The sequence below is a fragment of the Cetorhinus maximus genome, unplaced genomic scaffold (genome assembly GCF_964194155.1).
Source record: "Cetorhinus maximus unplaced genomic scaffold, sCetMax3.hap1.1 HAP1_SCAFFOLD_2039, whole genome shotgun sequence".
Lineage (NCBI taxonomy): Eukaryota > Metazoa > Chordata > Chondrichthyes > Lamniformes > Cetorhinidae > Cetorhinus > Cetorhinus maximus.
In genome coordinates, this window is record NW_027597979.1 from 1 (window position 1) to 58,474 (window position 58,474).

The 58,474-nt window shown below is 58.2% G+C and overlaps 2 protein-coding genes across 2 annotated transcripts; one reads left to right on the forward strand and one right to left on the reverse strand.

Annotated features, from left to right (window-relative positions):
• Window positions 1–1,991: 1,991 nt before the first annotated feature.
• On the forward strand, window positions 1,992–22,164 carry LOC144676876 (zinc finger E-box-binding homeobox protein zag-1; the record flags this gene model as incomplete). The annotated part of the gene is made up of 6 exons (XM_078537191.1): window positions 1,992–2,189; window positions 9,622–9,854; window positions 14,642–14,750; window positions 15,645–16,780; window positions 19,832–20,015; window positions 21,597–22,164. Coding segments are annotated over 6 exons (2,270 nt in total), but the record flags the coding sequence as incomplete, so codon positions are not given.
• Window positions 22,165–52,745: 30,581 nt separating this feature from the next.
• On the reverse strand, window positions 52,746–55,993 carry LOC144676875 (rho GTPase-activating protein 15-like). The gene is made up of 3 exons (XM_078537190.1): window positions 55,535–55,993; window positions 54,096–54,201; window positions 52,746–52,935 (listed from the first exon to the last, which is right to left on the reverse strand). The coding sequence occupies exons 1-3, from the start codon at window positions 55,944–55,946 to the stop codon at window positions 52,746–52,748; spliced, it is 708 nt and encodes a 235-aa protein (XP_078393316.1). The 5' UTR covers window positions 55,947–55,993.
• Between the last annotated feature and the right edge of the window lie 2,481 nt (window positions 55,994–58,474).

Consider the following 58,474-nt stretch of genomic DNA (forward strand, 5'->3'; position numbering starts at 1 on the left):
GACTTCCAGTGCCTAGGACAAAGAACTGACTGTACGGAATAGTTTGGGGATTGATACTGGGCTATGGGGAGAGAGCGGGGCAGTGGGATTAGTTTGGGGATTGATACAGGGCTATGGGGAGAGAGCGGGGACAGTGGGATTAGTTTGGGGATTAATACAGGGCTATGGGGAGAGAGCGGGACAGTGGGATTAGTTTGGGGATTGATACAGGGCTATGGGGAGAGAGCGGGGACAGTGGGATTAGTTTGGGGATTGATACAGGGCTATGGGGAGAGAGCGGGGACAGTGGGATTAGTTTGGGGATTGATACAGGGCTATGGGGAGAGAGCGGGGCAGTGGGATTAGTTTGGGGATTGATACAGGGCTATGGGGAGACAGCGGGGCAGTGGGGTTAGTTTGGGGATTGATACAGGGCTATGGGGAGAGAGCGGGGCAGTGGGATTAGTTTGGGGATTGATACAGGGCTATGGGGAGAGAGCGGGGCAGGGGGATTAGTTTGGGGATTGATACAGGGCTATGGGGAGAGAGCGGGGCAGTGGGATTAGTTTGGGGATTGATACAGGGCTATGGGGAGAGAGCGGGGCAGTGGGATTAGTTTGGGGATTGATACAGGGCTATGGGGAGAGCGGGGGCAGTGGGGTTAGTTTGGGGATTGATACAGGGCTTTGGGGAGAGAGCGGGGACAGTGGGATTAGTTTGGGGATTGATACAGGGCTATGGGGAGAGAGCGGGGACAGTGGGATTAGTTTGGGGTTTGATACAGGGCTATGGAGAGAGAGCGGGGGCAGTGGGATTAGTTTAAGCATGGGCTGTTGAACCGATTGCTGTCGATGAACTCAGAGCTTCCTCGCAGCTGCGGGATTTACCCAGGGCCTGGGAGAGGGACGTGCCCCAGTGCACACATCATAACAGGGCCAGCGCCGATGTGTGAAATGACGACGCTCAGATCTCTCGTTACCAGAACAAACGCAGTTACTCATCCGAAGAGTGGCCCTTTCAAACCACTTCTGGAAAGTTGACAGGGTGACTGACCGGCGTGTCTCCGGGCACCTTTCACCAGCTCAGCACCTCACCCTGCTCCTCGCAGAGGCTGAGGGGCTCCTCTTGGAGCGCACTCACCGTTATAACCGGCAGGACGCGGTGCAGTCGAATCGCGCACAGCAGGATCCCACAAACAGCAGGCTGACGGTGACGTGGATCGTCTGTTGATGTGGATTGGGGGATGAATGTTGGGCTGCAGGGCATCAGGTACAAGCCCCGCTGTCGCTTTTCTTTGAACTGGAGGCTAGGTGGGATCTATCACATCAGCCAGAGAGGACAGACAGTGCCTTGGGTTTAACGCCTCATCTGAAAAGACAGTGCGGCTCTCCCTCAGCACTGACCCTCCGACAGTGCGGCGCTCCCTCAGCACTGACCCTCCGACAGTGCGGCGCTCCCTCAGCACTGACCCTCCGACAGTGCGGTGCTCCCTCAGCGCTGACCCTCCAACAGTGCGGCGCTCCCTCAGCGCTGACCCTCCGACAGTGCGGCTCTCCCTCAGCGCTGACCCTCCGACAGTGCGGCGCTCCCTCAGCACTGACCCTCCGACAGTGCGGCGCTCCCTCAGCGCTGACCCTCCGACAGTGCGGCGCTCCCTCAGCGCTGACCCTCCGACAGTGCGGCGCTCCCTCAGCGCTGACCCTCCGACAGTGCGGCGCTCCCTCAGCGCTGACCCTCCGACAGTGCGGCGCTCCCTCAGCGCTGACCCTCCGACAGTGCGGCGCTCCCTCAGCGCTGACCCTCTGACAGTGCGGCGCTCCCTCAGCGCTGACCCTCCGACAGCGTGGCGCTCCCTCAGCACTGACCCTCCGACAGCACGGCGCTCCCTCAGCACTGACCCTCTGACAGCACGGCTCACCCTCAGCGCTGACCCTCGGACAGTGGGCTGAGTGGCCGGATTCTCGGACTGGCTGCTTACGGGCAGTGACCGGTGCATTCTGCTGTGTTTTCAGGTTTCGCTGAGGGTCACTGCGCCCATGAGGAGGAGGAAGAGGAGGAGGTGCCTCGTGGCGAGGAGCTCAGCCGGACCGGACATAGACTCGGAGAGCCCGCTGGCTTCAGCCAGTCGCCCGACGTGGAATTCCAGCGGTCATCGCCGGACAAGCGCTCGGAGGTACCGGAAGTCAGCCCCACGGGGGATGGGAGCGCTTGTCCAGCTGGGTGGGGCTGCTATCCCCTGGCCCCTCTCCCCATCCACTCCAAAGTCCACCTCCCAGTTACTGACTCCATCCCTCTCGCTGGCCACAGTCCAGCCAGGCCGCTGGTCAAGGCGGTGCTGTGTGTGTGTGAGTGACCCCCGGACCGGCTCCCGAGCGTCTTATCCCCTCGGTCACTAACACGGCCGATGTCCACCTCTGGGGTATCAGGCCCGTTCAGCCGTCAAGGGCTGTTGGAAACCCCTCGTCCCCACGCTTCTCCCCTCCGGACCCGACTGTCCGAGCTCTCTGCCGGCCGGGCTCTCCGTCTCCGACACTCTGCTGGCCCCGTGTCCGCACTCACACCGAGTCCCGCTCACCCCCGTGCTCGCTGACCCGCACTGCCTCCCGGTCCAGCAATGCCTCGATTTTAAGCATTCTCAGTCCTGTTCTCCAATGCCTCCATGAACTCTTCACCCTCTTCCAGTCACCTACAACCCCTCCCTATCTCTGTAACCTCCTCCAGACCCTACAACCCTCCCTATCTCTGTAACCTCCTCCAGTCCCCTACAAAACTGCATATCTCTGTAACCTCCTCCAGCCCCTACAACCCTCCCTATCTCTGTAACCTCCTCCAGTCCCCTACAACCGTCCCTATCTCTGTAACCTCCTCCAGTCCCTTACAAAACTCCATATCTCTGTAACCTCCTCGAGCCCCTACAACCCTCCCTATCACTGTAACTTCCTCCAGCCCCCGACAACCCTCCCTATCTCTGTAACATCCTGCAGCCCCCTACAACCCTCCCTACCTCTGTAATCTCCTCCAGCCCCTACAACCCTCCCTATCTCTGTAACCACCTCAAGGCCCTGCAACCCTCCCTATCTCTGTAACCTCCTCCAGCCCCTACAACCCTTCCTATCTTTGTAACCTCCTCCAGCCCCTACAACCCTCCCTATCTCTGTAACCTCCTCCAGCCCCTACAACCCTCCCTATCTCTGTAACCTCCTCCAGTCCCTTACAAAACTCCATATCTCTGTAACCTCCTCCAGCCCCTACAACCCTCCCTATCACTGTAACTTCCTCCAGCCCCCGACAACCCTCCCTATCTCTGTAATCTCCTCCAGCCCCCTACAACCCTCCCTACCTCTGTAATCTCCTCCAGCCCCTACAACCCTCCCTATCTCTGTAACCACCTCAAGGCCCTGCAACCCTCCCTATCTCTGTAACCTCCTCCAGCCCCTACAACCCTTCCTATCTCTGTAACCTCCTCCAGCCCCTACAACCCTCCCTATCTCTGTAACCTCCTCCAGCCCCTACAGCCCTCCCTATCTCTGTAATCTCCTCCAGCCCCCTACAAACCTCCCTATCTCTGTAACCTCCTCCAGGCCCTACAACCCTCCCTATATTAGTAACCTCCTCCAGCCCCTACGACCAACCCTATCTCTGTCACCTCGCCCAGCCCCTACGACCCTCCCTATCTCTGTCACCTCATCCAGCCCCTTCAAACCTCCCTATCTCGGTCACCTACTCAAGGCCCCTTCAACCCTCCCTATCTCTGTAACCTCCACCAGCCCCTAGAACCCTCCCTATCTCTGTAACCTCCACCAGCCCCTACAACCCTATCCCTGTAACCTCCTCCAGCCCCTACAACCCTCCCTATCTCTGTAACCTCCTGCAGCCCCTGCAACCCTCCCTATCTCTGTAACCTCCTCCAGCCCCTACAACCCTCCCTATCTCTGTATCCTCCACCAGCCCATTCAACCCCTCCCAATCTCTGTAACCTCCACCAGCCCTAGAACCCTCCCTATCTCTGTAACCTCCACCAGCCCCTACAACCCTATCCCTGTAACCTCCTCCAGCCCCTACAACCCTCCCTATCTCTGTAACCTCCTGCAGCCCCTGCAACCCTCCCTATCTCTGTAACCTCCTCCAGCCCCCTACAGCCCTCCCTATCTCTGTATCCTCCTCCAGACCCCTACAGCCCTCCCTATCTCTGTATCCTCCTCCAGCCTCTACAACCCTCCCTATCTCTGTAACCTTCACCAGCCCCCTACAGCCCTCCCTATTTCTGTAACCTCCTCCAGCCCTCTACAACCCTCCCTATCTCTGTATCCTCCTCCAGCCTCTACAACCCTCCCTATCTCTGTAACCTCCTCCAGTCCCTACAACCCTCCCTATCTCTGTAACCTCCTCCAGCCCATCCAAACCTCCCTATCACTGTAACCTACTCCAGCCCCCTACAACCCTCCCTATCTCTGTAACCTCCTCCAGCCCCTACAACCCTCCCTATCTCTGTAACCTCCTCCAGTCCCCTACAAAACTGCATATCTCTGTAACCTCCTCCAGCCCCTACAACCCTCCCTATCTCTGTAACCTCCCCCAGCCCCTACAACCCTCCCTATCTCTGTAACCTCCTCCAGCCCCTACAACCCTCCCTATCTCTGTAACCTCCTGCAGCCCCTGCAACCCTCCCTATCTCTGTAACCTCCTCCAGCCCCCTACAGCCCTCCCTATCTCTGTATCCTCCTCCAGACCCCTACAGCCCTCCCTATCTCTGTATCCTCCTCCAGCCTCTACAACCCTCCCTATCTCTGTAACCTTCACCAGCCCCCTACAGCCCTCCCTATTTCTGTAACCTCCTCCAGCCCTCTACAACCCTCCCTATCTCTGTAACCTTCTGCAGCCCCCTACGACCCTCCCTATCTCTGTAACATCCTCCAGCCCCTACAAACCTCCCTATCTCTGTAACCTCTTCCAGCCCCTACAACCCTCCCTATCTCTGTAACCTCCTCCAGCCTCTACAACCCTCCATATCTTTGTAACCTCCTCCAGCCCCTACAACCCTCCCTATCTCTGTTACCTCCTCCAGCCCCTACAACCCTCCCTATCTCTGTAACCTCCTCCAGCCCCTACAACCCTCCCTATCTCTGTATCCTCCTCCAGCCTCTACAACCCTCCATATCTCTGTAACCTTCTCCAGCCCCTACAACCCTCCCTATCTCTGTCACCTCCTCCAGCCCCCTACAACCCTCCCTATCTCTGTATCCTCCTCCAGCCCCCTACAACCCTCCCTATCTCTGTATCCTCCTCCAGCCTCTACAACCCTCCCTATCTCTGTAACCTCCTCCAGCCCCTACGACCCTCCCTATATCTGTCACCTCCTCCAGTCCCCTACAACCCTCCCTATCTCTGTAACCTCCTCCAGCCCCTACAAACCTCCCTATCTCTGTAACCACCTCCAGCCCCTACAACCCTCTCTATCTCTGTAACCTCCTCCAGCCCCCTACACCCCTCCCTATCTCTGTAACCTCCTCCAGCCCCTACAACCCTCCCTATCTCTGTAACCTCCTCCAGTCCCTACAACCGTACCTACGTCTGTAAACTCCTCCAGCCCCTACAACCCTCCCTATCTCTGTAACCTCCTCCAGCCCCTACAACCCTCCATATCTCTGTAACCTCCTCCAGCCCCTACAACCCTCCATATCCCTGTAAACTCCTCCAGCCCCTACAACCCTCCCTATCTCTGTAACCTCCTCCAGCCCCTACAACCCTCCCTATCTATGTAACCTCCTCCAGCCCCTACAACCCTCCCTATCTCTGTAACCTCCTCCAGCCCCTACAACCCTCCCTATCTATGTAACCTCCTCCAGTCCCTACAACCCTCCCTATCTCTGTAACCTCCTCCAGCCCCCACAACCCTCCCTATCTCTGTAACCTACTCCAGCCCCTACGACCCTCCGGGATCTCCTCGCTCCTCCAAATTCCGGCCACTCACACATCCCCCTCCCCGATTCCCATCGCTCCACCATCGGTGGCCGTGCCTTCAGCTGCCTGGGGGCCCCGAGCTCTGGAATCCCCTCCCTAAATCGCTCCAGTGAAACATCTGTGAAGGTTTTGCTAAGTTAAAGGTGCTAGACAAATGGAGGTTGCTGTTGTTTAACCTCCGTGAACCCTACTCTAGGGCAGACCCCAGCCTCGCCTCATTCAGCTCTGTTTACAAACCGCAACAGCCTGGGGAGAGCGTCTGGGCAGACCGCGATGCCTTCTGCAGTCGAGTGGCCAGTCAGCGCTCTCTGGGCTGGTACATGGTCACTCAGCCATGTTGCTGGACGATGGGCATGGGGAAGGTTGGGACACGCGTTTCACTGTGCGCACTGAGGATACAGCTGAGGTCATCGGGGAGGTGGGGGGAATTCAACTCCCTGACTGGTGTCCCACTCAATGGCTCCGGGTCACCACAGGACCGTAGAATATTCCAGAAACAGGCCTCTCAAACCCTCATGCACATAATGCCTCAGTGCTGACACTCCGACAGTGCGGCGCTCCCTCAGCGCTGATCCTCCGACAATGCGGCGCTCCCTCAGCGCTGACTCTCCGACAGTGCGGCGCTCCCTCAGCGCTGACCCTCCAACAGTGCGGTGCTCCCTCAGCGCTGACCCTCCGACAGTGCGGCTCTCCCTCAGCACTGACCCTCCGACAATGCGGCGCTCCCTCAGCGCTGACCCTCCGACAGTGCGGCGCTCCCTCAGCGCTGACCCTCCGACAGTGCGGCGCTCCCTCAGCGCTGACCCTCCGACAGTGCGGCGCTCCCTCAGCGCTGACCCTCAGACAGTGTGGCTCTCCCTCAGCACTGACCCTCCCACAGTGCGGCGCTCCCTCAGCACTGACCCTCCGACAGTGCGGCACTCCCTCAGCGCTGACCCTCCGACAGTGCGGCGCTCCCTCAGCGCTGACCCTCCGACAGTGCGGCGCTCCCTCAGCGCTGACCCTCCGACAGTGCGGCGCTCCCTCAGCGCTGACACTCCGACAGTGCGGCGCTCCCTCAGCGCTGATCCTCCGACAATGCGGCGCTCCCTCGGTGCTAACCCTCCGACAGTGCGGCGCTCCCTCAGCGCTGACCCTCCGACAGTGTGGCTCTCCCTCAGCACTGACCCTCCCACAGTGCGGCGCTCCCTCAGCACTGACCCTCCGACAGTGCGGCGCTCCCTCGGCGCTGACCCTCGCACAGCGCGGCGCTCCCTCAGCACTGACCCTCCCTCAGCACGGCGCTCCCTCAGCGCTGACCCTCCCACAGCGCGGCGCTCCCTCAGCACTGACCCTCCGACAGCGCGGCGCTCCCTCAGCACTGACCCTCCGACAGCGCGGCACTCCCTCAGCGCTGACCCTCCGACAGCGCGGCGCTCCCTCAGCGCTGACCCTCCGACAGTGCAGCGCTCCCTCAGCACTGACCCTCCCACAGTGCGGCGCTCCCTCAGCACTGACCCTCCGACAGCGCGGCGCTCCCTCAGCGCTGACCCTCCGACAGCGCGGCGCTCCCTCAGCACTGACCCTCCGACAGTGCGGCTCTCCCTCAGCACTGACCCTCCGACAATGCGGCGCTCCCTCAGCGCTGACCCTCCGACAGTGCGGCGCTCCCTCAGCGCTGACCCTCCGACAGTGCGGCGCTCCCTCAGCGCTGACCCTCCGACAGTGCGGCGCTCCCTCAGCGCTGACCCTCCAACAGTGTGGCTCTCCCTCAGCGCTGACCCTCCCACAGTGCGGCGCTCCCTCAGCACTGACCCTCTGACAGTGCGGCACTCCCTCAGCGCTGACCCTCCGACAGCGCGGCGCTCCCTCAGCACTGACCCTCCGACAGCGCGGCACTCCCTCAGCGCTGACCCTCCGACAGCGCGGCGCTCCCTCAGCGCTGACCCTCCGACAGTGCGGCACTCCCTCAGCGCTGACCCTCCGACAGTGCGGCGCTCCCTCAGCGCTGACCCTCCGACAGTGCGGCGCTCCCTCAGCGCTGACCCTCCGACAGTGCGGCGCTCCCTCAGCGCTGACCCTCCGACAGTGCGGCGCTCCCTCAGCGCTGACCCTCCGACAGTGCGGCGCTCCCTCAGCGCTGACCCTCCGACAGTGCGGCGCTCCCTCAGCGCTGACACTCCGACAGTGCGGCGCTCCCTCAGCGCTGATCCTCCGACAATGCGGCGCTCCCTCAGCGCTGACCCTCCGACAGTGCGGCGCTCCCTCAGCGCTGACCCTCCGACAGTGCGGCGCTCCCTCAGCGCTGACCCTCCGACAGTGCGGCGCTCCCTCAGCGCTGATCCTCCGACAATGCGGCGCTCCCTCAGCGCTGACCCTCCGACAGTGCGGCGCTCCCTCGGCGCTGACCCTCGCACAGTGCGGCCCTCCCTCAGCACTGACCCTCCCTCAGCACGGCGCTCCCTCAGCGCTGACCCTCCCACAGCGCGGCGCTCCCTCAGCGCTGACCCTCCGACAGTGCGGCGCTCCCCCAGCGCTGACCCTCCGACAGCGCGGCGCTCCCTCAGCGCTGACCCTCCGACAGTGCGGCGCTCCCTCAGCACTGACCCTCCGACAGCGCGGCACTCCCTCAGCACTGACCCTCCGACAGCGCGGCGCTCCCTCAGCACTGACCCTCCGACAGTGCGGCGCTCCCTCAGCGCTGACCCTCCGACAGTGCGGCGCTCCCTCAGCGCTGACCCTCCGACAGTGCGGCGCTCCCTCAGCGCTGACCCTCCGACAGCGCGGCACTCCCTCAGCACTGACCCTCCGACAGTGCGGCGCTCCCTCAGCACTGACCCTCCGACAGTGCGGCGCTCCCTCAGCGCTGACCCTCCGACAGTGCGGCGCTCCCTCAGCGCTGACCCTCCGACAGTGCGGCGCTCCCTCAGCGCTGACCCTCCGACAGTGCGGCGCTCCCTCAGCGCTGACCCTCCGACAGTGCGGCACTCCCTCAGTACTGACCCTCCGACAGTGCGGCGCTCCCTCGGCGCTGACCCTCGCACAGTGCGGCCCTCCCTCAGCACTGACCCTCCCTCAGCACGGCGCTCCCTCAGCGCTGACCCTCCCACAGCGCGGCGCTCCCTCAGCGCTGACCCTCCGACAGTGCGGCGCTCCCCCAGCGCTGACCCTCCGACAGCGCGGCGCTCCCTCAGCGCTGACCCTCCGACAGTGCGGCGCTCCCTCAGCACTGACCCTCCGACAGCGCGGCACTCCCTCAGCACTGACCCTCCGACAGCGCGGCGCTCCCTCAGCACTGACCCTCCGACAGTGCGGCGCTCCTCAGCGCTGACCCTCCGACAGCGCGGCGCTCCCTCAGCGCTGACCCTCCGACAGCGCGGCACTCCCTCAGCACTGACCCTCCGACAGTGCGGCGCTCCCTCAGCACTGACCCTCCGACAGTGCGGCGCTCCCTCAGCACTGACCCTCCGACAGTGCGGCGCTCCCTCAGCACTGACCCTCCGACAGTGCGGCACTCCCTCAGCACTGACCCTCCGACAGTGCGGCGCTCCCTCAGCACTGACCCTCCGACAGCGCGGCGCTCCCTCAGCACTGACCCTCCGACAGTGCGGCGCTCCCTCAGCGTGCGATTTTTACACTGACAGGCGTCTGACCTAAGCTGACTCCGTTTCTCTCTTCCCCCCCACCCTCCCATGCCTCTAGCCCTTCTCGACGCCTCCGAGCTGAGTCCAGCCTCGCCTGACCCTTTCGCCCTGCTCCGGACCTGCCCTTGCTGCCAGCGGGGCTACAAGAGGGTCAGCGCTCTGAAGGAGCACATCGCCACTCGTCACGGGAGGCCGGAGGAGAGCTACGTCTGCACCGTCTGTCGTTACTCCTTCACCCAGCGGGAGCAGCTGGACAGGCACATCCTGCTCCATGAGCGGAACCTGGATCAGGTGAGGCCTTAACACTGAGCTCGGAATCTCCCCCATCCTCCCTCCCATTCGCTAAGATCACGGCCCACCCGATTGTGGCCTCAACTCCACTGTCCCTCCTCCCCAAAAACCCTCGACCCCCTCGTCGATGGGAAACCCGTCTCACTCGGCCTCGAAATTATTCACTGGCCCGGCCTCCGCTGCTCTCTGGGGTGGGGGTAGAGAATTCCACAGACTGACCACCCTCTGAGAGAAGAAATTCCTCCTCGTCTCCGTCTTCAATGGGAGACCCCCTTATTCTGAAACTGTGGCCCCCTCCCTCCCTCCCTCGTTCTAGATTCCCCACGAGGGGTGGGGAGGGGGAAACATCCTCTCAGCATCCACCCTGTCAAGCCCCCCTCCTCCTCTCAGAATCTGATCTGTTTCGATAAGATCACCTCTCGTTCTTCTAAACTCCCAACGGGGGACAGGGCCCCGACCTGCTCAACCTTTCCCCCGTGAGACAAACCCCCCTTCGTCCCAGGGATCAGCCCCAGTGAACCTTCTCCCAACGGCCTCCAATGCCAGTACGTCCCCCTCCCTTAAGTAAGGAGACCAGGAACTGGACACAGGGCTCCGGGTGTGGTCTCACCAACGCCCTGTACAGCTGGAGCAAGACTCCCCCATTCTTTACTCCTAAGGATGTCCCTCACATCCCCACCACACCCCAATGTCCAGAACCTTAAACCTGTGTCTCCCCCTCCTCACCCCCAATCCCCACCCCTGTCCTTGTCCCATCAGCCAAGGGGAACAGCTTTTCTTTGTCCATATTTATCTTAATGTGTCAATCTCACTTTCTCTCCCTCTTTCTTTCTCTCTCTCTCTCAATCACAGAGATGGAGATTGAGAGGGAGTGAGAGAGAGAGAAAGGCAGAGAGGGTGAGAGGAAAGAGAGATAGAGAGGGAGAGGAAGAGTGAGAGAAAGAGAGAGAAAGGGGGGGTAGAGAGAGAGGGAAAAAGGGAGGGAGAGAAAGAGTGAGAGAGAGAGAGAGGGGGGCCAATGAGAGAGAGAAAGAGAGGGGGGGAAGAGAGAGAGGAGAGAGAGAGTGAGAGAGGAGAGAAAGAGAAAGAGAGGGAGGGGGAGGAGAGAGGGAGGAGAGAAAGTGAGAGAGAGAGGGAGAGAAAGAGAGAGCGGAGTAGAGAGAGGAGAGAAACAGCGAGAGAAAGGGAGATGGATAGAGAGAGAGGGAGAGAAAGAGTGAAAGAAAGAGAGAAAAAGGGAGAGAAAAAGTGAAAGAGAGAGAGAGAGAAAGGGAGAGAAAGAGTGAGTGAGGGAAAGAAAGAGTGAGAGAGAGAGGAAGAGTGTGAGAGAGAGAGAGGAGAGAAAGCGAGAGAGAGGGAGAGAAAGTGAGAGAGAGAAGGAGAGAAAGAGAGAGAGAGAGGGAGAGAAAGAGAGAGAGGGAGAGAAAGAGAGAGCGGAGTAGGGAGAGAGGGAGAGAAAGAGCAAGAGAAAGGGAGATGGGTAGAGAGAGAGAGAGAGAAAGGGAGAGAAAGAGTGAGAGAAAAAGGGAAAGAGAGAGTGAAAGAGAGAGAGAGAAAGGGAGAGAAAGAGTGAGTGAGTGAGGGAAAGGAAGAGTGTGAGAGAGAGGAAGAGTGTGAGAGAGAGAGGAGAGAAAGTGAGAGAGAGGGAGAGAAAGTGAGAGAGAGGGAGGGAAAGTGAGAGAGGGAGAGAAAGTGAGAGAGAGAGGAGAGAAAGTGAGAGAGAGAGGAGAGAAAGTGAGAGAGAGGGAGGGAAAGAGAGGGAGAGGGAGGAGAGAAAGAGAGAGGGCGATAAAGAGTATGAGTGAGAGAGAGAGAGAGAAAGTGTGAGAGAAAGAAAGAGAGGGGAGGAGAGAGAGATGGGGAGAGAGAAAGAGAAAGGTGAGGGAGAGGGTGGTAGAGAAAGAGAGAGAGAGAGAAATAGAGAGGGGAGTAGAGAGAAAGAGAGAGGGAGGGAGGGAGGGTGGTGGACAGGAGAGGAGGGGGGTGATGGGGAGAAGGGGCAGCCATTGTACACCCAACCCGCCCAACCCCACTCACCCAACCCCCGCATAACCCAACCAGGAATTTATCAGCATCCGGCAACCTACACAGTCCGAGTCGGTGGGGGGTTAACAACACGGTGTGGGGCCAACTCATTGCACCAGGGTGGATCCCTATCCAGGGCAGGGCACGAGTCCCTGCCCGAGAAATAATGAATCACTGGGTTCAACCGATTTAAAAATGAAGTCACAGGAAGTCTGTAGGACCGGACTGTTTTTGTTTGGTTCAGCGGGAGCAAGTGGGAGTAGTTTGCAGTAAGTTCTGTTACAGGGGCGTCTGGAACTTTATATATTCCCCAGTACGGGAGCGCTGTTCACCTTCCGAGCTCCAGGCAATTGAATAACTCTGAAATTTCAGCCTCGCCGATAATTGCAGCGGTCGGCAGCACAGCCTTCAATCATTTCTTCCGAAATTTAATGATCTGAAAATTATGGCACGAGTCTCCTGGTAACAGGGGAGAGAGAGAGACAGGGGAAGAGAGATAGAGAGAGATGGGTGGTGGGGAGGACAGTGAGAGGGATTGACATGGGAAGAGATAGAGGGATAGTGAGAGAGAGAGATGGGTACGGGGCGAGAGGGAGAGAGAAAGACAGTGAGAGAGAAACATGGGAAGAGAGATAGAGAGAGGCGGGGGGAAGGAGAGGGAGAGAGATAGACATAGGAAGAGAGAGAGAGATGGGGACAGGGGAGAAAGGGAGAGAGAAAGACATGGAGTGGGAGAGGGAGAGATAGTGAGAGAGAGACATAGGAAGAGAGATAGAGAGAGACAGTGGGGAGGAGAGGGAGAGAGATGGACATGGGAAGAGAGAGAGAGATGGGGATGGGGAGAAAGGGAGAGAGAAAGACAAGGGGTTGGAGAGAGAGATACTGAGAGAGAGAGATGGGGATGGGGCGAGAGGGAGAGAGAAAGACATGGGAAGAGAGAGAGAGATGGGGATGGGAAGAAAGGGATAGAGGAAGACATGGGGTTGGAGAGAGAGATAGTGAGAGAGACATGGGAAGAGAGGTAGAGAGAGACGGTGGGGAGGAGAGGGAGAGGGATAGACATGGGAAGAGAGAGAGAGAAATGGGGACGGGGGAGAAAGGGGGAGAGAAAGACATGGGGTGGGAGTGAGAGATGGTGAGAGAGAGACATAGGAAGAGAGATAGAGAGAGACAGTGGGGAGGAGAGGGAGAGAGATGGACATGGGAAGAGAGAGATGGGGATGGGGAGAAAGGGAGAGAGGAAGACATTGGAAGAGAGAGAGAGATGGGGACGGGGGAGAATGGGGGAGAGAAAGACATGGGATGAGAGAGAGAGATAGTGAGAGAGAGACATGGGAAGGGAGATAGAGACAGTGGGGAGGAGAGGGAGAGGGATAGACATGGGAAGGGAGAGAGAGATGGGGACGGAGGAGAAAGGGGGAGAGAAAGACATGGGGTGGGAGAGATAGATAGTGAGAGACAGACATAGGAAGAAAGATAGAGAGAGACAGTGGGGAGGAGAGGGAGAGAGATGGACATGGGAAGAGAGAGAGAGATGGGGACGGGGAGAATAGGGGAGAGAAAGACATGGGGTGGGAGAGAGAGATAGTGAGAGAGAGACATAAGAAGAGAGATAGAGAGAGGCGGGGAGAAGGAGAGGGAGAGGGATAGACATGGGAAGAGAGAGAGAGATGGGGATGGGGGAGAGAAAGACATGGGGTGGGAGTGAGAGATAGTGAGAGAGAGACATAGGAAGAGAGATAGACAGTGGGGAGGAGAGGGAGAGGGATAGATATGGGAAGAGAGAGAGAGAGATGGGCACAGGGGAGAAAGGGAGAGAGAAAGCCATGGGGTTGGAGAGAGAGATACTGAGAGAGAGATGGGGATGGGGCGAGAGGGAGAGAGAAAGACATGGGAAGAGGTAGAGAGAGAGACGACAGGAGGAGAGGGAGAGAGATGGACATGGGAAGAGAGAGAGAGATGGGGATGGGGAGAAAGGGAGAGAGAAAGACATGGGGTTGGAGAGAGAGATAGTGAGAGAGAGACATGGGAAGAGAGGTAGAGAGAGACGGTGGGGAGAAGAGGGAGATGGATAGACATGGGAAGAGAGAGAGAGATGGGGACGGGAGAGAAAGGGGGAGAGAAAGACATGGGGTGGGAGAGAGAGATAGTGAGAGAGAGACATAGGAAGAGAGATAGAGAGAGACAGTGGGGAGGAGAGGGAGAGGGATAGACATGGGAAGGGAGAGAGAGATGGGGACGGGGGAGAAAGAGAGAGAGAAAGACATAGGTTGGAGAGATAGAGAGAGGCGGGGGGAAGGAGAGGGAGAAGGATAGACATGGGAAGAGAGAGAGAGATGGGGACGGGGGAGAAAGGGGAAGAGAAAGACATGGGGTGGGAGAGAGAGATAGTGAGAGAGAGACATAGGAAGAGAGATAGAGAGAGACAGTGGGGAGGAGAGGGAGAGGGATAGACATGGGAAGAGAGAGAGAGATGGGGACAGGGCAGAAAGGGAGAGAGAAAGACATGGGGTTGGAGAGAGAGATCGTGAGAGAGAGATGGGGATGGGGCGAGAGGGAGAGAGATAGACATGAGAGAGAGTGCAAGAGAGAGAAAGACTCGGAAAGGAGAGAGATAGTGAGGGTGAGAGAGAAAGGCAGTGAGGGAGGGAGAGATGGGAAGAGAGAGAGAGGAGGGAGAGTGTGACCAGGAGCCGGTATGGGTCAGCCTGGCGTGGGAATCTGTCCAACTCAGTGTCTTCTCTTGTCACACTGGTTCACAGGGTCAGAGGGCAGGCGAGATCGCTGGGGAGCGGAAGTTCAAGTGCACAGAGTGTGGAAAAGCTTTCAAGTACAAACATCACCTCAAGGAACACATTCGCATACACAGCGGTGAGTCCACAACCCTCTGACCAGGGCTGCAGTGAGGAACAGAACAGCTTAGGATGGGAAATAGGGCCCAGTGTCTCATCACTGACTCTCCGACAGTGCGGCGCTCCCTCAGCACTGACTCTCCGACAGTGCGGCGCTCCCTCAGCGCTGACCCTCCGACAGTGCGGCGCTCCCTCAGCGCTGACCCTCCGACAGTGCGGCGCACCCTCAGCACTGACCCTCCGACAGTGCGGCGCTCCCTCAGCGCTGACCCTCCGACAGTGCGGCGCTCCCTCAGCGCTGACCCTCCGACAGTGCGGCGCTCCCTCAGCGCTGACCCTCCGACAGTGCGGCGCTCCCTCAGCGCTGACCCTCCGACAGTGCGGCGCTCCCTCAGCGCTGACCCTCCGACAGTGCGGGTATCCCTCAGCGCTGACCCTCCGACAGTGCGGCGCACCCTCAGCGCTGACCCTCCCACAGTGCGGCGCTCCCTCAGCGCTGACCCTCCGACAGTGCGGGTATCCCTCAGCGCTGACCCTCCGACAGTGCGGCGCACCCTCAGCGCTGACCCTCCGACAGTGCGGCGCTCCCTCGGTGCTGACCCTCCGACAGTGCGGCGCTCCCTCGGTGCTGACCCTCCGACAGTGCGGCACTCCCTCAGCGCTGACCCTCCCGACAGTGCGGCACTCCCACAGCGCTGACCCTCTGACAGTGCGACGCTCCCTCAGCGCTGACCCTCCGACAGTGCGGCTCTCCCTTGGCGCTGACCCTCCCGACAGCGCGGGTACCGTTGCGTTGGGGGGGAGGGGGCTCGGGCTCTGAATCGAGGGGCGCGGGCGGGAGAGGGGGGACGCGGCCTGCTCTTCCGCCCGTGTCCGTCCACTCCGCTGACCGTTCTCTCCGTCCCCTCCGCAGGCGAGAAGCCCTACGAATGCGCCAACTGCAAGAAACGCTTCTCCCACTCTGGCTCGTACAGCTCACACCTCAGCAACAGGAAGTGCGCCAGACTGACCACTGGGGCCCGCAGCTCGGAGGGGGAGGGGGTGGGGCGCGGGACCAGGACCCCGCTGCCCGCTCGGGCCAGGAACCCCCTCAGGCTGACCGCCCGCCTGGCCGGGGTCAAGGAGGAGCCGCCGGACGACGGGGGGCGCCGCGGGCTGGGCCGGTGCCCGTGGCCGGTCAAGGGGTCACCGGAGCCGTCCGGCCACCTGTCCCTGGACGACGTCTTGCAGGGTCAGGTCCGGCTCCCGGGCCCGGCCGCATGGCCGGACAGCGACTCGGCCGCCCGGAGCTTCCTGCGGTTCATGGACGACCTGTTCTCGGCCCGGGGGGTCCCGACATCAGCGGCGGGGGGGGAGGGGCCCGGGAACGCCGCCCCGACGCCCGCCCTCGACCGCCGGCCGGAGGGGCTGGAGGAGGGGGCCGCGGCGGGAGCCCTGGACTCCATCGCCCGGGCGACCTACCCCTTCTCCGACTGGGGGCTGGGTCTGGGCCTCCCCCGCCGGGGGGTCCTGCTGCACCCCGCCTGCCTTGGCCCCTGGGCGCTGGGACGTGCGGAGCCGCCGACCACGGAGCTTCGGCGCGGCGGCCGGCGTCCGCCCCCCGGGGAGGGCCAAGGAGGGCGTGCGCTGGAGGAGGAGGAGGAGGAGGGGGAGCAGGAGGAAGAGGGGGCGCCGGAATCGCCGGGGTCCCCTCCCCGCCCGGGATCCCCGCCGACACCCTTCCCCAAGGAGGCGCAGTCCGAACCCCTTGACCTCTCGCTCCCGAAGCGGGCCGGGAGGAGCCGGGACGGGGCGGACAGCCGGGCGCTGTGGGCGGGGCTCCACCGGCCCCCCGAGGAGTGGAAGGACCGGGAGTGTTTGACCGTCCACGGGCTGTGCAACGGGATCGCCTACCCCAGCTTCCCGTTTGCCGACCCCTGTCTCCGCGCCGTCTCCGCTCTGCAGCCGTACCAAGGCTTTGGTGGGCTCGGCGTCCCTCAGCAGCTGGGCTACGCGTACGTGATGGGCGAAGATATTCGACTGCAGAGGAAGCACCGGCACCGGATTCTGGTAAAGAAACAGCTGTTGCAGGGGTTGGGGGGTGGAGGGGGGAGGGGAACGAGGGGGTTACAATTGCGAAGGGCCGATATTCCCGCGGGTAATGGATACAAAGGGGTGATCGGATCGAGGCGTTTACAGATGATTAAAGGATTTGACAGGGGACCGTACATCGGGAGGGTTGTAGGGGAATGGAGGAGGTTACAGAGATAGGGAGGGTTGTAGGAGAATAGAGGAGGTTACAGAGATAGGGAGGGTTGTAGGGAAATGGAGGAGGCTACAGAGATAGGGAGGGTCGTAGGGGCTGGAGGAGGTTACAGAGATAGGGAGGGTTGTAGGGGAATGGAGGAGGTTACAGAGATAGGGAGGGTTGTAGGGGAATGGAGGAGGTTACAGAGATAGGGAGGGTTGTAGGGGAATGGAGGAGGTTACAGAGATAGGGAGGGTTGTAGGGGAATGGAGGAGGTTACAGAGATAGGGAGGGTTGTAGGGGAATGGAGGAGGTTACAGAGATAGGGAGGGTTGTAGGAGAATAGAGGAGGTTACAGAGATAGGGAGGGTTGTAGGGAAATGGAGGAGGCTACAGAGATAGGGAGGGTCGTAGGGGCTGGAGGAGGTTACAGAGATAGGCAGGGTTGTAGGGGCTGGAGGAGGTTACAGAGATAGGGAGGGTTGTAGGGGACTGGAGGAGGTTACAGAGATAGGGAGGGTTGTAGGGGCTGGAGGAGGTTACAGAGATAGGGAGGGTCGTAGGGGCTGGAGGAGGTTACAGAGATAGGGAGGGTTGTAGAGGCTGGAGGAGGTTTCATAGATAGGGAGGGTTGTAAGGGGCTGGAGGAGGTTACAGAGATAGAGAGGGTCATAGGGGCTGCAGGAGGTTAAAGAGATAGGGAGGGTTGTTGGGGCTGTAGGAGGTTACAGAGATAGGGAGGGTTGTAGGGGCTGGAGGAGGTTACAGAGATAGGGAGGGTTGTAGGGGCTGGAGGAGGTTACAGAGATAGGGAGGGTTGTAGGGGGCTGGAGGAGGTTAGAGAGATAGGGAGGGTTGTCGGGGATGGAGAAGGTTACAGAGATAGGGAGGGTTGTAGGGGGCTGGAGGAGGTTACAGAGATAGGGAGGGTTGTAGAGACTGGAGGAGGTTACAGAGATAGGGAGGGTTGTAAGGGCTGGAGGAGGTTAGAGAGATAGGGAGGGTTGTAGGGACTGGAGGAGGTTAGAGAGATAGGGAGGGTTGTAGAGACTGGAGGAGGTTACAGAGATAGGGAGGGGTGTAGAGACTGGAGGAGGTTACAGAGATAGGGAGGGTTGTAAGGGCTGGAGGAGGTTAGAGAGATAGGGAGGGTTGTAGGGACTGGAGGAGGTTAGAGAGATAGGGAGGGTTGTAGAGACTGGAGGAGGTTACAGAGATAGGGAGGGGTGTAGAGACTGGAGGAGGTTACAGAGATAGGGAAGGTTGTAGGGACTGGAGGAGGTTACAGAGATAGGGAGGGTTGTAAGGGCTGGAGGAGGTTAGAGAGATAGGGAGGGTTGTAGGGACTGGAGGAGGTTAGAGAGATAGGGAGGGGTGTAGGGGCTGGAGGAGGTTAGAGAGATAGGGAGGGTTGTAGAGACTGGAGGAGGTTAGAGAGATAGGGAGGGTTGTAGGGGCTGGAGGAGGTTACAGAGATAGGGAGGGTTGTAGGGAAATGGAGGAGGCTACAGAGATAGGGAGGGTCGTAGGGGCTGGAGGAGGTTACAGAGATAGGCAGGGTTGTAGGGGCTGGAGGAGGTTACAGAGATAGGGAGGGTTGTAGGGGACTGGAGGAGGTTACAGAGATAGGGAGGGTTGTAGGGGCTGCAGGAGGTTACAGAGATAGGGAGGGTCGTAGGGGCTGGAGGAGGTTACAGAGATAGGGAGGGTTGTAGAGGCTGGAGGAGGTTTCATAGATAGGGAGAGTTGTAGGGGGCTGGAGGAGGTTACAGAGATAGAGAGGGTCATAGGGGCTGCAGGAGGTTACAGAGATAGGGAGGGTCGTAGGGGCTGGAGGAGGTTACAGAGATAGGGAGGGTTGTAGAGGCTGGAGGAGGTTTCATAGATAGGGAGAGTTGTAGGGGGCTGGAGGAGGTTACAGAGATAGAGAGGGTCATAGGGGCTGCAGGAGGTTACAGAGATAGGGAGGGTTGTTGGGGCTGTAGGAGGTTACAGAGATAGGGAGGGTTGTAGGGGCTGGAGGAGGTTACAGAGATAGGGAGGGTTGTAGGGGCTGGAGGAGGTTACAGAGATAGGGAGGGTTGTAGGGGGCTGGAGGAGGTTAGAGAGATAGGGAGGGTTGTCGGAGATGGAGAAGGTTACAGAGATAGGGAGGGTTGTAGGGGGCTGGAGGAGGTTACAGAGATAGGGAGGGTTGTAGGGGCTGGAGGAGGTTACAGAGATAGGGAGGGGTGTAAGGGCTGGGGGAGGTTACAGAGATGGGGAGGGTTGTAGGGGCTGGAGGAGGTTACAGAGATAGGGAGGGTTGTAGAGACTGGAGGAGGTTACAGAGATAGGGAGGGTTGTAAGGGCTGGAGGAGGTTAGAGAGATAGGGAGGGTTGTAGGGACTGGAGGAGGTTAGAGAGATAGGGAGGGTTGTAGAGACTGGAGGAGGTTACAGAGATAGGGAGGGGTGTAGAGACTGGAGGAGGTTACAGAGATAGGGAGGGTTGTAAGGGCTGGAGGAGGTTAGAGAGATAGGGAGGGTTGTAGGGACTGGAGGAGGTTAGAGAGATAGGGAGGGTTGTAGAGACTGGAGGAGGTTACAGAGATAGGGAGGGGTGTAGAGACTGGAGGAGGTTACAGAGATAGGGAGGGTTGTAGGGACTGGAGGAGGTTACAGAGATAGGGAGGGTTGTAAGGGCTGGAGGAGGTTAGAGAGATAGGGAGGGTTGTAGGGACTGGAGGAGGTTAGAGAGATAGGGAGGGGTGTAGGGGCTGGAGGAGGTTAGAGAGATAGGGAGGGTTGTAGAGACTGGAGGAGGTTAGAGAGATAGGGAGGGTTGTAGAGAGTTGTTCCTCTGTTGTATCCCTCTCTCTGGCCTGTTCACAGGGGGAGCTCTTGGCCAGCCGGACGTTGCACTACCTGCGCCCGACGGAGGAGCAGAGGGACTTGCCCTGCGGACCGCCCCGAAAGAGACTGACCAAGACGGACAACGGGCTGTACCCTTGCGACCAGTGTGAGAAGCACTTCCAAAAGAGCAGCTCGTTGCTGAGGCACAAGTATGAGCACACGGGTGAGTGCTGGTGAGGACGGGCGTTGGAACTGTCCAGTTACACAGCCCGCGCAGAGGCCATTCAGCCCACTGTGCCTGTGCAAGTTCTTTGAAAGATCTAGCCAATTAGTCCCCCCTCCTCTTCCCCGACCCCCACACATCTCCCTGCAAATCATTCCCCTTCCAGTATCCGATTCCGCCCCTCCTATTGAATCTGCTTCCACCGCCCTTTCAGGCAGCACCTTCCAGATCACAACAACTCGCTGTGTTTATAAAAAATAATTCCCCTCATCTCCCCCCCACCCGACCCCCACCCTCTGGTTCTGTTCCCGATTCTCTTCAATCTGTGTCCCCCTCTGGTTACCGACCCTCCCGCCCACTGGAAACAGTCTCTCCCTCTCCTACTCTACCCAAACCCCCCCTTTCGTGATTTTGAACCCCTCGATTCGATCTCCCCCCCTCCCTCCCTCCCTTAACCTTCTCTGCTCTAAGGAGAACAATCCCAGCTTCTCCAGTCCCTCCACGTGAACTGAAGTCCCCTCAGCCGATATCTGTCTCTCTCGCTCTCTCCCCTGTAAATTGCCCCTGTGGACATCTTTCTACATTCAGTCGCATTCCCTGATTTGAGGAGGTTTCCCTTCAGGTTGAGTTATGGAAGAAATTGCACAATGTTATTGTGTCTCTGGGAGTGGGTACAGCACGGGTTTAAATGCAGAGTAAAGCTCCCTCTACGCTGTCCCCATCAAACACTCCCAGGACAGGTACAGCACGGGGGTTAGATACAGAGTAAAGCTCCCTCTACACCGTCCCCATCAAACACTCCCAGGACAGGTACAGCACGGGGGTTAGATACAGAGTAAAGCTCCCTCTGCACCGTCCCCATCAAACACTCCCAGGACAGGTACAGCACGGGGGTTAGATACAGAGTAAAGCTCCCTCTGCACCGTCCCCATCAAACACTCCCAGGACAGGTACAGCACGGGGTTAGATACAGAGTAAAGCTCCCTCTACACCGTCCCCATCAAACACTCCCAGGACAGGTACAGCACGGGGTTAGATACAGAGTAAAGCTCCCTCTACACCGTCCCCATCAAACACTCCCAGGACAGGTATAGCACGGGGTTAGATACAGAGTAAAGCTCCCTCTACACCGTCCCCATCAAATATTCCCAGGACAGGTACAGCACGGGGTTAGATACAGAGTAAAGCTCCCTCTACACCGTCCCCATCAAACACTCCCAGGACAGGTACAGCACGGGGTTAGATACAGAGTAAAGCTCCCTCTACACCGTCCCCATCAAACACTCCCAGGACAGGGACAGCACGGGGTTAGATACAGAGTAAAGCTCCCTCTACACCGTCCCCATCAAACACTCCCAGGACAGGAACAGCATGGGGTTAGATACAGAGTAAAGCTCCCTCTACACTGTCCCCATCAAACACTCCCAGGACAGGTACAGCACGGGGTTAGATACAGAGTAAAGCTCCCTCTACACTGTCCCCATCAAACACTCCCAGGACAGGTGCAGCCTGGGGTTAGAGACGTCGTGCGGTGCCGTGGTGACGCTGACTAAAGCGCGTCTCCTTTTGCCCCCCTCGCAGGTAGACGTCCACACCGCTGCGAGACCTGCTCTAAAGCCTTCAAGCATAAGCACCACCTGATGGAGCACCAGCGCCTGCACTCGGGGGAGAAGCCGTACTCCTGTGATCGGTGCGGGAAGAGGTTCTCCCACTCCGGCTCCTACTCGCAGCACATGAACCACCGCTACTCCTACTGCAGGAAGGGCGAGGAGGAGGGCGAGGAGGAGGAGGTGGAGGTGGAGGAGGAGACGGCGAGGGGGGGAGAGGACGGAGGAGCGGGGACGGAGGAGCACCCTCGAGGACTCGCCGAGGCCGAGGGGCGGCCAGCGGAGGGGGAGAGCGTGGAGGGGCGACCGCCGCCAGTCCAGGACCCAGCGGAGGCGCGGAGGAGCTCGCCTGGAGCGGCTGAGCAGCAGCGACGGCACGACTAGCCGCCCGGAGGCCTCTCTCACCCCCCCACCCCTCACCACCTCAACCCCCGGCCGGGACTCCAGGTCCAGGTCAAGGATGACCGACAGCATTTTACCTCCGCCCGGAGAGCTGTCCAGCTGCCGGCTTCGGTGTCCAGCCCCGGACACGCGAGCGCCCGCCGGCCAGGGTTTAGAACGCAGGTGTCAGGGGGCCCAGCCTCGGGGCGGGAGGCGGTGGTGGGGGTGGTCAGCGGTGGGGGAGGGGGTCACGGTGGTTCGAGGCCTTCCGGTCCCTCGAGCCTGCTCCACGATGACAGTCCGCCCTCTAACTAAATTTCCCGCCCTCACCCTCGATCCCCTCGGTGCCCGAAAGTCTACCGCTCCCGCCGTCACGTATATACTCGACAGCAGGGTATCCACGGGGGGTGGAGGTTTCCAGAGGGTCACCCACACCCACCGCCCCTCAGCCTCGACCCTGTCAAACCCCCTCAGAGTTTTAGGCATTTCCACGTCTTCTCTCGTTCTTCTGAACCCCAGAGAACATCGGCCCGTTCCGTTCGATCTCTTCCCCCCACCACCCCACCCACGTAGGACAATCCCTCTCATCCCGGGTGTCAGCCCCAGTGAAACCTTCACTGCTTCTCCCGCTCGGAGGCAGGTACATCCTCCCTTTGTGAAAGGGACCAAAGATGGGCACGGAGAAGGTTCACTGGGCTGATCCCTGGGACGAAGGGGGGTTTGTCTCACGGGGAAAGGTTGAGCAGGTTGGGGCCCTGTCCCCCGTTGGGAGTTTAGAAGAACGAGAGGTGGATCTTATTGAGACAGATCAGATTCTGAGAGGAGGAGGAGGGGGCTTGACAGGGTGGATGCTGAGAGGATGTTTCCCCCTCCTCCCCTCCTCGTGGGGGAATCTAGAACGAGGGGGGTGGGAAGGGCACAGTTTCAGAATAAGGGGTCTCCCATTGAAGACGGAGACGAGGAGGAATTTCTTCTCTCAGAGGGTGGTCAGTCTGGAATTCTCTCCCCACCCCCCCACAGAGAGAGCAGCGGAGGCCGGGTCAGTGAATATATTCGAGGCCGAGTGAGATGGGTTTCCAATCGACGAGGGGGTCGAGGGTTGTGGAGGAGGAGGAGGGGTAACAGGCAGGAAAGTGAGGTTCAGGCCACAATCGGATCAGCCCTGATCTTGCTGAATGGGGCGGGGGAGGGGGGGTGTGTGGAAGCAGGGTCGAGGGACCGAGCGGCCTCCTCCTGCTCCTGGTTCTCGCGTCCGTTCCACCAGGTGTGGCTTCACCAAATTCTTAGGCCCCTTTTCAGGGATGAATATTAACTCAGGGGGCGGGGGGGAAGCAGAGAGGCGGGAAAGGGAGGAACCTGCTGGGGGAAACCAAGGAGGAGGTGAGTGGAGTGGGGAGTCCACAGCTTTAAAACTCGGGGCGCAGAGGGCAAGGAGAGGTTTGGCACTCTTCTCCCCCCACCCCTCGCCAGCAGCCATCGATTGTGAAACTGCGATGAGATTCCAGTCTGTAACTCACTCCCGGGTATCTGTTATTCTGTATATAAACCACCCCTGAACCCCTCGATTAGATTCCAGTCTGTAACTCACTCCCGGGTATCTGTTATTCTATATATAAACCACCCCGAACCCCTCGATTAGATTCCAGTCTGTAACTCACTCCCGGGTATCTGTTATTCTATATATAAACCACCCCGAATCCCTCGATTAGATTCCAGTCTGTTACTCACTCCCGGGTATCTGTTATTCTATATATAAACCACCCCGAACCCCTCGATTAGATTCCAGTCTGTAACTCACTCCTGGGTATCTGTTATTCTGTATATAAACCACCCCGAACCCCTCGATTAGATTCCAGTCTGTAACTCACTCCCGGGTATCTGTTATTCTATATATAAACCACCCCTGAACCCCTCGATTAGATTCCAGTCTGTAACTCACTCCCGGGTATCTGTTATTCTGTATATAAACCACCCCGAATCCCTCGATTAGATTCCAGTCTGTAACTCACTCCCGGGTATCTGTTATTCTGTATATAAACCACCCCGAACCCCTCGATTAGATTCCAGTCTGTTACTCACTCCCGGGTATCTGTTATTCTATATATAAACCACCCCGAACCCCTCGATTAGATTCCAGTCTGTAACTCACTCCCGGGTATCTGTTATTCTATATATAAACCACCCCTGAACCCCTCGATTAGATTCCAGTCTGTAACTCACTCCCGGGTATCTGTTATTCTATATATAAACCACCCCGAACCCCTCGATTAGATTCCAGTCTGTAACTCACTCCTGGGTATCTGTTATTCTGTATATAAACCACCACGAGCCCCTCAATTAGATTCCAGTCTGTAACTCACTCCCGGGTATCTGTTATTCTGTATATAAACCACCCCGAACCCCTTGATTAGATTCCAGTCTGTAACTCACTCCTGGGTATCTGTTATTCTGTATATAAACCACCACGAGCCCCTCGATTAGATTCCAATCTGTAACTCACACCCGGGTATCTGTTATTCTATATATAAACCACCCTGAACCCTTCGATTAGATTCCAGTCTGTAACTCACTCCCGGGTATCTGTTATTCTATATATAAACCACCCCGAACCCCTCGATTAGATTCCAGTCCGTGACTCTCTCCCGAGTATCTGTTATTCTATATATAAACCACCCCGAACCCCTCGATTAGATTCCAGTCTGTAACTCACTTCCGGGTATCTGTTATTCTCTATCTAAACCACCCCGAACCCCTCGATTAGATTCCAGTCTGTAACTCACTCCCGGGTATCTGTTATTCTATATATAAACCCCCCGAACCTCTCGATTAGATTCCAGTCTGTAACTCACTCCTGGGTATCTGTTATTCTATATATAAACCACCCCGAACCCCTCGATTAGATTCCAGTCTGTAACCCACTCCCGGGTATCTGTTATTCTGTATATAAACCACCCCGAACCCCTCAATTAGATTCCAGTCTGTAACTCACTCCCGGGTATCTGTTATTCTTTATATAAAACCCCCGAACCCCTCGATTAGATTCCAGTCTGTAACTCACTCCCGGGTATCTGTTATTCTTTATATAAAACCCCCGAACCCCTCGATTAGATTCCAGTCTGTAACTCACTCCCGGGTATCTGTTATTCTGTATATAAACCAACCCGAACCCCTCGATTAGATTCCAGTCTGTAACTCACTCCCGGGTATCTGTTATTCTCTATATAAACCCCACCCCGGACCCCTCGATTAGATTCCGGTCCGTGACTCTCTCCCGGGTACCTGGGAGCCTGTAAATGAACCCTCCCTCCGGCGAACCCTCTGATTAGCTTCCAACGCACGGTCGTCGCTGGGAATCTATCCCAGGGATTGTCTCTGGGGTCCTCTCCTTCACAATGGACTCATAACGCGTGGTGCCCTCGATAAGTAATGAGAGGTAAATAGGGGTCCTGACCTCCACGTTCCAGGGCAGTGTATCTGGGGGGGGTTGTGGGGGGCAGGAGTACCTCAAAGATGTGCTGCAGAAACACCCCCTACCCCTCTCAACACACTGGCCCCCTCCAGACGTTCCCAGCATGGCAATTTGCCCCAGGAAGTGTAGACTTCCGATGGCCCGATTGCCCTACCTCGGACGGGTGCGACTGTGCCACGCCAACAAGCCCGACCCCGCTCATCAACTATCGGACCCAGTCCCCACCCGACTGTCCGACCCCCCCCTCCACCCCCCGCCCACCACCCTCCGAGGGCTCCCCCCCAGGCTCTCCGATGCCACCCCCCACCCCCACTAGCTATCCACCTGTCCCCGCTACTCCCCTCCCCCATTCCGAGTGCCCGACACTCCCCACCCCAACCCCGCGCCCCCAGCCTCCTCCCCCAAGGCCCCCTCCAGCTCCAAACTCTACCCCTTACCTGACAAACCGACATAAGGAGATTTTAGGGACAGGTGACCAAAAGCTCGGTCAAAGACGTGGGTTCTAAGGAGCGTCTTAGAGGAGGAGTGAGAGAGAAAGAAAAAGAGAGAGACAGAGAGAGAGAGACAGAAAGACAGAGGGAGAGAGAGAGACAGAGAGGGAGAGAGAGACAGAGGGAGAGGGAGAGAGAGACAGAAAGACAGAAAGAGAGAGAGAGACAGGGAGAGGGACATAAAGAGAGAGACGGAGAGGGAGATAGACAGAGGGATGGAGAGAGAGAGAGACAGAGAGGGAGAGACAGAGAGAGAGAGACAGAGGGAGGGAGAGAGACAGAGAGGGAGAGAGACAGAAAGACAGAGGGAGAGACAGAAAGACAGAGGGAGAGAGAGGCAGAGAGAGAGAGAGACAGAGCGAGAGGGGGAGATAGAGAGAGGGAGAGAGAGACAGAGAGAGAGACAGAGGGAGGGAGAGAGACAGAGAGGAGACAGAGAGAGAGAGACAGGGAGAGAGAGAGACAGAGAGACAGAGAGGGAGAGGGAGACAGAGAGAGGGCGACAGAGAGAGAGGGAGAGAAACAGAGGGAGGGAGAGAGAGACAGAGGGAGGGAGAGAGAGAGAGACAGAGGGAGGGAGAGAGAGAGACAGAGGGAAGGAGAGAGAGACAGAAAGAGAGAGAGAGAAAGAGACAGAGAGAGAGAGACAGAGGGAGGGAGAGAGACAGAGAGGGGACAGAGAGAGAGAGAGAGACAGAGAGGGAGACAGAGAGAGAGAGGGAGAGAGACAGAGGGAGACAGAGAAAGAGACGGACAGAGAGAGATAGACAGAGAGACAGAGGGAGGGAGAGAGAGAGAGACAGAGGGAAGGAGAGAGAGACAGAAAGAGAGAGAGAGAAAGAGACAGAGAGAGAGAGACAGAGGGAGGGAGAGAGACAGAGAGGGGACAGAGAGAGAGACAGAGAGGGAGACAGAGAGAGAGAGGGAGAGAGACAGAGGGAGACAGAGAAAGAGACGGACAGAGAGAGATAGACAGAGAGACAGAGGGAGGGAGAGAGAGAGAGACAGAGGGAAGGAGAGAGAGACAGAAAGAGAGAGAGAGAAAGAGACAGAGAGAGAGAGACAGAGGGAGGGAGAGAGACAGAGAGGGGACAGAGAGAGAGAGAGAGAGACAGAGAGGGAGAGGGAGACAGAGAGAGAGAGGGAGAGAGACAGAGGGAGACAGCGAAAGAGACGGACAGAGAGAGACAGACAGAGAGACAGAGGGAGGGAGAGAGAGACGGAAAGAGAGAGACAGAGAGAGAGAGAGACGGAGAGAGAGAATCAGAGAGAGTGAGAGTGACAGAAAGAGAGAGAGAGAGAGAGAGAGATGTGGAGAGGTTGAGGGAGGGGATTCCAGAGCTCGGGGCCCACCCCCAGGCAGCTGAAGGCACGGCCGCTGATGGTGGAGCGATGGGGAATCGGGAGTGGGGGGGATGGAGTGGGGCAGGGATAGGGTGTGTGGGTGCGCGCGTTGCGCGACCGTGGGGAGAACCGGAGGGGCGCGGAGATCCTGGCGGGACGTGGGAGGTCACGGAGAGGGGTGGGGGGGGGGGGAAAGGGGGGAAGGGGGGCAGCGGCGGCGGCGGCGGGGGTGGTGGTGGGGGAGGGAACTGAAACAGGAGGACGAGGCCGCTGAGGAGAGAACGAGAAATCGGGCTGGGGCGAGACTCGGGGTGAGTCGGGCAGCGCAGCTCAGGTTAACTCTGCAGGGATCCATTAGGATCCCGCGCGCCCAGTGCTGGGTAAGATGTTTGCTGTTGGGGGGGTGGGGGGTGGGTGGGGGGAGGTGGGGGGGGGAGGTGAGTGGGGATAAAAGTTAGTTTTTGTCACTTTTCACCACACCAGTGTTAACTTTATAAACAGCCACTCTCGGTTCTGCAGCTTAACTAACGTGTCAGTTCAGGTCGTTGCTTATTTATTTGTCAAAACCACGTACACGAGAATAGAAATTCTTTGGTCCCCCCACCGCCCCCTGCCCCGGCCCAGGGACATACAGTTAGAAATATATCTGGCTGCAGTTTTACCTGTGATGGACTCGGTCCAACAACCTTTCCCTGTTTGCTATTGGGCTTCGCAGAGTCTTGTTGACCTCAGGAAGAGGCTTGTGTCAGTTTCAATCCCGAACGCTTCACGAAATAAAGGAGTTTTCTGTATTTTTCCAGAGGTGACGCGCGTGTTGGTGTTGTTTTCAGGGAATGCTCTCCGTAAAAATTGTTACTGAACCACGACCGGCTCTCTTTACCATCACGCCGTCCCCGTCAAACACTCCCCAGGACAGGGACAGCACGGGGTTAGATACAGAGTAAAGCTCCCTCTACACCGTCCCCATCAAACACTCCCAGGACAGGTACAGCACAGGGTTAGATACAGAGTAAAGCTCCCTCCACACCGTCCCCATCAAACACTCCCAGGACAGGGACAGCACAGGGTTAGATACAGAGTAAAGCTCCCTCTACACTGTCCCCATCAAACACTCCCAGGACAGGGACAGCACGGGGGTTAGATACAGAGTAAAGCTCCCTCTACACTGTCCCCATCAAACACTCCCAGGACAGGTACAGCACGGGGTTAGATACAGAGTAAAGCTCCCTCTACACCGTCCCCATCAAACACTCCCAGGACAGGTACAGCACGGGGTTAGATACAGAGTAAAGCTCCCTCTACACCGTCCCCCATCAAACACTCCCAGGACAGGGACAGCACGGGGTTACATACAGAGTAAAGCTCCCTCTACACCATTCCCATCAAACACTCCCAGGACAGGTACAGCACGGGGTTAGATACAGAGTAAAGCTCCCTCTACACCGTCCCCCATCAAACACTCCCAGGACAGGTACAGCACGGGGTTAGATACAGAGTAAAGCTCCCTCTACACCGTCCCCATCAAACACTCCCAGGACAGGTACAGCACGGGGTTAGATACAGAGTAAAGCTCCCTCTACACCGTCCCCATCAAACACTCCCAGGGCAGGTACAGCACGGGGTTAGATACAGAGTAAAGCTCCCTCTACACCGTCCCCATCAAACACTCCCAGGACTGGTACAGCACGGGGTTAGATACAGAGTAAAGCTCCCTCTACACCGTCCCCATCAAACACTCCCAGGACAGGGACAGCACAGGGTTAGATACAGAGTAAAGCTCCCTCTACACCGTCCCCATCAAACACTCCCAGGACAGGGACAGCACGGGGTTAGACAGAGGTAAAGCTCCCTCTACACCATCCCCATCAAACACACCCAGGACAGGTACAGCACGGGGTTAGATACAGAGTAAAGCTCCCTCTACACCGTCCCCATCAAACACTCCCAGGACAGGGACAGCACGGGGTTAGATACAGAGTAAAGCTCCCTCTACACCATCCCCATCAAACACTCCCTGGACAGGTACAGCACGGGGTTAGATACAGAGTAAAGCTCCCTCTACACTGTCCCCATCAAACACTCCCAGGACAGGTACAGCACGGGGTTAGATACAGAGTAAAGCTCCCTCTACACCGTCCCCATCAAACACTCCCAGGACAGATACAGCACGGGGCTAGATACAGAGTAAAGCTCCCCTCTACACCGTCCCCATCAAACACTCCCAGGACAGGTACAGCACGGGCTTAGATACGGAGAGACCGAGCCAATCTTCGATGGTGAGTCACCGAAATGTGAGATCGGCAGCCGAAATGTCACAGCCGTATCAACTTCTGAATGTGCACACGAGAGAGAGAGAGAGAGAGAGAGGACAAAAAAAGCACACTCAGAACTGCCCCGTCCACGTTGGGAGATGAGTCATTTCAAATTCTGGTGCGTCATTTAAATTAGGGCTTTGAAATCGGACATTTTCCGATGACGTGGTCTGCAGGTCAGGGTTCCGTTTCCAATCTTCTGCAATGTTGGTTTCTTAACATCTGTGACCTCAGCAGCAGCACCGGGCTGAGGGAGGTTGAGCTGGGGGTCGGGGGTGTGGGTCGGGGTATTTTTTTGCTATTGGCTGCTGCCCCCCCTGGTGAATAGCACGTGTGTGTACATTTCTTTTTGTTCATTCACGGGATGTGGACACGCCAGCATTTATTGCCCCTCGAGAAGGTGGTGGTGAGCCGCTGCAGTCCCCGTGTGTGGTGTAGGTACACCCACAGCGCTGTTAGGGAGGGAGTTCCAGGATTTTGTCCCGTGTGGTGTAGGTACACCCACGGCGCTGTGAGGGAGGGAGTTCCAGGATTTTGTCCCCGTGTGTGGTGTAGGTACACCCACAGCGCTGTTAGGGAGGGAGTTCCAGGATTTTGTCCGTGTGGTGTAGGTACACCCACGGCGCTGTTAGGGAGGGAGTTCCAGGATTTTGTCCCGTGTGGTGTAGGTACACCCACGGCGCTGTTAGGGAGGGAGTTCCAGGATTTTGTCCCCGTGTGTGGTGTAGGTACACCCACGGCGCTGTTAGGGAGGGAGTTCCAGGATTTTGCCCCCGTGTGTGGTGTAGGTACACCCACGGCGCTGTTAGGGAGGGAGTTCCAGGATTTTGTCCCCTGTGGTGTAGGTACATTCATGGCCCTGTGAGGGAGGGAGTTCCAGGATTTTGACCCGGCGACAGTGAAGGAACGGCCGATATATTCTCCAAGTCGGGATGGTGAGTGGCTCGGGAGGGGGAACTTGCAGGTGGTGGTGTTCCCCATGTGTCTGCTGCCCTCGTCCTTCTAGACGGTAGAGGTCATGGGTTTGGGCGGCGCTGTCGAAGGAGCCCTTGGTGAGTTGCTGCAGTGCATCTTGTAGATGGTACACACACTGCTGCCCCTGTGCGTCGGTGGTGGTGGTGGAGGGAGTGAATGTTGGTGGATGGGGTGCCCCATCGAGCGGGGATGTGGTTGTGAAATCAAAGGGTGTCGGGATAATTCCATGTCATTTCGGTAACAGGTTTGAGTCAGTGTTGATGTGTGATAATGAATGTATTATGGTTTTGGAGCATGCATCTTTATCACAATCCGCACATTTCTATATCTAGCAACATGAGCGTGAAGAATTTGCTGGCAATGATGAGCAATGACTTATCCAAAATCATTTACAGTGTTTCACCAGAACGGTGTTATTTCCACTAAGTGAAGTTTTGTTTTTGCTTTTATTCAGAGAGTGCTGTCCCCTCTCTCCCTCTCTCTCTCTCTGTGAGCGAGTGAAACCTGCAATGTCTAGCTCTTGTCAACTTTAACTATGTTGGGCTTTTTAATGTCCATGAGGTCATCGAACAGATCGGTGGGCATATATCTCCACCTGGCTGGAAATGTTTAAGGTGGTGGTTCAGGTGCCGTTCGAGTGGGGCTGCTTTGTCCCGGACGGTGTCGAGCTCCTTGAGTGAGTGTTGTGGGGGCTGCACTCATCCAGGCAAGTGGGGCGTGTTCCATCACACTCCTGACTTGTGCCCTTGTCGATGGTGGACAGGCTTTGGGGGGGAGTCAGGAGGTGAGTGACTCTCCGCAGGATTCCCAGCCTCTGACCTGCTCTTGTAGCCGCAGTACTTAAATGGCTGGTCCAGTTTCTGGTCAATGGTAACCCTCCCCCAGGATGTTGATAGCGGGGGATTCAGTGATGCTAATGCCATTGAATGTCAAGGGAAGGTGGTTGGATTCTCTCTTGTTGGAGATGGTCATTGCCTGGCACTTGTGTGGCGCGAATGTTATTTGCCACTTGTCGACCCCGAGCCCGGATATTGTCCAGGTCTTGCTGCATTTGGACACGGGACTGTTTCAGTATCTGAGGAGTCGTGAATGGTGCTGAACATTGTGCAACCATCAGCGAACATCCCCGCTTCTGACCTTATGATGGAAGGAAGGTCATTGATGAAGCAGCTGAAGATGGTTGGGGCTAGGAGGACCATCATGATGACCACCTTATCTCCGGTTATGACCTCCAGCTATGCTGTGCCCCACAAGAGGAAACGTTTCTCGCTGTATCCATTCTCCTCCTTCAGGTACCGCTCCCTGACGGCGACCATGGGCTTCCATTGGGTCGCTCCATGATCATGCCTGGGAAAGCTCTGCAGTGGTTGGCCGTTGCCTCCTGGGCCGTGTTGAGCTTCTCGAGTGTTGTGGGAGCCGCACTCATCCGGGCAAGTGGGGAGTGTCCCATCACACTCCTGACTTGTGCCTTGCAGATGGTGGACAGGCTTTGTGGGGGAGTCAGGAGGTGAGTGACTCTCCACAGGATTCCCAGCCTCTGACCTGCTCTTGTAGCCACAGTATTTATATGGCTGGTCCAGTTCAGTTTCTGGTCAATGGTAAACCCCAGGATGTTGATAGTGGGGGGGATTCAGCGATGGTAATGCCATTGAACATCAAGGGGCGATGGTTGGAGTCGCAGTGAGACAGAGGAGCAGATCCTCACAGTGTCTTGCAGTTAGGCGGGTCGTGAAATGTCCTGCGGGCTCTTCACAGGAACGTTAGAAAACGCAAGACTTGATACTGAGTCAGACAAGGAGAGGTGAGGACGGTGACCAAAAGGTGGGTCAGGTTGGTAGCTTGAAATTGGAGTGTACTGAAGGGGGATAGGCAGAGGGAAAGAAAGGCAGACAGACAGAGAGAGAGAGAGAGAGACAGAGAGCGTGAGGTGGGAGCGAGAGCAGGAGGGGGAGATTACAGAGATAGAGGGAGGGTTGTAGGGGCTGGAGGAGGTTACAGAGATAGGGAGGGGTGTGGGGGCTGGAGGAGGTTACAGAGATAGGGAGGGTTGTAGGGGCTGGAGGAGGTTACAGAGATAGGGAGGGTCGTAGGGGCTGGAGGAGGTTACAGAGATAGGGAGGGTCATAGGGGCTGGAGGAGGTTACAGAGATAGGGAGGGTCGTAGGGGCTGGAGGAGGTTACAGAGATAGGGAGGGGTGTAGGGGATGGAGGAGGTTACAGAGATAGGGAGGGTTGTAGGGGGCTGGAAGAGGTTACAGAGATAGGGAGGGGTGTAGGGGCTGGAGGAGGTTACAGAGATAGGGAGGGTCTTAGGGGCTGGAGGAGGTTACAGAGATTGGGAGGGTTGTAGGGGCTGGAGGAGGTGACAGTGATAGGGAGGGGTGTAGGGGCTGGAGGAGGTTACAGAGATAGTGAGGGGTGTAGGGGCTGGAGGAGGTTACAGAGATAGGGAGGGTTGTAGGGGCTGGAGGAGGTTACAGAGATAGGGAGGGATGTAGGGGCTGGAGGAGGTAACAGAGGTAGGGAGGGTTGTTGGGGCTGGAGGAGGTTACAGAGATAGGGAGGGTTGTAGGGGCTGGAGGAGGTGACAGTGATAGGGAGGGTCGTAGGGGCTGGAGGAGGTTACAGAGATAGGGAGGGTCGTGGGGGCTGGGCAGGTTACAGAGATAGGGAGGGGTGTAGGGGCTGGAGGAGGTTACAGAGATAGGGAGGGTTATAGGGGCAGGAGGAGGTTACAGAGATAGGGAGGGTTGTAGGGGCTGGAGGGGGTTACAGAGATAGGGAGGGTTGTCAGGGCTGGAGGAGGTGACAGAGATAGGGAGCGGTGTAGGAGCTGGAGGAGGTTACAGAGCTAGGGAGGGTGTAGGGGCTGGAGGAGGTTACAGAGATAGGGAGGGTCGTAGGGGCTGGAGGAGGTGACAGAGATAGGGAGGGTCGTGGGGGCTGGAGGAGGTGACAGAGATAGGGAGGGTCGTAGGGGTTGGAGGAGGTTACAGAGATAGGGAGGGTCATAGGGGCTGGAGGAGGTTACAGAGATAGGGAGGGTCGTAGGGGCTGGAGGAGGTTACAGAGATAGGGAGGGGTGTAGGGGGTGGAGGAGGTTACAGAGATAGGGAGGGGTGTAGGGGCTGGAGGAGGTTACAGAGATAGAGAGGGTCGTGGGGGCAGGAGGGGGTTACAGAGATAGGGAGGGTTATAGGGACTGGAGGGGGTTACAGAGAATGGGAGGGTTGTCAGGGCTGGAGGAGGTGACAGTGTTAGGGAGGGGTGTAGGAGCTGGAGGAGGTGACAGAGATAGGGAGGGTCGTAGGGGCTGGAGGAGGTTACAGAGATAGTGAGGGTTGTAGGTGCTGGAGGAGGTGACAGAGATAGGGAGGATTGTAGGGGCTGGAGGAGGTGACAGAGATAGGGAGGGTCGTAGGGGCTGGAGGAGGTTACAGAGATAGTGAGGGGTGTAGGGGCTGGAGGAGGTTACAGAGATAGGGAGGGTCGTAGGAGCTGGAGGAGGTTACAGAGATAGGGAGGGTCGTAGGGGCTGGAGGAGGTTACAGAGATAGTGAGGGGTGTAGGTGCTGGAGGAGGTTACAGAGATAGGGAGGGTCGTAGGGGCTGGAGGAGGTTACAGAGATAGGGAGGGTTGTAGGGGTTGGAGGAGGTTACAGAGATAGGGAGGGTCTTAGGGGCTGGAGGAGGTTACAGAGATTGGGAGGGTTGTAGGGGCTGGAGGAGGTGACAGTGATAGGGAGGGGTGTAGGGGCTGGAGGAGGTTACAGAGATAGTGAGGGGTGAAGGGGCTGGAGGAGGTTACAGAGATAGGGAGGGTTGTAGGGGCTGGAGGAGGTAACAGAGGTAGGGAGGGTTGTTGGGGCTGGAGGAGGTTACAGAGATAGGGAGGGTTGTAGGGGCTGGAGGAGGTGACAGTGATAGGGAGGGTCGTAGGGGCTGGAGGAGGTTACAGAGATAGGGAGGGTCGTGGGGGTTGGGCAGGTTACAGAGATAGGGAGGGGTGTAGGGGCTGGAGGAGGTTACAGAGATAGGGAGGGTTATAGGGGCAGGAGGAGGTTACAGAGATAGGGAGGGTTGTAGGGGCTGGAGGAGGTTACAGAGATAGGGAGGGTCGTAGGGGCTGGAGGAGGTGACAGAGATAGGGAGGGTCGTGGGGGCTGGAGGAGGTGACAGAGATAGGGAGGGTCGTAGGGGCTGGAGGAGGTTACAGAGATAGGGAGGGTCGTAGGGGCTGGAGGGGGTTACAGAGATAGGGAGGGTCGTAGGGGCTGGAGGAGGTTACAGAGATAGGGAGGGTCGTAGGGGCTGGAGGAGGTTACAGAGATAGGGAGGGCCGTGGGGGCTGGAGGAGGTTACAGAGATAGGGAGGGGTGTAGGGGCTGGAGGAGGTTACAGAGATAGGGAGGGGTGTAGGGGCTGGAGGAGGTTACAGAGATAGAGAGGGTCGTGGGGGCAGGAGGGGGTTACAGAGATAGGGAGGGTTATAGGGACTGGAGGAGGTTACAGAGATAGGGAGGGTTGTAGGGGGCTGGAGGAGTTTACAGAGATAGGAAGGGTTGTAGGGGCTGGAGGAGGTTACAGAGATAGGGAGGGTTGTAGGGGCTGGAGGAGGTGACAGTGATAGGGTGGGTCGTAGGGGCTGGAGGAGGTTACAGAGATAGGGAGGGTCGTGGGGGCTGGGCAGGTTACAGAGATAGGGAGGGGTGTAGGGGCTGGAGGAGGTTACAGAGATAGGGAGGGTTATAGGGGCAGGAGGAGGTTACAGAGATAGGGAGGGGTGTAGGGGCTGGAGGAGGTTACAGAGATAGGGAGGGTTATAGGGGCTGGAGGAGGTTACAGAGATAGGGAGGGTTGTAGGGGCTGGAGGGGGTTACAGAGATAGGGAGGGTTGTCAGGGCTGGAGGAGGTGACAGAGATAGGGAGCGGTGTAGGAGCTGGAGGAGGTTACAGAGCTAGGGAGGGTTGTAGGGGCTGGAGGAGGTTACAGAGATAGGGAGGGTCGTAGGGGCTGGAGGAGGTGACAGAGATAGGGAGGGTCGTGGGGGCTGGAGGAGGTGACAGAGATAGGGAGGGTCGTAGGGGCTGGAGGAGGTTACAGAGATAGGGAGGGTCCTAGGGGCTGGAGGAGGTTACAGAGATAGGGAGGGTCGTAGAGGCTGGAGGAGGTTACAGAGATAGGGAGGGTCGTAGGGGCTGGAGGAGGTTACAGAGATAGGGAGGGTTGTAGGGGCTGGAGGAGGTTACAGAGATAGGGAGGGTCGTAGGGGCTGGAGGAGGTTACAGAGATAGGGAGGGTTATAGGGACTGGAGGGGGTTACAGAGAATGGGAGGGTTGTCAGGGCTGGAGGAGGTGACAGTGTTAGGGAGGGGTGTAGGAGCTGAAGGAGGTGACAGAGATAGGGAGGGTCATAGGGGCTGGAGGAGGTTACAGAAATAGTGAGGGTTGTAGGTGCTGGAGGAGGTGACAGAGATAGGGAGGGTTGTAGGGGCTGGAGGAGGTGACAGAGATAGGGAGGGTCGTAGGGGCTGGAGGAGGTTACAGAGATAGTGAGGGGTGTAGGGGCTGGAGGAGGTTACAGAGATAGGGAGAGTCGTAGGAGCTGGAGGAGGTTACAGAGATAGGGAGGGTCGTAGGGGCTGGAGGAGGTTAGAGAGATAGGGAGGGTTGTAGGGGCTGGAGGAGGTTACAGAGATAGGGAGGGTCGTAGGGGCTGGAGGAGGTTACAGAGATAGGGAGGGGTGTAGGGGATGGAGGAGGTTACAGAGATAGGGAGGGTTGTAGGGGGCTGGAGGAAGTTACAGAGATAGGGAGGGGTGTAGGGGCTGGAGGAGGTTACAGAGGTAGGGAGGGTTGTTGGGGCTGGAGGAGGTTACAGAGATAGGGAGGGTCTTAGGGGCTGGAGGAGGTTACAGAGATTGGGAGGGTTGTAGGGGCTGGAGGAGGTGACAGTGATAGGGAGGTGTGTAGGGGCTGGAGGAGGTTACAGAGATAGGGAGGGTTGTACGGGCTGGAGGAGGTTACAGAGATAGGGAGGGTCGTAGGGGCTGGAGGAGGTTACGGAGATAGTGAGGGGTGTAGGGGATGGAGGAGGTTACAGAGATAGGGAGGGTTGTAGGGGGCTGGAGGAGGTTACAGAGATAGGGAGGGATGTAGGGCCTCGAGGAGGTAACAGAGGTAGGGAGGGTTGTTGGGGCTGGAGGAGGTTACAGAGATAGGGAGGGTCTTAGGGGCTGGAGGAGGTTACAGAGATAGGGAGGGTCTTAGGGGCTGGAGGAGGTTACAGAGATTGGGAGGGTTGTAGGGGCTGGAGGAGGTGACAGTGATAGGGAGGGGTGTAGGGGCTGGAGGAGGTTACAGAGATAGTGAGGGGTGTAGGGGCTGGAGGAGGTTACAGAGATAGGGAGGGTTGTAGGGGCTGGAGGAGGTTACAGAGATAGGGAGGGTTGTAGGGGCTGGAGGAGGTCACAGTGATAGGGAGGGTCGTAGGGGCTGGAGGAGGTTACAGAGATAGGGAGGGTCGTGGGGGTTGGGCAGGTTACAGAGATAGGGAGGGGTGTAGGGGCTGGAGGAGGTTACAGAGATAGGGAGGGTTATAGGGGCAGGAGGAGGTTACAGAGATAGGGAGGGGTGTAGGGGCTGGAGGAGGTTACAGAGATAGGGAGGGTTGTAGGGGCTGGAGGAGGTTACAGAGATAGGGAGGGTTGTAGGGGCTGGAGGTGGTTACAGAGATAGGGAGGGTTGTCAGGGCTGGAGGAGGTGACAGAGATAGGGAGCGGTGTAGGAGCTGGAGGAGGTTACAGAGCTAGGGAGGGTTGTAGGGGCTGGAGGAGGTTACAGAGATAGGGAGGGTCGTAGTGGCTGGAGGAGGTGACAGAGATAGGGAGGGTCGTGGGGGCTGGATGAGGTGACAGAGATAGGGAGGGTCGTAGGGGCTGGAGGAGGTTACAGAGATAGGGAGGGTCGTAGGGGCTGGAGGAGGTTACAGATATAGGGAGGGTCGTAGGGGCTGGAGGAGGTTACAGAGATAGGGAGGGTCGTAGGGGCTGGAGGAGGTTACAGAGATAGGGAGGGTCGTGGGGGCTGGAGGAGGTTACAGAGATAGGGAGGGGTGTAGGGGCTGGAGGAGGTTACAGAGATAGAGAGGGTCGTGGGGGCAGGAGGGGGTTACAGAGATAGGGAGGGTTATAGGGACTGGAGGAGGTTACAGAGATAGGGAGGGTTGTAGGGGGCTGGAGGAGTTTACAGAGATAGGAAGGGTTGTAGGGGCTGGAGGAGGTTACAGAGAAAGGGAGGGTTGTAGGAGCTGGAGGGGGTTACAGAGAATGGGAGGGTTTTCAGGGCTGGAGGAGGTGACAGTGTTAGGGAGGGGTGTAGGAGCTGGAGGAGGTGACAGAGATAGGGAGGGTCGTAGGGGCTGGAGGAGGTTACAGAGATAGTGAGGGTTGTAGGTGCTGGAGGAGGTGACAGAGATAGGGAGGGTTGTAGGGGCTGGAGGAGGTGACCGAGATAGGGAGGGTCGTGGGGGCTGGAGGAGGTTACAGAGATAGTGAGGGGTGTAGGGGCTGGAGGAGGTTACAGAGATAGGGAGGGTCGTAGGAGCTGGAGGAGGTTACAGAGATAGGGAGGGTCGTAGGGGCTGGAGGAGGTTACAGAGATAGGGAGGGTTGTAGGGGCTGGAGGAGGTTACAGAGATAGGGAGGGTCGTAGGGGCTGGAGGAGGTTACAGAGATAGGGAGGGTTGTAGGGGATGGAGGAGGTTACAGAGATAGGGAGGGTTGTAGGGGGCTGGAGGAGGTTACAGAGATAGGGAGGGTTGTACGGGCTGGAGGAGGTTCCAGAGATAGGGAGGGTCGTAGGGGCTGGAGGAGGTTACGGAGATAGTGAGGGGTGTAGGGGATGGAGGAGGTTACAGAGATAGGGAGGGTTGTAGGGGGCTGGAGGAGGTTACAGAGATAGGGAGGGATGTAGGGCCTCGAGGAGGTAACAGAGGTAGGGAGGGTTGTTGGGGCTGGAGGAGGTTACAGAGATAGGGAGGGTCTTAGGGGCTGGAGGAGGTTACAGAGATAGGGAGGGTCTTAGGGGCTGGAGGAGGTTACAGAGATTGGGAGGGTTGTAGGGGCTGGAGGAGGTGACAGTGATAGGGAGGGGTGTAGGGGCTGGAGGAGGTTACAGAGATAGTGAGGGGTGTAGGGGCTGGAGGAGGTTACAGAGATAGGGAGGGTTGTAGGGGCTGGAGGAGGTTACAGAGATAGGGAGGGTTGTAGGGGCTGGAGGAGGTCACAGTGATAGGGAGGGTCGTAGGGGCTGGAGGAGGTTACAGAGATAGGGAGGGTCGTGGGGGTTGGGCAGGTTACAGAGATAGGGAGGGGTGTAGGGGCTGGAGGAGGTTACAGAGATAGGGAGGGTTATAGGGGCAGGAGGAGGTTACAGAGATAGGGAGGGGTGTAGGGGCTGGAGGAGGTTACAGAGATAGGGAGGGTTGTAGGGGCTGGAGGAGGTTACAGAGATAGGGAGGGTTGTAGGGGCTGGAGGGGGTTACAGAGATAGGGAGGGTTATAGGGACTGGAGGAGGTTACAGAGATAGGGAGGGTTGTAGGGGGCTGGAGGAGTTTACAGAGATAGGAAGGGTTGTAGGGGCTGGAGGAGGTTACAGAGAAAGGGAGGGTTGTAGGAGCTGGAGGGGGTTACAGAGAATGGGAGGGTTTTCAGGGCTGGAGGAGGTGACAGTGTTAGGGAGGGGTGTAGGAGCTGGAGGAGGTGACAGAGATAGGGAGGGTCGTAGGGGCTGGAGGAGGTTACAGAGATAGTGAGGGTTGTAGGTGCTGGAGGAGGTGACAGAGATAGGGAGGGTTGTAGGGGCTGGAGGAGGTGACAGAGATAGGGAGGGTCGTGGGGGCTGGAGGAGGTTACAGAGATAGTGAGGGGTGTAGGGGCTGGAGGAGGTTACAGAGATAGGGAGGGTCGTAGGAGCTGGAGGATGTTACAGAGATAGGGAGGGTCGTAGGGGCTGGAGGAGGTTACAGAGATAGGGAGGGTTGTAGGGGCTGGAGGAGGTTACAGAGATAGGGAGGGTCGTAGGGGCTGGAGGAGGTTACAGAGATAGGGAGGGTTGTAGGGGATGGAGGAGGTTACAGAGATAGGGAGGGTTGTAGGGGGCTGGAGGAGGTTACAGAGATAGGGAGGGTTGTACGGGCTGGAGGAGGTTCCAGAGATAGGGAGGGTCGTAGGGGCTGGAGGAGGTTACGGAGATAGTGAGGGGTGTAGGGGATGGAGGAGGTTACAGAGATAGGGAGGGTTGTAGGGGGCTGGAGGAGGTTACAGAGATAGGGAGGGATGTAGGGCCTCGAGGAGGTAACAGAGGTAGGGAGGGTTGTTGGGGCTGGAGGAGGTTACAGAGATAGGGAGGGTCTTAGGGGCTGGAGGAGGTTACAGAGATAGGGAGGGTCTTAGGGGCTGGAGGAGGTTACAGAGATTGGGAGGGTTGTAGGGGCTGGAGGAGGTGACAGTGATAGGGAGGGGTGTAGGGGCTGGAGGAGGTTACAGAGATAGTGAGGGGTGTAGGGGCTGGAGGAGGTTACAGAGATAGGGAGGGTTGTAGGGGCTGGAGGAGGTTACAGAGATAGGGAGGGTTGTAGGGGCTGGAGGAGGTCACAGTGATAGGGAGGGTCGTAGGGGCTGGAGGAGGTTACAGAGATAGGGAGGGTCGTGGGGGTTGGGCAGGTTACAGAGATAGGGAGGGGTGTAGGGGCTGGAGGAGGTTACAGAGATAGGGAGGGTTATAGGGGCAGGAGGAGGTTACAGAGATAGGGAGGGGTGTAGGGGCTGGAGGAGGTTACAGAGATAGGGAGGGTTGTAGGGGCTGGAGGAGGTTACAGAGATAGGGAGGGTTGTAGGGGCTGGAGGGGGTTACAGAGATAGGGAGGGTTGTCAGGGCTGGAGGAGGTGACAGAGATAGGGAGCGGTGTAGGAGCTGGAGGAGGTTACAGAGCTAGGGAGGGTTGTAGGGGCTGGAGGAGGTTACAGAGATAGGGAGGGTCGTAGTGGCTGGAGGAGGTGACAGAGATAGGGAGGGTCGTGGGGGCTGGAGGAGGTGACAGAGATAGGGTGGGTCGTAGGGGCTGGAGGAGGTTACAGAGATAGGGAGGGTCGTAGGGGCTGGAGGAGGTTACAGATATAGGGAGGGTCGTAGGGGCTGGAGGAGGTTACAGAGATAGGGAGGGTCGTAGGGGCTGGAGGAGGTTACAGAGATAGGGAGGGTCGTGGGGGCTGGAGGAGGTTACAGAGATAGGGAGGGGTGTAGGGGCTGGAGGAGGTTACAGAGATAGGGAGGGGTGTAGGGGCTGGAGGAGGTTACAGAGATAGAGAGGGTCGTGGGGGCAGGAGGGGGTTACAGAGATTGGGAGGGTTATAGGGACTGGAGGAGGTTACAGAGATAGGGAGGGTTGTAGGGGGCTGGAGGAGTTTACAGAGATAGGAAGGGTTGTAGGGGCTGGAGGAGGTTACAGAGAAAGGGAGGGTTGTAGGAGCTGGAGGGGGTTACAGAGAATGGGAGGGTTTTCAGGGCTGGAGGAGGTGACAGTGTTAGGGAGGGGTGTAGGAGCTGGAGGAGGTGACAGAGATAGGGAGGGTCGTAGGGGCTGGAGGAGGTTACAGAGATAGTGAGGGTTGTAGGTGCTGGAGGAGGTGACAGAGATAGGGAGGGTTGTAGGGGCTGGAGGAGGTGACAGAGATAGGGAGGGTCGTGGGGGCTGGAGGAGGTTACAGAGATAGTGAGGGGTGTAGGGGCTGGAGGAGGTTACAGAGATAGGGAGGGTCGTAGGAGCTGGAGGAGGTTACAGAGATAGGGAGGGTCGTAGTGGCTGGAGGAGGTTACAGAGATAGGGAGGGTTGTAGGGGCTGGAGGAGGTTACAGAGATAGGGAGGGTCGTAGGGGCTGGAGGAGGTTACAGAGATAGGGAGGGTTGTAGGGGATGGAGGAGGTTACAGAGATAGGGAGGGTTGTAGGGGGCTGGAGGAAGTTACAGAGATAGGGAGGGGTGTAGGGGCTGGAGGAGGTTACAGAGGTAGGGAGGGTTGTTGGGGCTGGAGGAGGTTACAGAGATAGGGAGGGTCTTAGGGGCTGGAGGAGGTTACAGAGATTCGGAGGGTTGTAGGGGCTGGAGGAGGTGACAGTGATAGGGAGGGGTGTAGGGGCTGGAGGAGGTTACAGATATAGGGAGGGTTGTACGGGCTGGAGGAGGTTACAGAGATAGGGAGGGTCGTAGGGGTTGGAGGAGGTTACAGAGATAGTGAGGGGTGTAGGGGATGGAGGAGGTTACAGAGATAGGGAGGGTTGTAGGGGGCTGGAGGAGGTTACAGAGATAGGGAGGGATGTAGGGGCTGGAGGAGGTAACAGAGGTAGGGAGGGTTGTTGGGGCTGGAGGAGGTTACAGAGATAGGGAGGGTCTTAGGGGCTGGAGGAGGTTACAGAGATAGGGAGGGTCGTAGGGGCTGGAGGAGGTTACAGAGATAGGGAGGGTCGTGGGGGCTGGAGGAGGTTACAGAGATAGGGTGGGTTATAGGGGCTGGAGGAGGTTACAGAGATAGGGAGGGTTATAGGGGCTGGAGGAGGTTACAGAGATAGGGAGGGTTGTAGGGGCTGGAGGGGGTTACAGAGATAGGGAGGGTTGTCAGGGCTGGAGGAGGTGACAGAGATAGGGAGCGGTGTAGGAGCTGGAGGAGGTTACAGAGCTAGGGAGGGTTGTAGGGGCTGGAGGAGGTTACAGAGATAGGGAGGGTCGTAGGGGCTGGAGGAGGTGACAGAGATAGGGAGGGTCGTAGGGGCTGGAGGAGGTGACAGAGATAGGGAGGGTTGTAGGGGCTGGAGGAGGTGACAGAGATAGGGAGGGATGTAGGGGACTGGAGGAGGTTACAGAGATAGGGAGGGTCGTAGGGGCTGGAGGAGGTTACAGAGATAGGGAGGGTTGTAGGGGACTGGAAGAGGTTACAGAGATAGGGAGGGGTGTAGGGGCTGGAGGAGGTTACAGAGATAGGGAGGGTTGTAGGGGCTGGAGGGGGTTACAGAGATAGGGAGGGTTGTCAGGGCTGGAGGAGGTGACAGAGATTGGGAGCGGTGTAGGAGCTGGAGGAGGTTACAGAGCTAGGGAGGGTTGTAGGGGCTGGAGGAGGTTACAGAGATAGGGAGGGTCGTAGGGGCTGGAGGAGGTGACAGAGATAGGGAGGGTCGTGGGGGCTGGAGGAGGTGACAGAGATAGGGAGGGTCGTAGGGGCTGGAGGAGGTTACAGAGATAGGGAGGGTCGTAGGGGCTGGAGGAGGTTACAGATATAGGGAGGGTCGTAGGGGCTGGAGGAGGTTACAGAGATAGGGAGGGTCGTAGGGGCTGGAGGAGGTTACAGAGATAGGGAGGGTCGTGGGGGCTGGAGGAGGTTACAGAGATAGGGAGGGGTGTAGGGGCTGGAGGAGGTTACAGAGATAGGGAGGGGTGTAGGGGCTGGAGGAGGTTACAGAGATAGAGAGGGTCGTGGGGGCAGGAGGGGGTTACAGAGATAGGGAGGGTTGTACGGGCTGGAGGAGGTTACAGAGATAGGGAGGGTCGTAGGGGCTGGAGGAGGTTACAGAGATAGTGAGGGGTGTAGGGGATGGAGGAGGTTACAGCGATAGGGAGGGTTGTAGGGGGCTGGAGGAGGTTACAGAGATAGGGAGGGATGTAGGGGCTGGAGGAGGTAACAGAGATAGGGAGGGTTGTTTGGGCTGGAGGAGGTTACAGAGATAGGGAGGGTCTTAGGGGCTGGAGGAGGTTACAGAGATAGGGAGGGTCGTAGGGGCTGGCGGAGGTTACAGAGATAGGGAGGGTCGTGGGGGCTGGAGGAGGTTACAGAGATAGGGAGGGGTGTAGGGGCTGGAGGAGGTTACAGAGATAGGGAGGGTTATAGGGGCTGGAGGAGGTTACAGAGATAGGGAGGGGTGTAGGGGCTGGAGGAGGTTACAGAGATAGGGAGGGTTATAGGGGCTGGAGGGGGTTACAGAGATAGGGAGGGTTGTAGGGGCTGGAGGGGGTTACAGAGATAGGGAGGGTTGTCAGGGCTGGAGGAGGTGACAGAGATAGGGAGCGGTGTAGGAGCTGGAGGAGGTTACAGAGCTCGGGAGGGTTGTAGGGGCTGGAGGAGGTTACAGAGATAGGGAGGGTCGTAGGGGCTGGAGGAGGTGACAGAGATAGGGATGGTCGTAGGGGCTGGAGGAGGTGACAGAGATAGGGAGGGTCGTAGGGGCTGGAGGAGGTTACAGAGATAGGGAGGGATGTAGGGGACTGGAGGAGGTTACAGAGATAGGGAGGGTCGTAGGGGCTGGAGGAGGTTACAGAGATAGGGAGGGTTGTAGGGGACTGGAGGAGGTTACAGAGATAGGGAGGGGTGTAGGGGCTGGAGGAGGTTACAGAGATAGGGAGCTTTGTAGGGGCTGGAGGATGTTACAGAGATAGGGAGGGGTGTAGGGGCTGGAGGAGGTTACAGAGATAGGGAGGGTCGTAGGGGCTGGAGGAGGTTACAGAGATAGGGAGGGTCGTGGGGGCTGGAGGAGGTTACAGAGATAGGGAGGGGTGTAGAGGCTGGAGGAGTTTACAGAGATAGGGAGGGGTGTAGGGGCTGGAGGAGGTTACATAGATAGAGAGGGTCGTGGGGGCAGGAGGAGGTTACAGAGATAGGGAGGGTTGTAGACACTGGAGGAGGTTGCAGAGATAGGGAGGGTTGTAAGGGCTGGAGGAGGTTACAGAGATAGGGAGGGATGTAGGGGACTGGAGGAGGTTACAGAGATAGGGAGTGGTGTAGGGGCTGGAGGAGGTTACAGAGATAGGGAGGGTTGTAGGGGACTGGAGGAGGTTGCAGAGATAGGGAGGGGTGTAGGGGCTGGAGGAGGTTACAGAGATAGGGAGGGGTGTAGGGGCTGGAGGAGGTTACAGAGATAGAGAGGGTCGTGGGGGCAGGAGGGGGTTACAGAGATAGGGAGGGTTGTACGGGCTGGAGGAGGTTACAGAGATAGGGAGGGTCGTAGGGGCTGGAGGAGGTTACAGAGATAGTGAGGGGTGTAGGGGATGGAGGAGGTTACAGCGATAGGGAGGGTTGTAGGGGGCTGGAGGAGGTTACAGAGATAGGGAGGGATGTAGGGGCTGGAGGAGGTAACAGAGATAGGGAGGGTTGTTTGGGCTGGAGGAGGTTACAGAGATAGGGAGGGTCTTAGGGGCTGGAGGAGGTTACAGAGATAGGGAGGGTCGTAGGGGCTGGCGGAGGTTACAGAGATAGGGAGGGTCGTGGGGGCTGGAGGAGGTTACAGAGATAGGGAGGGGTGTAGGGGCTGGAGGAGGTTACAGAGATAGGGAGGGTTATAGGGGCTGGAGGAGGTTACAGAGATAGGGAGGGGTGTAGGGGCTGGAGGAGGTTACAGAGATAGGGAGGGTTATAGGGGCTGGAGGGGGTTACAGAGATAGGGAGGGTTGTAGGGGCTGGAGGGGGTTACAGAGATAGGGAGGGGTGTAGAGGCTGGAGGAGTTTACAGAGATAGGGAGGGGTGTAGGGGCTGGAGGAGGTTACATAGATAGAGAGGGTCGTGGGGGCAGGAGGAGGTTACAGAGATAGGGAGGGTTGTAGACACTGGAGGAGGTTGCAGAGATAGGGAGGGTTGTAAGGGCTGGAGGAGGTTACAGAGATAGGGAGGGTCGTAGGGGCTGGAGGAGGTTACAGAGATAGGGAGGGTCGTGGGGGCTGGAGGAGGTTACAGAGATAGGGTGGGTTATAGGGGCTGGAGGAGGTTACAGAGATAGGGAGGGTTATAGGGGCTGGAGGAGGTTACAGAGATAGGGAGGGTTGTAGGGGCTGGAGGGGGTTACAGAGATAGGGAGGGTTGTCAGGGCTGGAGGAGGTGACAGAGATAGGGAGCGGTGTAGGAGCTGGAGGAGGTTACAGAGCTAGGGAGGGTTGTAGGGGCTGGAGGAGGTTACAGAGATAGGGAGGGTCGTAGGGGCTGGAGGAGGTGACAGAGATAGGGAGGGTCGTAGGGGCTGGAGGAGGTGACAGAGATAGGGAGGGTTGTAGGGGCTGGAGGAGGTGACAGAGATAGGGAGGGATGTAGGGGACTGGAGGAGGTTACAGAGATAGGGAGGGTCGTAGGGGCTGGAGGAGGTTACAGAGATAGGGAGGGTTGTAGGGGACTGGAAGAGGTTACAGAGATAGGGAGGGGTGTAGGGGCTGGAGGAGGTTACAGAGATAGGGAGGGTTGTAGGGGCTGGAGGGGGTTACAGAGATAGGGAGGGTTGTCAGGGCTGGAGGAGGTGACAGAGATTGGGAGCGGTGTAGGAGCTGGAGGAGGTTACAGAGCTAGGGAGGGTTGTAGGGGCTGGAGGAGGTTACAGAGATAGGGAGGGTCGTAGGGGCTGGAGGAGGTGACAGAGATAGGGAGGGTCGTGGGGGCTGGAGGAGGTGACAGAGATAGGGAGGGTCGTAGGGGCTGGAGGAGGTTACAGAGATAGGGAGGGTCGTAGGGGCTGGAGGAGGTTACAGATATAGGGAGGGTCGTAGGGGCTGGAGGAGGTTACAGAGATAGGGAGGGTCGTAGGGGCTGGAGGAGGTTACAGAGATAGGGAGGGTCGTGGGGGCTGGAGGAGGTTACAGAGATAGGGAGGGGTGTAGGGGCTGGAGGAGGTTACAGAGATAGGGAGGGGTGTAGGGGCTGGAGGAGGTTACAGAGATAGAGAGGGTCGTGGGGGCAGGAGGGGGTTACAGAGATAGGGAGGGTTGTACGGGCTGGAGGAGGTTACAGAGATAGGGAGGGTCGTAGGGGCTGGAGGAGGTTACAGAGATAGTGAGGGGTGTAGGGGATGGAGGAGGTTACAGCGATAGGGAGGGTTGTAGGGGGCTGGAGGAGGTTACAGAGATAGGGAGGGATGTAGGGGCTGGAGGAGGTAACAGAGATAGGGAGGGTTGTTTGGGCTGGAGGAGGTTACAGAGATAGGGAGGGTCTTAGGGGCTGGAGGAGGTTACAGAGATAGGGAGGGTCGTAGGGGCTGGCGGAGGTTACAGAGATAGGGAGGGTCGTGGGGGCTGGAGGAGGTTACAGAGATAGGGAGGGGTGTAGGGGCTGGAGGAGGTTACAGAGATAGGGAGGGTTATAGGGGCTGGAGGAGGTTACAGAGATAGGGAGGGGTGTAGGGGCTGGAGGAGGTTACAGAGATAGGGAGGGTTATAGGGGCTGGAGGGGGTTACAGAGATAGGGAGGGTTGTAGGGGCTGGAGGGGGTTACAGAGATAGGGAGGGTTGTCAGGGCTGGAGGAGGTGACAGAGATAGGGAGCGGTGTAGGAGCTGGAGGAGGTTACAGAGCTCGGGAGGGTTGTAGGGGCTGGAGGAGGTTACAGAGATAGGGAGGGTCGTAGGGGCTGGAGGAGGTGACAGAGATAGGGATGGTCGTAGGGGCTGGAGGAGGTGACAGAGATAGGGAGGGTCGTAGGGGCTGGAGGAGGTTACAGAGATAGGGAGGGATGTAGGGGACTGGAGGAGGTTACAGAGATAGGGAGGGTCGTAGGGGCTGGAGGAGGTTACAGAGATAGGGAGGGTTGTAGGGGACTGGAGGAGGTTACAGAGATAGGGAGGGGTGTAGGGGCTGGAGGAGGTTACAGAGATAGGGAGCTTTGTAGGGGCTGGAGGATGTTACAGAGATAGGGAGGGGTGTAGGGGCTGGAGGAGGTTACAGAGATAGGGAGGGTCGTAGGGGCTGGAGGAGGTTACAGAGATAGGGAGGGTCGTGGGGGCTGGAGGAGGTTACAGAGATAGGGAGGGGTGTAGAGGCTGGAGGAGTTTACAGAGATAGGGAGGGGTGTAGGGGCTGGAGGAGGTTACATAGATAGAGAGGGTCGTGGGGGCAGGAGGAGGTTACAGAGATAGGGAGGGTTGTAGACACTGGAGGAGGTTGCAGAGATAGGGAGGGTTGTAAGGGCTGGAGGAGGTTACAGAGATAGGGAGGGATGTAGGGGACTGGAGGAGGTTACAGAGATAGGGAGTGGTGTAGGGGCTGGAGGAGGTTACAGAGATAGGGAGGGTTGTAGGGGACTGGAGGAGGTTGCAGAGATAGGGAGGGGTGTAGGGGCTGGAGGAGGTTACAGAGATAGGGAGGGGTGTAGGGGCTGGAGGAGGTTACAGAGATAGAGAGGGTCGTGGGGGCAGGAGGGGGTTACAGAGATAGGGAGGGTTGTACGGGCTGGAGGAGGTTACAGAGATAGGGAGGGTCGTAGGGGCTGGAGGAGGTTACAGAGATAGTGAGGGGTGTAGGGGATGGAGGAGGTTACAGCGATAGGGAGGGTTGTAGGGGGCTGGAGGAGGTTACAGAGATAGGGAGGGATGTAGGGGCTGGAGGAGGTAACAGAGATAGGGAGGGTTGTTTGGGCTGGAGGAGGTTACAGAGATAGGGAGGGTCTTAGGGGCTGGAGGAGGTTACAGAGATAGGGAGGGTCGTAGGGGCTGGCGGAGGTTACAGAGATAGGGAGGGTCGTGGGGGCTGGAGGAGGTTACAGAGATAGGGAGGGGTGTAGGGGCTGGAGGAGGTTACAGAGATAGGGAGGGTTATAGGGGCTGGAGGAGGTTACAGAGATAGGGAGGGGTGTAGGGGCTGGAGGAGGTTACAGAGATAGGGAGGGTTATAGGGGCTGGAGGGGGTTACAGAGATAGGGAGGGTTGTAGGGGCTGGAGGGGGTTACAGAGATAGGGAGGGTTGTCAGGGCTGGAGGAGGTGACAGAGATAGGGAGCGGTGTAGGAGCTGGAGGAGGTTACAGAGCTCGGGAGGGTTGTAGGGGCTGGAGGAGGTTACAGAGATAGGGAGGGTCGTAGGGGCTGGAGGAGGTGACAGAGATAGGGATGGTCGTAGGGGCTGGAGGAGGTGACAGAGATAGGGAGGGTCGTAGGGGCTGGAGGAGGTTACAGAGATAGGGAGGGATGTAGGGGACTGGAGGAGGTTACAGAGATAGGGAGGGTCGTAGGGGCTGGAGGAGGTTACAGAGATAGGGAGGGTTGTAGGGGACTGGAGGAGGTTACAGAGATAGGGAGGGGTGTAGGGGCTGGAGGAGGTTACAGAGATAGGGAGCTTTGTAGGGGCTGGAGGATGTTACAGAGATAGGGAGGGGTGTAGGGGCTGGAGGAGGTTACAGAGATAGGGAGGGTCGTAGGGGCTGGAGGAGGTTACAGAGATAGGGAGGGTCGTGGGGGCTGGAGGAGGTTACAGAGATAGGGAGGGGTGTAGAGGCTGGAGGAGTTTACAGAGATAGGGAGGGGTGTAGGGGCTGGAGGAGGTTACATAGATAGAGAGGGTCGTGGGGGCAGGAGGAGGTTACAGAGATAGGGAGGGTTGTAGACACTGGAGGAGGTTGCAGAGATAGGGAGGGTTGTAAGGGCTGGAGGAGGTTACAGAGATAGGGAGGGATGTAGGGGACTGGAGGAGGTTACAGAGATAGGGAGTGGTGTAGGGGCTGGAGGAGGTTACAGAGATAGGGAGGGTTGTAGGGGACTGGAGGAGGTTGCAGAGATAGGGAGGGGTGTAGGGGCTGGAGGAGGTTACAGAGATAGGGAGGGGTGTAGGGGCTGGAGGAGGTTACAGAGATAGGGAGGGCCGAGGACATGGCGGGGTTTGAAAGCCGCGGTGAATGTTCCGAAAGATTCTGAGCCCGGAGGTAATGAAGGCAGGGGTGAGGGCTCCTGAATGAGGAATGAAGCCTTGAACCTTCCAAGGTGACGTGGGTGGGGTGGTGGTGGATGAGACACGGACAGGAGGCAGACACGCACTCCTGCGCCACGTCACGGGGCAGGTGATCTGTTTGGATGCCATCCAGGGTCAGACCCTACCCCCACCCCCTGACCCCACCCCGCCACCTGGTGTGGAGTAACTGCGTTCAGTCCCGAGCCCCCTGTGTCTCAGGAAGGAGTGGGTGGTTTCAGGCAGGAGGAGGGAGAGACAGAGGCCAGAGCGACAGAGACAGAGCATGCGGTGGGGGCGAGGAGGAGAGCGAGTCAGAGAGATAAAAGCAAAAAAAACTGCGGAGGCTGGAAATCCGAAATAAAAACAGAGACGGAAATACCTGGGAAAAACTCAACAGGTCTGGGCAGCATCGGTGGAGAGGAGAGGAGAGGAGCACAGTCGACGTTTCAGGTCCTCGTGACCCTTCAACAGAACTAAGTAAAAATAGGGAAAGGGGGTGAAATATAAGCTGGTTTAAGGGGGTGGCGGGGTGGTGGTTGGGACAAGAAGCCAGTGATAGGTGGAGATAACCAAAAGATGTCACAGACTAAAGAGCAAAGAGGTGTTGAAGGTGGTGATATTATCTAAAGGATTGTGCTAATTAAGAGTAAACAGCAGGACACGCAAGGTGCAGAGAGCTCTAGCGGGGGGTGGTGGTGGGTGACGCAAGGTGCAGAGAGCTCTAGCGGGGGTGGGGTGGGGGAATACTAAAAAAGGTAGAGATGAAACAATGGGTGGAAATACATTTAAAAATAATGGAAATAGGTGGGAAAAGAAAAAATCCATATAAATGATTGGAAAAATACAAAAGGGAGGGGGAAGAAACGGGAAGGGAGGTTGGGGATGGAGGAGAGAGTTCAAGGTCTGAAATTGTTGAACTCAATGTTCGGTCCGGAAGGCTGTAAAGTGCCCGGTCGGAAGATGAGGTGCTGAGAGACTGAAAAAATCTGTACATCCATATCCAGAGAATCGTTTTTCTGTTTTATTATCGTGCAAATGCTTTGACTCAGCAGGTGTAAAATATATATTCTGTATGTATATATATAAAAAAAAACATCTTCAACATCTTTATCCCTCTTAATTTTCAAATATCTACAGCCAAACACAAAACCCGCAGAGAACCAGCGGTGAAGAAAGGGAAAGCTCGGCCGAACGAACGCACACACACACATCGGCCGCCCAGTCGATTTCTCTCGTCAATAAAAGCGCAAAGCTCTGTCCGCCCCAGCGTTGTTTAAACCGGAGGGGTGGGTGACGCTGGGAGGCAGCGGACAAACCAGGAGGCTCTGGGGGGTGGGGGGAGCTGGGGATTGCGAGAGACAATCCCGGGCTGCTCGCTGGGACAATCCGAGCTTGGTTGAGGAATCTGCCATGGAGAGGGCGGCGGGGTGGGGAGGGAACGGGGTGGGGGAGGGGATCAAGCCAGCTCACAGCGGCTGGGTGCGGCGGACGAAGATGCTCGATTCCCTGGCGCTGCGGCTCGTCGCAGAGGCTCTCCCAGGCTCCGCTGTCTGAGGACAGTCCGAGAATATAAATAAATAGGGCCAACCCTTTCTTCACATATAATAGGCAGAGGGGAGCTTTACTCTGTATCTAACCCCGTGCTGTACCTGTCCTGGGAGTGTTTGATGGGGACGGTGTAGAGGGAGCTTTACTCTGTATCTAACCCTGTGCTGTACCTGTCCTGGGAGTGTTTGATGGGGACTGTGTAGAGGGAGCTTTACTCTGTATCTAACCCCGTGCTGAACCTGTCCTGGGAGTGTTTGATGGGGACGGTGTAGAGGGAGCTTTACTCTGTATCTAACCCTGTGCTGTACCTGTCCTGGGAGAGTTTGATGGGGACGGTGTAGAGGGAGCTTTACTCTGTATCTAACCCCGTGCTGTACCTGTCCTGGGAGTGTTTGATGGGGACAGTGTAGAGGGATCTTTACTCTGTATCTAACCCCGTGCTGTACCTGTCCTGGGAGTGTTTGACGGGGACGGTGTAGAGGGAGCTTTACTCTGTATCTAACCGCGTGCTGTACCTGTCCTGGGAGTGTTTGATGGGGACAGTGTAGAGGGAGCTTTACTCTGTATCTAACCCCGTGCTGTACCTGCCCTGGGAGTGTTTGACGGGGACGGTGTAGAGGGAGCTTTACTCTGTATCTAACCCCGTGCTGTACCTGTCCTGGGAGTGTTTGATGGGGACGGTGTAGAGGGAGCTTTACTCTGTATCTAACCCCGTGCTGTACCTGTCCGGGGAGCGTTTGATGGGGACGGTGTGGTTGGAATCTCGGCCGACAGAGGGAAGGACATCGTCCCCACGTGTGGTGGTTAATGAGACGCTGAACACGTCAGACCCTGTGAGGTGTGTCTCGATTGAGGTCTGGCAGGATGTGAGAGTGTGGGAACCCCACCTCGCTGACCAGCGAGTGGCCAGACTCACTGCCACCGCTCCCCCACTCCCCCAAACTCAGTCCGAGCGTTGATGGTCACTCCGTCACCACTCAGCCCGTGGCCGCAGCTGCCCGCGTAGACAGTGCAACACCTCAGCCTCTTCGGTCGCCCAGCGCAGCCTCTGGGCTCTCGTCGAATCCCCACGAAATTCTCCTTTCCCCTCCCCCCGAAAGATCGGATGGTCTTCGCAAATGCTTTCACAGCCACCCAAAAAGCGCCGCCTCTTGAGTGTGGTCGCTGTTGTAGCACAGGAGGAGGCGTCAGCCAATCTGTGCACAGCAAGCTCCCACCAACATCAGCATGACAAATGATTGGGTCATCTATTTTAATGAGGGGGTGCGGAGGGAGTGCCGCGCTGTCGGAGGGTCAGTGCTGAGGGAGCGCCGCGCTGTCGGAGGGTCAGCGCTGAGGGAGCGCCGCACTGTCGGAGGGTCAGCGCCGAGGGAGAGCCGCACTGTGGGAGGGTCAGCGCCGAGGGAGAGCCGCACTGTGGGAGGGTCAGTGCTGAGGGAGCGCCGCACTGTCGGAGGGTCAGCGCTGAGGGAGCGCCGCACTGTCGGAGAGTCAGCGCTGAGGGAGCGCAGCGCTGTCGGGAGGATCAACCTCCAGGTCAGACGGCCAGACGAGGCGTCCCTGCCTGCACTCACGGGCGGACATCACTGACCCCCCACCATCCCTTCACCCCCGCCGGGCGCGCTGTTTCTGACGGGTCCGAGAGACAGACCAGACAGACAGACAGACCAGACAGACAGACAAGGGGGAGGGGAGAGGGGAATACACTGCAGCTCGTAACGTGGCGTCCTCCTGCTGCGGAACACTGTCGGGGGCTCAAGTGCACGTTCCCTCGGGGCCCGGAGCGGCCTGGGTCAGCTGTCCAGCGCTGGCCGGGCTCCCGTGCAGGGGGATGTGGGGACGCGGGGCCCGGGGACGACCCTGCAGCTCAGAGCAGCTCCCGGCCGGAGGCGAAGACAGTGTGATACTCCAGCAGGATGAGCTCGACGATCTGGTTCTGGTAGACCATGTGCACCGCCATGTTGAGGAAGTCCTTCTCCGGCCGCAGCAGCGTCGGCCCGAAGACGATGGCCAGGCTCTGGGCGGTCATGCGGTTCAGGTGGGAGTGCTCGGCTACCCTGAGGGAGGGGGCGGAGAGGAGGAGGGCGAGAGGGAGAGAGGGAGAGAGAGAGAGAGAAAGGGGGAGAGAGAGAAAGGGGGAGAGAGAGAGACAGAGAGAGAGAGTGGGAGAGAGAGAGAGAGAGAGACAGACAGAGGGAGAGAGAGAGAGAGAGGGCGAGAGAGAGAGAGAGGGAGAGACAGAGAGAGAGACAGAGACAGAGAGAGGGAGAGAGAGAGAGAGAGCGAGACAGAGGGGGAGAGAGAGAGAAAGACGGAGGGAGAGAGAGAGAGAGAGAGACAGAGGGAGAGAGAGAGAGAGACAGAGGGGGAGAGAGCGAGAGAAAGACAGAGAGAGAGAGAGAAAGAGAGAGGTGGAGAGAGAGACAGAGGGGAGAGAGAAAGACAGAGGGGGAGAGAGATAGACAGAGGGGGAGAGAGATAGACAGAGGGGGAGAGAGAGAGACAGAGAGAGAGAGAGAGAGAAAGAAGACAAAATACCTGGGTGAGTCTTAGAATGAATTCCAGCACTCGCTTTACTCTGTATCTAACCCCGTGCTGTGCCTGTCCTGGGAGTGTTTAATGGGGACGGTGTAGAGGGAGCTTTACTCTGTATCTAACCCCGTGCTGTACCTGTCCTGGGAGTGTTTGATGGGGACAGTGTAGAGGGAGCTTTACTCTGTATCTAACCCCGTGCTGTACCTGTCCTGGGAGTGTTTGACGGGGACGGTGTAGAGGGAGCTTTACTCTGTATCTAACCCCGTGCTGTACCTGTCCTGGGAGTGTTTGATGGGGACGGTGTAGAGGGAGCTTTACTCTGTATCTAACCCCGTGCTGTACCTGTCCTGGGAGTGTTTGATGGGGACGGTGTAGAGGGAGCTTTACTCTGTATCTAACCCCGTGCTGTACCTGTCCTGGGAGTGTTTGATGGGGACAGTGTAGAGGGAGCTTTACTCTGTATCTAACCCCGTGCTGTACCTGTCCTGGGAGTGTTTGACGGGGACGGTGTAGAGGGAGCTTTACTCTGTATCTAACCCCGTGCTGTACCTGTCCTGGGAGTGTTTGATGGGGACAGTGTAGAGGGAGCTTTACTCTGTATCTAACCCTGTGCTGTACTGTAGGCGGTGTGAGGGATACAGGAGGGTGGAGTCTTACAGAGATGTAAAATTTTGCCACTCACTTTTTCATATGTTTAAACATGGTTTCCATGGTGTCTCGGTTCGATCTTGGTAGATTCTGCACCAGGTTTTTCACATTTTCGAGACGTTCAGAGTGATCGGGCAGTTCTGCAAGGAGGAGGGAGAAAAAGTCCAGCGGAGGTTTATACTGACCCAACCCTCATCCCAGCGCTTCCCATCTCATCCCCAAGAGTGAGAGTCAATGTGCACGAAAGCTATCGGTTGAGATCGCTGGTTGAGGTGTGTGGTCCTGGATTCATGCAGTCCAGGAGAAGAACATTCAGCCGATTGTGTCAGGCAGCTTGTTCCGTAACACATCACTGACCCTCCGACAGTGCGGCACTCCCTCAGCGCTGACCCTCCGACAGCGCGGCGCTCCCTCAGCACTGACCCTCCGACAGTGCGGCACTCCCTCAGCACTGACCCTCCTACAGTGCGGCGCTCCCTCAGCACTGATCCTCCAACAGTGCGGCTCTCCCTCAGCGCTGACCCTCCGACAGTGCGGCACTCCCTCAGTACTGACCCTCCGACAGTGCGGCGCTCCCTCAGCACAGACCCTCCGACAGTGCGGCGCTCCCTCAGCACTGATCCTCCAACAGTGCGGCTCTCCCTCAGTACTGACCCTCCGACAGTGCGGCGCTCCCTCAGCGCTGACCCTCCAACAGTGCGGCTCTCACTCAGCGCTGACCCTCCAACAGTGCGGCGCTCCCTCAGCACTGACCCTCCGACAGTGCGGCGCTCCCTCAGCACTGACCCTCCGACAGTGCGGCGCTCCCTCAGTACTGACCCTCCCACAGTGCGGCGCTCCCTCAGCGCTGACCCTCCCACAGTGCGGCGCTCCCTCAGCGCTGACCCTCCGACAGTGCGGCGCTCCCTCAGCGCTGACCCTCTGACAGTGCGGCTCTCCCTCAGCGCTGACCCTCCGACAGTGCGGCGCTCCCTCAGCGCTGACCCTCCCACAGTGCGGCGCTCCCTCAGCGCTGACCCTCCGACAGTGCGGCGCTCCCTCAGCGCTGACCCTCCCACAGTGCGGCTCTCCCTCAGCACTGACCCTCCCACAGTGCGGCGCTCCCTCAGCGCTGACCCTCCCACAGTGCGGCGCTCCCTCAGCGCTGACCCTCCGACAGTGCGGCGCTCCCTCAGCGCTGACCCTCCCACAGTGCGGCGCTCCCTCAGCGCTGACCCTCCCACAGTGCAGCGCTCCCTCAGCGCTGACCCTCCGACAGTGCGGCGCTCCCTCAGCGCTGACCCTCCGACAGTGCGGCACTCCCTCAGCGCTGACCCTCCCACAGTGCGGCGCTCCCTCAGCGCTGACCCTCCCACAGTGCGGCGCTCCCTCAGCGCTGACCCTCCGACAGCGCGGCGCTCCCTCAGCACTGACGCTAAAACCGCCTCTGCTCCCGGCGCATTCGGACAGGGCACGAGGTCGTGTTTCACTTACTGACGGCCGACACGAAGCCTTCGAAAGCGTCGTAGGGGAAGAGGGGCTCCGGCAGCTCGCGGAAGAACATCTTCAACGCTCCTGTGATGACGTGGACATCTTCCCACTCGGGGTCATCCATGTTCAGCTTCTCTTCTGCAGGGAGGGGACACACACACACACACAGGGAAACAGGCGTGTGAAGGACGGTCAAGGAGCGAGCGAGTGAGTGCCCTTTGGCGGACGAATCTTTTGAAACCCCGGAGTGGTCAGCCAACTCCCTCCCGTCACCTCCAGGCCCCTGGGCAGCTGCCCACCTTTCCATCAGGTCAGAAATGACCGGCAGGGCTGGTGACCGATGGAGGTTTGGAAGTTCAGTCCCTTCCCATTCTCCAGCCGCCTTTGACCGATTGGGCAGTGCCAGTTTGGTCATTTTGCCATGGGCTTTCACCACCTCAGCCCATCACAGCCCAACAAGGGCTTTTCTTTCTCAGTGCAGCCAGTGTCCACACACAGCACTGACCCTCTGACAGTGCGGCGCTCCCTCAGCGCTGACCCTCCCACAGTGCGGCGCTCCCTCAGCACTGACCCTCCCACAGTGCGGCGCTCCCTCAGCGCTGACCCTCCCACAGTGCGGCGCTCCCTCAGCACTGACCCTCCCACAGTGCGGTGCTCCCTCAGCGCTGACCCTCCGACAGTGCGGCGCTCCCTCAGCGCTGACCCTCCCACAGTGCAGCGCTCCCTCAGCACTGACCCTCCCACAGTGCGGCGCTCCCTCAGCACTGACCCTCCGACAGCGCGGCGCTCCCTCAGCACTGACCCTCCAACAGTGCGGAGCTCCCTCAGCGCTGACCCTCTGACAGAGCGGCGCTCCCTCAGCACTGACCCTCTGACAGAGCGGCGCTCCCTCAGCACTGACCCTCCAACAGCGCGGAGCTCCCTCAGCGCTGACCCTCTGACAGAGCGGCGCTCCCTCAGCACTGACCCTCTGACAGAGCGGCGCTCCCTCAGCACTGACCCTCCAACAGCGCGGAGCTCCCTCAGCACTGACCCTCCGACAGCGCGGCGCTCCCTCAGCACTGACCCTCCAACAGCGCGGCGCTCCCTCAGCACTGACCCTCGGACAGTGCCCCTCTCCCTCAGCACTGACCCTCCGACAGTGCCCCTCTCCCTCAGCACTGACCCTCTGACAGTGCGGCGCTCCCACAGCGCTGACCCTCCGACAGTGCGGCACTCCCTCGGCACTGACCCTCCGACAGCGCGGCGCTCCCTCAGCGCTGACCCTCCGACAGTGCAGCGCTCCCTCTGCGCTGACCCTCCGACAGCGCGGCACTCCCTCAGCGCTGACCCTCCGACAGCGCGGCTCTCCCTCAGCGCCGACCCTCCGACAGTGCGGCGCTCCCTCAGCGCTGACCCTCCGACAGGGCGGCACTCCCTCAGCGCTGACCCTCCGATAGTGCGGCGCTCCCTCAGCACTGACCCTCCGACAGCGCGGCGCTCCCTCAGCGCTGACCCTCCGACAGCGCAGCGCTCCCTCGGCACTGACACTCCGACAGCGCGGCGCTCCCTCGGCGCTGACCCTCCGACAGTGCGGCACTCCCTCAGCGCTGACCCTCCGACTAATCCCTTCACTTCCAAAGACAGTGAAGAATGCCCGGAGCGAAACGGACCAAACCACTGCCCGGAGCGAGTGCTCCAGCGGTCCCTTCTCAAGCTCAGCTGATTGACCCCCACCGGACTACACAGACGGACATAAGAGGACATCAAACAGCGGAATTCTTGATCGACACACAGGCGGAGACACCAAGCAGTACGTGGGAGGTGCGCAAGCAAGGGCTGACCCTGTGACCTTTTCCAATATTTCCCCCATCCTGCGGTCTCCTCCCCTCACATTCATTCCCCCTGCTGCACCCCACCCCAGGATCCCCGTCCCTTCCATCGTCAGTCCAGAGCAAACGATACAGTCCCACCCGCTCCCAACACACCGACACAGTCACACATTACCTCCCAGGGACAGGCCAGGAGCGCGCACCCCCACAACACTCGAGAAGCTCGACACCGTCCAGGACAAAGCAGCCCCCGCTCGATGGGTCACCCCATCCACCAACATTCACTCCCTCCACCACCACCACCGACGCACAGGGGCAGCAGTGTGTGTACCATCTACAAGATGCACTGCAGCAACTCGCCAAGGGCTCCTTCGACAGCGCCGCCCAAACCCACCACCTCTACCATCTAGAAGGACGAGGGCAGCAGACACATGGGGAACACCACCACCTGCAAGTTCCCCTCCCGAGCCACTCACCATCCCGACTTGGGAATATATCGGCCGTTCCTTCGCTGTCGCAGGGTCAAAATCCTGGAACGTCCTCCCTAACAGCGCCGTGGGTGTACCTACACCACACACGGGGACAAAATCCTGGAACTCCCTCCCTAACAGCGCTGTGGGTGTACCTACACCACACGGACAAAATCCTGGAACTCCCTCCCTAACAGCGCCGTGGGTGTACCTACACCACACGGACAAAATCCTGGAACTCCCTCCCTAACAGCGCCGTGGGTGTACCTACACCACACACGGGGACAAAATCCTGGAACTCCCTCCCTAACAGCGCTGTGGGTGTACCTACACCACACGGGGACAAAATCCTGGAACTCCCTCCCTAACAGCGCTGTGGGTGTACCTACACCACACGGGGACAAAATCCTGGAACTCCTTCCCTAACAGCGCCGTGGGTGTACCTACACCACACGGGGACTGCAGCGGCTCAAGAAGGCAGCTCACCCCCCACCTTCTCAAGGGGCAATTAGGGATGGGCAATAAATGCTGTGCAGTGAAGCCCACATCCCGTGAACTATTAAGTTAAAGAGCACACACAAGCAGTCACATGCATACGTTAACCTGTACGGCTGGTCAGTTAGTGATTGAAGACAGGACCCATGGCTGCTCATTCCTGCTAT

Excerpts from the sequence above, each read along its gene's own strand:
- LOC144676875 (XM_078537190.1), bottom strand. The coding sequence starts at position 55,946 with ATGACCAAACTGGCACTGCCCAATCGGTCAAAGGCGGCTGGAGAATGG. Across the intron at positions 54,202-55,534 it reads AGGCTTCGTGTCGGCCGTCA|AACTGCCCGATCACTCTGAA; the intron begins GTAAGTGAAACA and ends TCCTCCTTGCAG. Across the intron at positions 52,936-54,095 it reads ATGTTTAAACATATGAAAAA|GGTAGCCGAGCACTCCCACC; the intron begins GTGAGTGGCAAA and ends CCCCTCCCTCAG.